The 66,327-nt window shown below is 51.5% G+C and overlaps 2 long non-coding RNA genes and 1 other non-coding gene across 3 annotated transcripts; all 3 read left to right on the forward strand.

Moving 5' to 3' along the window:
• Window positions 1–6,755: 6,755 nt before the first annotated feature.
• On the forward strand, window positions 6,756–7,769 carry LOC129503923 (uncharacterized). The gene is made up of 3 exons (XR_008663258.1): window positions 6,756–6,883; window positions 7,008–7,113; window positions 7,575–7,769. It is a non-coding gene; the product is annotated as an uncharacterized LOC129503923 (long non-coding RNA).
• Window positions 7,770–30,816: 23,047 nt separating this feature from the next.
• On the forward strand, window positions 30,817–34,581 carry LOC129508106 (uncharacterized). Its single transcript, XR_008664134.1, has 2 exons — window positions 30,817–30,955; window positions 33,979–34,581. It is a non-coding gene; the product is annotated as an uncharacterized LOC129508106 (long non-coding RNA).
• LOC129518355 (small Cajal body-specific RNA 16) lies at window positions 30,991–31,183 on the forward strand. The gene has a single exon (XR_008666176.1). It is a non-coding gene; the product is annotated as a small Cajal body-specific RNA 16 (non-coding RNA).
• Window positions 34,582–66,327: the final 31,746 nt, after the last annotated feature.

A 66,327-nucleotide genomic window follows, 5' to 3' on the forward strand; every position in this document is an offset into this window, starting at 1 on the left:
CACCCAGGTGCCCCCATTTCAATTTTTAAACCAAAAAACAGAGCCACAGTCATGACTCCTGATTGACTAATGAGTAATGACTTCAAGCTTGGCTTTCACACAAATTACCCCTTTCTGGTCAAATTACTTCTTCCTGTTTCGTCACCTCTTTCCCAGAGCCCCGCAGCAGAGGCTGTGACCTTGCACCAGCCCGGCAACCAGCTCCCTCATCCTATCCCCTCCCTTGCCCCCCCTCCCCCCCCCCCGCTTTGTTCCCTTTGTTCCCAGACCTGCATTTGTCAGAGAAAGGACTTCAGCAAGGATGTGGCATCTGAATGGCCTTTGCAGAGGACTTTGGACCTTGCTTTTTATTTTTAGAGCATGTCCAAAGGAAACAAAAAGCCCAGCAGCCCCGAGGCAGGGTTTGGACAGTGGCCAGGCGCTTTTGAGACTCTACTGTCCTGCTCGCGAGCGCCCAAAGCGAAGTTGGATGGGCCGCGGCCCCAGCGATGCTAATCCAATAACCCAGGGTTTGTTTGTCTCCTTAAGCCAGACCCGGGAGTGCAAATCCTTTTTAATTTTCCTCCAAGACTGTAAAGCAGTCTCCCCACATGAAATTCGTTAGGAGGCAGCCCCACTTCCCCCAACCTACTCCGTGGGAGCTTAGAAGAGCGTGGAGGGCTCCCCACCCCCGCCCTGGGCATCCACCCCTCTCCTCAAATGTCTTGCCAGGCCCGGGGCATCCATTATTGAACAGAATTAAACCTTTGGTTGCTCCGATTGCTGCACACTGCAGGTGCACCCAGCACTCCTAACACGGGCTGTCAAATGGGCCCTTGCCCCTTCTGACCTTGAAACTTGGGCACAAGGAGAAAGATTAGCATTCTTCCCCCGCCCCCCACATGCCAACATCCAATCCCACATCATCTCCAGCTCTGTGCGGGGGGTGGGGGGGTGGGGGGGTGGGGGGGTGGTGACATCCTGACCAAGTGCCCAAGCGAGCTGTGCTAGGCACTGGGTAGGGGGATCGTCCTTCTCCACGCTGGGCAACTGCTCACAGGCGGGTCGGCCTGGGTGCTTTTAGCTGCAGGAACAGAGGCCCTGAATCCGGTTGGCTTTATTAATGAGGGACCTTGCTATCTCCAGAGGAGAGCAGTGGGGGAAGGGCAGGGAGCAGGCTGGTGTCAGCTGATCAACCAGTGTCACAAGGTCTCGGCCTCCTCTCTGGGCTCTGCCCCCCCCCCGCCCCCCAGGGTGCTAGCCCTGGAGCCAGGCTGGCTCCCCCCAGGGCTACTGGGTGGCTGAGGTCGCTCCGGGCATCAAATCCAGACAACAGCATCCAAAGGAAGAAAAGAGTCATGAAAACCCTTCTTAGAAGCGCTTCCGCAGACTTGCTCGGTGCTCACTGGTCAGGGTGGAGTCACATGCTCACATGCTCGTCCCTGAGCCAGTGTGATCCTGCATCAAACTGACCAGCGGTCGGTGGTCCCAGTGTGGTACCCGGACCATCAGCCTCAGTGCTGAGGGAGCACTGGTTAGAAACGCAGATTCTTGGACCCCATCCTGGAACCCCTGAATCAGAAGCTGTGGGGGTGAGCCTCAGCAGCCTGCATGTTTTAAGCTAAATTTTATTAGCTGTAATTAGTATAATTACCGTGGTTTAAACCACTGTTCAACACGAGATGAACTTCTAATTTCCTAGGGAAATAAAAATTCCCTCAACACGAATTCCTAAGATTGTATAAAATGAGGAGCATATGATTCTATATAAAAAAAGACGTTTTAGGGATCCCTGGGTGGCGCAGCGGTTTAGCGCCTGCCTTTGGCCCAGGGCGGGATCCTGGAGACCCGGGATCGAATCCCACGTCGGGCTCCCGGTGCATGGAGCCTGCTTCTCCCTCTGCCTGTGTCTCTGCCTCTCTCTCTCTCTGTGTAACTATCATAAATATATAAAAATGTAAAAAAAAGACATTTTAGAGCGCCTGGGTGGCTCAGTTGGTTAAGCATCTGCCTTCAGCTCAGGCCGTGATCCCAGGGTCCTCGGATCGAGCCCCGCATCCGGCTCCCTGATCCATCAGGAGTCTGTTTCTCCCTCTGCCTCCGCCTCTGCCTGCTGCTCGCCCTTTTGTGCTCGCTCGCTCTCTCCTTGTCAGATAAACAAATAAAATCTTATTATTATTATTTTTTTATCTAGGTGAGACCTGAAATGCTATCAGTTTTTTCAAATGGCATTTTAATAGGCTTCCCAGGAGATTCTAATGTCATGGTAAAGTTTGAGAATCCTTGGTTGAGGCCAACCATTTGGGTTGGTGCATCATTATCTATTTCTGTAGAACAAACCACCCCCAAAAGTTAGCATCCTAAACAATAACCATTTTATTTGCTCGTGACTCCATAGGTTAAGAGTTCAGGCTGGGCTGCACTGGCTGGGTCCTCTACGGTCTCACCTCTGATAGGATGGCCAGATTTAGCAAATAAAAATGCATGATGGCGTGTTAAATTTTAATTGCCAAGAAACAACAGATAATTTTTGTCCGTATAAGTATGTCTTGGGCAATTATTTATGCTCAAAAATTATTCATTGTTAACATAAAATTAAAATTGACCCAGGCATCCTATACTTTCTTTGGCAACCTAGCTTAGGATCACTTTCGTGGCTGCGGTCATCTGGTGGCTCTACAGAGCCCGGGCAGTCTGATGGCCTCGTTCCTCCGGTCTGGCAGCTGGTGCTGGCTGTCAGGTGGCATCTCCCTCCATGTGGCCTCTCCCCCTCAGGGAGCCCAGCCTGGTGGCAGGAACATTCCAAGAGGGCACATGTGGAAATTACAAAGCCTCTTGAGGTCTAGGCTCAGAATAACCTCACCTGGAGGGAGGTCTGGCCTCTGCCCTCGGCTCCTGGGAGGTGATCTCTAGGCCTCTGCAGTATCTTGCCTGATAGGGCTTTGACCCCTGGGAATCCCAACAATGTGATTCATGATGGGCTTTGGGACATGCCGTATCCCTTGCAAGCCCCAGAGGAGCCGGTAACTGTAGGTCAGCATGTGATGGGGTGAGGTCAAGCTCCAGTGGGACTCTGGACACCAAGGCTCAGCAAGCTTCCCTCGTTGGCAATACTCTTGTGTGCTGTAGCCAGGAGGAGCCTACACCATCCAGAACTCCATGGGGAGGTTGACCAGAAGCTGCAGGTTTGGACTCCTACCTGCCATTCACTTTGTCCCTTGGCTGGTTCTACTTTGTAACCTTTTGCTATTATAAAACTATAACCCCAGGCATAACATCTGCTTGAGCTCTGTGAGTCATTCTAAGTGAGGTGTCCAACTGGAGTTTGCTTGTGGGGACCCCCAAAGTCATAGCCACCCCCTGAACTTGTGGCTGGGGTCCGAATTGAGGGCAGTCATGTGGAAGACAGCTCCCGCGAACTATGTGGTTTGCTTAAACTCCATCACATGCTGCTTCTGGAACATTCTGTTGGTCAAAGCAAATCACAAGGCTAGATCGACTGAAGGCGATATACAGTAGACTCATCTCTGGATGAAAGGGTCGGCAAGGTCACATTGCAAAGGGACACTCATGCATGCATGGAAGGAACTTTGTGGCCAATTTTTGCAAATCTACTACAGACACATGAGTGTTGGGGAGCAGACACCAGGACTGTTCTACTCGGTGACCTGTTTTCCCCACAGGACTTTTCCTATGAATTCCTCAGGGCTGGGACGATGGCTTCTTCATCTATTTCCCCAATGGCCTAGGTCATATCGGGGACTTGGCATACAGGAGATCAGCGTTGGATGAATGAACGTTTGAGTGAATTGACTAACGTAAATCACATCTCAAGCTCTGCTGCACATTAGAACCACCCAGTGGGGAAAAAAAAAAGAACCACCCAGTGAGTTTTTAAAAAATCACCCACTGTTGGATGCACCTGAGAGCCAATAATTTTGAATGCAGGAGTGGTGTATAACCCAGGCCTCAGAATTTTTTTTTAAGATTTTATTTATTCATGAGAGACACACAGAGAGAGAGGCAGAGACACAGGCAGAGGGAGAAGCAGGCTCCATGCAGGGAGTCCGATGTGGGACTCAATCCAGGGACCCCAGGATCACGCCCTGAGCCGAAGGCAGGTGTCAAACCGCTGAGCCACCCAGGGATCCCCAGAATTTTTTTAGAAGCCCCCCAGGTGATCTCAATGTCCAGCTGAGGCCGAGACTCGCTATCCGGACATCCCAGGAGCTTAAAACCTCCAGCTAACGTTTGGACGCTGAGACCCACCTAGAGGGCGTGGAGCTGAACTGAAACTCTAAGTCAGGGCACAAAGACATGAGGTGTTAAATCATCCACAAAGAATGAGTGGCAGGGGGATCCCTGGGTGGCACAGCGGTTTGGCACCTGCCTTTGGCCCAGGGCGTGATCCTGGAGACCCGGGATCGAATCCCATGTGGGGTCCCGGTGCATGGAGCCTGCTTCTCCCTCTGCCTGTGTCTCTGCCTCTCTCTCTCTCTCTCTGTGTGACTATCATAAATAAATAAAAAAATTAAAAAAAAAAAAAAAGAATGAGTGGCAGGGCACCATGGGGGGTGGGGGTGGGGGTAAGTGCCCCTTTCCTGGACCGATGCCTGCTCAGGGCCTATCCCATTCCTGCCACTCCCAGGGCCTGTGTGATCTCAGCAGAGAGCGTTGCTACAAAAAAAAAAACAAAAAAACAAAGAACAAAAAAACCCGTTTTTCAGATCAAACTTCTCAATGGCTTGGCTACTGCCCAGGCTCCCAGCTTGGAGCTGCTCTGGCTTTTTTCTCGGATTTGGTCTAACGGTGCGGTTCCAGAGCCAACTCATACTTGCTCACGAGCTTGTGAAATTTTCAGGACTTTGGCAAAGCAATTGTTGAACACAACCATTATTTTTAAAATAAATAAATTGTGCAAACTTACAGTGACGTGGATTCTATAAAAAGGTCAGGAAAACTCAAGCTCATCACCTTAATTACTACATTTTAGGGCTCTCTGCGCTCCTGAGGATACTATTGTATCCGTAGGGTGGTAACTCTGATTATTCATGCTGATAGGCTGAAATCCATCGCAGTGGAGGTAGTTACAGCACAGAAATTGGTAAATACTATAAATCATGGCTTTTTTCTTTTTTTTTTTACTTTAGTCCAGAGAGTCAGTAATTAAAACTTACCAATGCACCCCTCGATCTCGAGGTTAAAAAAGGAAAGCGGAATGCCAGCCCTGGGTTTCCTCGAGTCTATGGTGAAACCAGTTGCTCTCAGTGGGAGATGCATTTGGAAAGCTTCAAGCCCCCTTCCCAGGCCCCACGCACCTGCAGTTGCTGCTGGCCCCTCTGAAAGGCTCTGTGGCCTCAGGTCCAGACTCCGCCTCCCCACCTCCTTCTGGCCTGTTTTCCGCACCCCTCCACTTTGCATCCCCATCCTGTGTTACATCCTTCCATCCCCACCTTAGGACTGATGACAGGAATGGTCCTGTTTGCCCAGGTCTGCCCTGGGAGCTGGGCTTCCCTTAGGCACACACCCCGCTGCCTGCCTTGACCCAGATCATCCTGGCATCCACACACCAACCCTGTCAAGACCCTCCCAGGGCCTGGCAAGGAGGTCGGGTATACCCCTTCCCCTTCATGCAGTTAGAACTGGTGCTCCAAGGAGCTGCAGGCAGGGCCACCTGAGCTCTCAACCCCCACCCGCCCCTCCCAAGGACACTACTCCTACCCCCCTGCAGGTAAGCAGGCACAGCCAGCTCAAACCCAACCTTAAAGGTCAGCAGGGATCACCTACCACTATAAAAACCCCAGTGCTGGAGGAAGTGCTTCCTTAACACCAGCAGACTCCTCTGAACACCAAACACCCTCCCAGTCTCTCCTGCACACCAATGGCAGCTGGGATGGGGTGGGGGTGGCTCCCCAACCGCCCCCCCACAGGCACTTCAGAACCTCCTGTGCTCCAGCCCCTGCTTTGGGCAGCCCTAAACCACACAGCAGAATTTCCCATCCTCTCTCTGCCCATGACACATTGATGAACTTCCCATCCAGTCAGGACCCACCGGGACGGAGCCGCAGGAACAGACCATCTGTCAATCGCCCTTGGACCCCAGAGCCAGTCCTGCCGGTTGAAGTGTGTTATTTGGATGCTGCAGAGAGATGTGTTTCCTTTATCTGTGAGGCCGTCAACACCTCTCCTCTAAATGACGTAAGCTCGTTCACAAGACTCAATTTTTTTCTTAAGCGATCCTTTTAATTTTTTTTTCCTAATTTCTAATCCAAGGAGAATTTACATACATTGAGATGTATGTATCTTAAGTATACAACTGGATCACTTTTAACAAATACATATCCCACAGTCTTACCAAAATACCGAACATCTCTCTCTTCCAGAAAGTTCCCTCGTGCCCTGTGCCAATCAATCCCCACCCCTCCTCCAACCACCGCCACCCCCAAGGCCACCACTGTTCTGATTTCTACCACCAAAGATCAGTTGTGCCTCTTCTAGAACCTCACAGAAATGAAATCACACAGAATGAACTCTTTTGTGTCAGGCTTCTTTAACTCAGCATAAAGCCAGATAATTATATTTAAGCAATTTTAATTTTCCATGCAGTCTGTGTGCTGGAGAAGGTTTCTAGATTTGGAATCTTTGTGTTGGAATCTAAAATAGCTTTTGTTGGGCCAAGCACATCTTCCCTGCCTCCCTCCCTCTCCCTCCAGGCTTCAAAGACCCTATTTTATCCAGACAACTTCAAAAGGACCTCTGAGCTTTGGCTCCAGGCCTCGCCCTGGTTCCCAGGGCAGAACGAGACAGACCCTGGAGACACTACAGATGGAAGACTACTGCAGGAGGGCCAGAGGTCCTGCAATTTGGTCCAGAAAACAAACGGAACGGGAAGAGTCCATGTTGGGTGAGTGTATTAATTTCCTCTTTCTACTGTAGCAAATTGCCCCAAATTTAGCAGCTTAAAACAACAGAAATTTATCAGGTCACAGGTCAGATGTCCAGGCTCTACCGGTTTCTCTCTGCTCCAGGTCTTACAAGGGCAAAACCAAGGCGTCAGCCAGGGTGGCCTCTGATCAGGGAGTTCTGGGAAGAACCATTTCCAAGGTCATTCGGGTGACGGCCAAGGTCATTCAGGTAATTGCCAAGTTCAATTCTGTGAAGTTGTAGAACTAAGGATCCCCCTTCCAGGCTGGCTGTCAGCTGGGGCCAGTCTTGGCTCCTAGAGGACGCTGACTGACACTCCTTCTCTCATGACCCCCCTGCCCCCCGCGCCCCACCATGGCAGGTTGAGTCCCTGTCATCCATGAAATCTCTCTGCTTCCTCTTCTGATGTCAGCTGGAAAAAAGTTCTCTACTACAAAGGGCTCATGTGATTAGATCCCCAGGCCCCCTACCAATAATCCAACCTAATCTCCCTGCGTTAAGATTTCTAACTTTGATTATTCCTGCAAAGTCCCTTTTGCCATGTGCAAAGTTCAGGAATCCCCAAGACCAACTTCTGGTTGATAATTCACTAGAAAGACTCATAGAACTTAGAAAATAAATCTGTTATACTCATGATTATGTGGGGTGTTTTGTTTTGTTTTGTTTTGCAGTGAGAGGACACAGATTAAAGTCAGCAGCGGTAAGAGGCTGGTGGGGCCGGGCCCAGGAGAGGCCAGGTGTGAGCTTCCAGGTGTCCTTCCAGGAGGGCCATGTGGACAGCCCTTCATTCTCCCAGCAACAATGTGTGACAACACAGGTGGAGTACTGCCAGCCAGGGACACCGACCTGAGCCTTAGGGTCCGGAGTTTTCACTGGGTTTCACCATGTAAATAGAAATGCCTGGCCAAAGGGCTGACCTCTGTCTGCAGCCCCTCCAGAGGTCAAGCTCGGATGTGTGGCCCAAGGCTCCAACCCTAAAACTTATTGTTTTCAAAGACTATCTGGCTGGCCCAAGATCCCCAGGGAAACAAAGGCTCTCTTATCAGACAGGACCTTTCAAGGGCCCCAAGGTAACTTCCCAGAAGCTGAGGGCAAAGGGCAGATCTCTCCTTGGCCAAGGCCAATCTCTTCCTGCACACCACAAAACTAGCATTTCCACAGGTTCCAGGATAGGGAGGACATCTCCGGGGAGCCACTCCTCTGCTAACCCCAGTGAGGGTCACTCTTCCAGAGTCCAAGGGAGTAGCATTTCCCAAAGTGTGTGCTTTGGAACCCAAATCCTACCAGTATTTCCCAGGAAGGTTGTGTGGTCAAACAGCGTCTGAAACTGTTGTCCCTCCATACCCTCCTTTCTCGGTGACCCACTTGGGCTTCAGCGGAAGCCCGGGGAAATCCTGCCACAAAGACCCCCGCTGCACCTCACTTAACCCAGCGTTGCCTTATCCATGGAGCCGTCCTCGTGTGATCTCTAAGGTTCTACCAGAGGTATTTGGGGAAAGTGGAACTGTGCCTTAAATAATCTTTGCAACCTGAAGCCTCACCACCAACCCTCTGGACCTCAGTTTCTCCATCTGCAGGATGAGTTATTGTTTTGCTTCCTCTCTGAGCAGGTCTTTGCAAATTAAATTAGCTAACATACACAAAATGCTTGGTTCATCCTATACATCTGACTGATGGTAGCTATTATTGTTGGATTTATTTTTAGGAACTAAAGTGTCTTCACTAACCTTACCTCTTGCTTCTTCGTCACTGTCAACACCAGGTCCAAAGAGCCCGTGAAATATCTAGTAAGGCGGTCATGATTTCGGCCCAGGAAATCGAAAATGGCCTGGCATGTTGGCAACCGGTAAGTGATTCTCCTCTCGAGGTTCCCAAAGATCTGATGAGCTAACTAACTGGAAGGACCCTGTCTAATGTGTGTGAAGTGACTGAGGGCACCATGTTCAAAGGGACCAGGAGGGTCACGCTTTTACTTGCTGGTCACTTTTCTCTCTTAGACATTTATCGAAAGAGAACACTCTGGGGGTGCCTGGGTGGCTCAGCCGGTGAAGCATCTGCTTTCGGCTCAGGTCATGATCTCAGGGTCCTGGGATGGAGCCCCGTGTCGGGCTCCCTGCCCAGTGGGGAGTCTGCTTCTCCCTCTCCTTCTGCTCTCTCTCTCTCAAGTAAATAAATAAAATAAAAAAGAAAGAGAGAGAACACTCTGTGTTGGAGCTGCTCCTAGAAGGGACACATGGGCCTCTGACCTAACCCCCGAGCCCCCCAACCACATCCCTCTAGAGAACCCAACAATATACCCTCCTTGAGCCTGCATGGCACTGCTTGGCCTCATCAACCAGCCATACAAACCAGCCAAAGGATGACCTAAAAGGCTGCCACTCCCCACGTTTTCAGGGTTTCTCCCCAGCCTGTCGGCCCTCTGATCTCCAAGCCCCGTGGCCTCCCAGACCTCTGCTCGGCCTCATTCTTTTCCCATGTGGCTCCACACATGACTCCCACCCTCAGCCTGGCCCTTAGGTCAATGTCTGGTTTGGATGACTGGTCCTCTTGGCTTTGACCTCGGGGCCCCTTCAGACACAACTCCAATATCACTTTCAGCCATCACAGTTTAAAGCAGGTGGAGGCCCCTTCCTGGTGCCCTAGGATCCTCCTTGACATTCAGGGAGGGAGTGTGAGTACATCTGCAGGCGATGCTGAGCCATCCACGGGAAGGAGCCATCCTGGGAAGAGATCTAGGAAGGGGCCGGGCTGACCACGCTGCAGTTCAAAGCTGGACTTCCTGTGTGCACACCATGCAGCAAATGAGTCAGGTTTGGTTTGCTTTGCTTTTTTTTTTTTTTTACACCTGACTCATCTTCTAAGAGAACCCTAAGCCATTAAGAACAATGAACATGAGGGCGTCTCACTGCTCAGTCCCGACGAGCGTGTGACTCTTGATCTCTGGGGTTGTGAGTAATGCCAGGTGAAGAAAGGGTAAGTTACCTTTATGGATCACTACCGGTGGGGAGTGGTGCCAGGCTTCTTCCCCGGGCCCGTGGGCCCCAGCAGCCTCTGCTCTGCCCTGTTGCGGCGTCACCCCCAATCTCCCTGGGTCTCCTTGGCCTGACACACAGGTGTGCACCATCTAGCAAGCAGTCCCGGCTCCGTACTCTCTGCGAAGGACGCCTGGGGCTCTGGAGAGACACCTGCTTCAAGATGGAAGAACCAGGTGGACTCCTCAAAGGACCTCCTTCCAAATCCCCAGGCTCCCAGCTCATCCCCGCCACGCATTGGTCCTTTGGTTCCCCTTCCTGGCCCTCCATCCCTTCATGAACACCGGTGGCTCAGGTGCCCTCCCTTCTGCTGCAGTGGGTTTTCTGGGTCTCCCCCCAAATCGTCCCTTTCTGGTGAGACTAGTCCAGGCTCGGTCTTTACTGCCATCTAGTGGCCCCCAGGTTCACCGCAGGGAGGAGTGTTCCAGAACAGGGAGCCGAAGTCTAGGCACCTTTAAAATGATGCTGTAGTTTAGCTTGATGGGGCTCAGAGTCTCCACCTGGCAAACCCAGGGCCAGCCTTCTGGAAGGCAACAGTCTTGGCGTGGCCCTGGGGGGGCCCGCGTGAGGAGCAAGCGGCTGCCGAGGCTCGTTCTGCTGAGGCCCCGAACCGTGGGCACCTGGCATCCCAGGGAGGCTCCCCCACCTCGGATGGAGGGCTCCACCCCTCTGCTCACCAGAGAGGCCAGAGGGTGTGGAGGGCAGTGTGGCCAGAGCCCAAGAGGGATGTGGAAGGCAGAGGTGGGCCCCGGGGGCCCAGGGGAGGAAGGTGTCGCGGGTTTGGAGGTGTTGGAGTGACTTGTGTCCTGGCAGAGGAGGCAAGGGGCACAGGGCCATCCTGCCCCGGGCTGGCCCTCTGAGGAGTCGGGTGGCCAGGGTTCCCATCCTGACCCTGCTGCTCACTCGGGGAGTCTTGGAAAAGGAGCCACCACCCACCTCCCTGCTGTTGCTAGAATCTAGAAGCCCTGGCGTATCCACTTCCTGCAGCTGCCCTAACAAACGACCGCACTGGGGTGGCCTAAAGCACCCCGGTTGTCCTCGCCCGGTTCTGGAGGCCCCATGTCCAAACCCAAGGAGTCAGCAGGCTTGGCTTCTTCTGGACGCCCTGAGAGACTGTTCCCTGCCTCGTCTCTCCCGGCTTCTGGAAGACGGCGACAATCCAGGTGGCCTTGCCCCTGTGCACACATGTGCGCGTGTCTCCTCTTCTTACAAGGCCACAAGTCGTGGTGGCTTAGAGCTCTAGTCCACGCCACGCAAGAACATCTTCATCTTGATTTGATCACATTGACCATGACCCTATTTCCAAGTGAGGTCACATTTCCGGGCGGGGAGGACTTGAATGTGTCTTTTGGGGGGACACCATTCAGCCCACAGCAGCCCTCAGATGGATGGTGCATTACTGGGATACCATCTTACCTTGGGGTCAACAACAAGCTCCCCTTGTGACGGACGCCCCGGTCTTGACCCTCCACAATGGGCTTGTCTGTTCCCACCTCAAAATGTCCCTCACAGCTGGCTTGTTCACCTCCCACATTCAGCTCCATCATTCCCCCATCTTTATTTTATTTTTTTTAAGATTTTATTTATTTATTCATGAGAGACACAGAGAGAGAGACAGAGACACAGGCAGAGGGAGAAGCAGGCATGGGACTTGATCCCGGGTTTCCAGGATCAGAACCTGAGCCAAAGGCAGACACTCAACCACGGAGCACCCCCAGGCATCCCCATCTTTAAAAGGCTACAGAGATGCTCCTACCCTGTGACATGTCCCCAGACCAGCCCCCGGCCCGACCCTCTCTCGCCCCGCCCCCCCCCCCCCCAGGCACCTGCAGGTAGGTAGGCCAGCATCAGCTGCCATCACATGGGCGGCAAGTGTGTTTTAGGGTCAACACCACCGAGCTCAAGCCCCTCAGCTGAGCAGAAACTCCTCATGGTCAGCAGGGCTCTGAAGATGTCTGCACTGCCTGATTTGTCCAGGCGGGCCTCTGAGGGACAACTGTGCTGAGTGTAACAAGGAATGTTCTAGAAAGTCAGGCTTTTCTGGGTCAAGTCGTCAGTCACTTTTGATCTTTGAAAATTTTATTTATTTATTTATTTATTTATTTATTTGAGACAGAAGGAGAGAGAGAGAGCGGGCACAAGCGGGAGGGAGGGCAGAGGGAGAGGGAGGGGCCCCCGCTGAGCAGAATGGGGGGGGGGAGGGAGTCTCGATCCCAGGATCCTGGGATCATGAGCTGAGCTGAAGGCAGATGCTTAACCATCTGAGCCACTCAGGCTCCCCTGTCAAGCAATTTTGTATGCTGACGACAGATTTTGCCCAAGAGCCTTGGGGAAGACCGAAGGCCGGCGGTGAGGGCCACGGGAGGACGTTTGAGACCTTGGGGCCCCCCCTAGACCGCCCGGGGGAGCTGGTGCCGGGCCTGCAGAGCCAGACAGCAGACTGCCCTCACCCCCACGCGGTCGCCCGCCCCGTGGGCCGGCTCCACGCGCAATCGCACGAGGCTCTAATGAAATGCTGGTTTAAAATCGCCTGATCTGCGGGAATGTTCCGAGCAAATTAAATATCCAGCATCCGAGAAGCCAAGTGGCTTGGAAAAAAAAAAAACGCATTTATGGCTTAACAAAAGATGGAGCAGTTCGACAAGTAAGACACAGCACTAATTGGCAGCAGCCACATTTTGTTTTGCTCCCCGCAATCGCCTCGTGGAATTGTAAAAAAAAAAAAAAAAAGAAGAAGAAAGAAAAAAAGAAAAAGAAAGAAATAGAAAAAGAACATGTTGAAGCCTTGAAATGAAACACTTAAAAAAAAAATAGGCTAATGTTCTCAGAGACCATGTTTTAAAGACAGCTTTTGTTCCTTCCTCGGTGTTTTCTCAATCAGCAGAAAACACGGACAGGGGCACAAGGAGATAAGCGGGAGGCACGTCTTAGGGCAGGGCAATTTTCACCTCTATCTTATCACCACCTTCAAGATGCATTATTTTCATCTGAAGTGAGGTTCCAATTTTTGGAAGAAAAAAAAAGCCTTTCATCTCTCCCAACCTCATTTTCTTTCTCTCTCATTCTCTCTCTCTCTCTCTCTCTCTCTCTCTTCCCTGAGGGAGGCGCAGGGGAAAAACATTCCTCCACTTGCTACGGTTTGGGAATCCCATAAAACACGCCAGCAGCTGGAGTGTTTTGCGCTGATCACCCCCCCCCCCCCCGCCAGCGGGTGGCTCGTGGACGCGCAGACCCAGGGCCGGGGGTCCACGCAGTGGGCAGGAGGCCGGTGGGAGGCAGAGCCACGGGGCAAGGGGATTGCCACCCTGTGCCCACGCCTCCTGCTCCAGAAGCCGAGGGGCCGAGAGGTGGAGAAGTGGTGGGGAGCCCCAGGTGTGCTTCACCTGCAAGCGCCCCGCTGCGTGTACCCCACTCCCCGCTCACGGGCTGCGGGTGTTCTCAATGCCAAGGGCTGCTTTTGTGTTTTCATTTGCCCGTAACCGATGCGACTGCAAGCCCCCCTTAGCACGCTGCTGGAGAAGCACCATTTCCTCAAACCCGTTAAGCAAATCAGAGGAGGGCCTGGAGGGTAACCTTCCCCTGTCCCTTTGCATCTCTGCCCTGCAAACAGGATAAAGGAGATTTCCAGAAGGACTTGCGGGGTGATGGAGGGGGGAGACAGCCTCAGGGCAGTCTGAGCCCTGGAGACCTCAGAGACCACCCCAGCTGTTGGGGCAGATGAAGGACAGGTGTCCACATGGGCCACAGTCCGTGGAGATGTGATTCTCAAGCTCTGGTGCCTGTGGAGCAAATGTGGTGAGGTCACAGTGCCTTGTGACGCCGTTCAGGGTATTCACTGTCTTCAGGGCTGATGCCTTTCTTCATTCATTCCCCAAATATCTTCAGCACCACTCTGTGCCCTGCTCTCATTCCTGAGGATGTCATAATTTAAAATAAATCTTCCGGGGTGCCCAGATGGCTCAGCAGTTGAGCGTCTGCCTTCGGCTCAGGGCGTGACCCCAGGGTTCTGGGATCGAGTCCTATATCGGGCTCCCCACGGAGAGACTGCTTCTCCCTCTGCCTGTGTCTCTGCCTCTCTCTGTAGGTCTCTTATGAATGAATAAATAAAAATCTTAAAAAATAAAATAAAATAGATCTTCCCCACACTCGTGGAACCCAAGCTCTATGGGTTGAACAGACAATAGACCAAAACATTTTTGCTGGTGACCCTCCAGCAAGGCGTCTCTGGTGGATGAGAAGTGTGTCGCCCTCCGCCCTCCACCACCGCCGAGCCGGGGCAGCACAGATCCCCTCCGAGGCCTCTTCCCTCTGCCTCCAGCAGGTCGAACCTCCTTCCACCTGCACCCACGTCCCACGACCACCTAGCGTCCTCGCTCTAGGAACCCTCGGTTAGGGCGCTTATGCAGAGAGACGGTGTCTGACTTCTAGTCTCCCTGGCCCCACTGGCTTCTGTCTGCTGGGGCATTATCAGCAGGAAGGAGAGAGATCCGCGTCCAGGAGTGCGGGTGTAGACACTCTGTTCCCTCCAACCACGGCTGAAGGATGCTGTCTGGCAGGAACTGGGTCCCGCACTCAGAGGTGACATGTGACCAGTCACACTCAGGCTGGCGTGGGACCCAGGCCCTGCGGGATTGTCGTGTTTGCGCCTGAGTGCAAACAGCCACGGACATCCGTGGCAGCTTGAGAAATGAAAACCCTAGAGTGACAAAAATTGGACCTTATTTTTATTTATCTTGAGAGTCCATCCTTTGGGCATGCACTCTCTCTCTCCCCTCACCCCCCCCATCTGTTTTGTCTCTCTTTACCTCTCTCTCTGTCTCTGTCTCTCTAGCTGGAACCATACAACATGACACAAGAGGCAACTAATGTCCTTGTAGCCCCGAGATGACTTCAAGACCTGGCTCTTAGGCACCTACAGGCTATTCATATCGCTCTTGGTGATGTAGCTTCATATTTTACAGCGAGTGACACTCCCGAGAGCTGAGGAGGTGCCCCAGTAAGCCTGGCTCACTCATAAACCTTTACGAATCCACTTTGTGGGTGCGGCTGTTTTATTTTATGTTATTTTAAAGGTTTACTTATTTATTTGGGTGAGGAGGGGCAGAGGGCAGAGGGAGAGAGAATCTCAAGCAGACACGGAGTGTGGAGCTGGATGCAGGGCTCGATCTCACAACCCCAAGATCGTGACCTGAGCCAAAACCAAGAGTCAGACGGTCAACTGATGGCACCACCCAGGTGTCCCTTATTTTATTTTATTTTATTTTATTTTATTTTATTTTATTATTTTATTTTATTTTTTAATTGTTATTTAGTTTTAGTAATCTCTGTACCCAACATGGGGCTCGAACTCAGGACCCCAAGATCAAGAGGCATGTGCTCCTCGGGCTGAGCCAGTCAGGATGTGTCTATTTTACAATCAGGAGGCGGATGCACATGGAAATTATTTTGCTCCAACCAGCAGGGGTGGCTCCTAAAGTCCCCTCTGGTCCTGGAGGCAGAGCTTCAGACCCCATCGTTCTTTCCTCCAGGCAGACAGACATACGCGGCCTGCAGACACGGCACCCCGGGAAGGGCGGTGCAGGTGCTATTGGTGCTCCGTTCCCCTCCAGGGTGGGCGTGATAGAGAATCCCTGATAACACCCACACCCGACAATCTGGTCACACCATCTCTGACCCCAAAAGCGACCCACCCACAATGCCTTTTAACCTTATTAGCTGAAGAAATAATGTATCCTTGGGTTCCTAGCCCCAGCTTCCCTTTGTGGAATTCAAAGGAAAAGGTAGGGGCACCTGGGTGGCTCAGTGGGTAAAGCATCTGCCTCCAGCTCAGGTCATGATCCTGGGGTTCTGGGATCGGGGAGCCTGCTTCTCCCTCGTCCTCTGCCTGCTGCTCCCCCTCTACTTGGGCCTCTCTTTATCAAATAAATAAATAAAGTCTTAAAACACACACACACAAAGGAAAAGGGAGGCAAGAAAAATGAACTAGCCTATCGGCCTCTCCCTGGCACAGGGTGTCCTCCTGGAGCTCACAGAAATCTCACCTAATCCTTAAAACAACCCCGGGGACAGGAATTGTTTCTAGTTCATAAAAGAGGAAATGAAGGCTTTCACAGGAGGGCAATTAACCATGTCAAGGTCACTCAGCTAGACCCAGACCAAGGCAGGATGTCAGACCTCAAAGCCCACATTCTTGCTTCTGCAACGTGCTGCCCCCAAAATGCTGCTCCTGGCTGCAGCTGCATAAACAGCTCCAACAATCAGGCTGTCCCCAATATGTGGCCACTCTGTCCATGAAACTTGAACCTTCCTTTAGCTCTCCCGCCATCTGTCATCTTGAGGACTCTCCTTCCGGTTTGCATCTCCCCTGGGTTCGGGTCTATACACCTGCTCTTCTCTTTCTGCCATGTGCCTTGGAGAATGTCACCCTTCAGTCACCCTCCTACTTACGCTGTTGTCTCTGTGTCCTGGCCTCTGTCCTGGGTGTCCTGCGTCTGCTTAGACCTGCACAGGCTCCCAGGGGCAGGTCAGCCCTGCAAACAGTACCTGTCAGGTGCGACACGAGAACTGCCACATTAGGTGATTCTGGGGGACACAGATTTGTCTCAAAATCTTACTTCTTGCCTTCATCCTTACACCCAGATTAATTCCACCTGCATCATAGGTGTCAGTGAGGAAAAAAAAAAAAGAAAACTATTGAAGTACTAGAAGAATACCTGCATGGGTGTTTGTAGGTTTTGGAAGTTGCCAAAGCTTTCCAAGCACGTGGGGCATAAATCCAGGTCAACAAATTTAGGAATACAATAACACGCTTTTATGTTTTGTAATTAATTTGCATTTCAGGCAGGTTGGGGAGGCCTCACGTCCATTAGTTAGGGCCTGCACCTCCAATTCCTAAGTCTGAAGCAGTTTCATGGGGAAGTCGTAGTTAAAACTGGGTCTCAGATTGTGCATGGGAATTTTTAAGGGAGAAAGCAGGGACGCGACCCAGAAAGAAAGCTAACATTTGGTTCATTTGGGCTCAGAAGTGTAAACTGTCTTTTTAGCTGTTTTTGGATGTTTTCTTTTTTTTTTTTTTTTTTTAAGATTTTATTTACTCTTGAAAGACACAGAGACAGAAAGAGAGAGGCAGAGAGAGAAGCAGGCTCCATGCCCAGAGCCTGAACACGGGACTCGATCCTGAGACCCCAGGATCATGTCCCAAGCCGAAGGCAGACGCTTGACCACTGAGCCACACAGGTGCCCCAGTGTTTGCATATTTTCATAACCCGCATAGGTCACAATGTGGAGTAAAATCCCACTGGCAGTCAGGGGACCACACTCACCAGCTCAGGGGAGATGGTAGCCTGGAGCTGGGCCCAGGTGTGTCCTTGCAAAAAGCCACCCCTCTGCTTCTCCCTCCCTCCCCTCCTTCTCCTTCCCTCCTCCAGCAAGAGGCTGAAACCAGCTGCAACATTTCTCGCTGGCAGGGAGTGGGGAGACGGGGTGGAGGGACACCCTGAGGATCGTAATCAAATGTGTAAGTGGTTTACCGAGCGGTCTCAGGCTCCAAGGCATAAACATAACCACATAAAATGGTTTTACATGTTCCCTAATCAATGCCATAAGCCATACTCTGTCAAATTGCGCTTTCCATCGCCTGCTGACATCTCAGGCAGGTCCCACTGCCTTCTGGTCTCTCTCAGTTATTAGAAATTCCCTCCTGGCCTCAAACCACGACCTCAGTCTGATTCTGTGCCTTCAGGTCCCATGGCCTGCCCCGGCCCAGCTGTGCCCTGAGGCAGGTGTGCTGGCTGCCTGGCTCTCTCTGCCTTGGTCTGGTTCTGGCCTGACTGCAAGGTGGTTTCCGTGGAGATGTCAGGCCCATTCCCCTCCCACTGCCCTAGGGTGATGTTCAGACTCACGCTGGACGTGTTGGTGGCTGAGAACGCCCTGCTGAAGGACCCCGTGTCCCGCATGATGGGGGAACAGGGCTGGCTGAGGACAAAGCACAAGCCTAGGGCAGCACATCGACAAGTCCGTGAAACAGGCAGAGGGACCTTCCTCTAGGGACTCAACTGCCTCGATGTTCATACTTTGCTGAGGGTGAAAGGCAATCCTAGCCCAACTCCCAGGATCCTGTGAATCTACTTTAACATATAAATTTCCTTCAGAAATTTCCTTTATCTCTAAACCTCCAAGGTACGTGTTGGCGATCACCCCCCAAGCACATGATCCACTGATGTACATCTGAAGGTCTCATGACTCAGGTTTTATTAGACGGTAATGAGTGACCTTTTCCCAACATTAGCCAGCCCCCCCCCCCACACACACACACGGTCCTGGGAACCTTGCTTCCAAGATTCCTTAGAGACTTTCGCTCTCCCTAACCACCTCCTGACTCCCAGGGATATAATCAGCCACCCCTCACAGGCCTGGGGCAGCCTGTCCCCAGGCTTTCATAAAACCACCATTTTGCACCAAAGATGTCTCAAAAATTCTTTGTTGGTTATCCGCTCAGGACCTCACCTATATTACAAAACTTCATCACCCCAGGCCGGCCAATGCTCTGGGCCCCTAGCCCTTTGTGGAGCACACCCAGGCGGTTCACGATCGCTGCCTGTCCTCGGCATCATGGTCATTCACAAGGAGCCACAGGTTGGGGGACCCCCTGTCCTTTCTTTCGGGCTACTGCATCCCAGTCCCTACTTGCCCATGTTCCAGGGTCAGTGCTGCCCTGGGAATGCTCCGGGTTGGAAGTGGATGGGAGTTCCTACATTTGCATGCACACCATACTCTGGAAGACCCGGGCCTGGCTCTCCCGGGGACGCCTTCTCCACACCCCCGTCTGTCCTGAGAGCAGAACAGGGTAGACAGGAGCCCGGCAAGAACCCAGCTAGGAGCCTGCCCCCCATGGCCTCTCCTCACAGACCCTGCCAATGCCAACAGTCATCCCCTGGAGCCCCACTGTGTGCCCCTCCGCACTGGAACATAGAATAAAATCCCAATAGGTTAAACATTTATAATGAAGTAATTCCTATACATTATTCCATCTACTCTGAGAGAAATATTCTACTTTTGCCTCCATCTTATGGTGAAAAATGGACATTTAGGGAGGTGTTTTGTTCAAGATTGCATGATCAGAACGGTGTTATTAATCCGTCTCTGTAGAACAAAGAAATCTTACAAAGCTCAACGATTTGCTGGGGGCCCAGGGGGTGGGTCGGCAAACCATGGCCAGTGAGCCAGATCCAGCCCAACACCTATTCCTCTAAGCCCACAAGCTAAGAATCGTTTTTTACTTTTTTTGAAATGGTCAAAAGAAACTCAAAGAGGATGATTTTGGGACATGAGAGATTCATGTATCCTTCAAATGCTGATGTCTACAAATAAAATTTTATTAGACACAGCCACCCTCATTTGTGTACGAATTGTCTGTGGCTGCTTTGCCCTACACCGTCGGAGTTAGGGAGTTGCAACAGAGACCATCTGGCCTTCACAGCCTAAAATAATTAGTAGCTGATCCTTTAAAGATAAAGTTAGGCAAACCCTGCCAACACTGATTTTTCTCCCTCACAGTTCTCTGGGTCTCCTAGGACTATTTCCGGGCTGCAGGCTGGGTTCGGGGAGGCCTCCATCTGTGCCTGTCTGGGGCCAGCAGGACCCAGGGCACGTCCTTCTTGTGGTGGGTGGAGAAAGAATAGCAGAAATGATGTAGTTTTGGAATATTGGCGAGGTCCAGAGTCAAGGGCCAAGGAAGAATTCTTGAGATGTCTTTGGTGCAAAGGAAAAAAAAAAAGTGATTTTATGAAAGGAGCCAAAGCGGAGCCAGGAGGAGAAGGAGCTGCTGCTGTGTGCTGCCCCCACATTGTCAGGTGCTGCTGATTATATACTGTGGGATTGGGGACCAGTAAGATAAAGTCCAAAGGGACTTTCATATGCTAAAGACTCACAGGATCCTGGAGGCCTGGCTATTGTCAAGCTAAGATTGTTTTCCCCTCCAGCGAGGCATTAATATTAAAACAGTTGGGAGCTTCCTGGAGGAATGTTATGCCCTTCTAGTACTTGTTGATGGGTTGCAGATTATAAAGAGATTTAATTTTTCTCTACATTTCCTTCTACCTTTGTCTCCCATGTCAGAAACAGATGATCGGCTAAAGGCCCTGCCTGGGGCCACACAGTTGTCGTCCCCGTCGCCCCCCTCCCCTCTTTCCCAGCCACCTGCCAGGCCCATTCCAGCAGGAGGGACACCGGGCTCACACACTAAAGGGCCGCAGGGTCTAATTCCATTATGAGGCGTGAGTGGAGAGTCAGAAGCCAAGATCTCATCCATCGACCACAGGCGGGGACCTAGGATTTGAACTCAGGACCGTCTGACTTGAGAGTCTGTGTTTGCTCCTCCTGCCTCACTGACTTCGATCCTGGGCAAAGTGTCACGGGTGCAACAAAGAAGAGAGTGGAAAACCTTTTGGGGGACAAGGCAGGATGGTTTCCTCATCATTCCCTGCCCACAAATGCTGTTCCTGAGCACCCGAGGGGACCATCCAGCTCGCCACCATCTCAAGTAGCCTGGGACCAAACAGAATGGCTTCTGGGGCCTCCGGAAAGCGTCGGGCAGAGCTGGCAGGAGCACTGGACTCTCCAGGAATGCCCTTGTCGGGACTGAAGAGCCGGCTGGCCATTCACTTCAGTTACCCGGCAGGCATCCTCCGGAGCCAGCTCCTTTCCGAGTCAGAGTATAAATAGGTCATGTGTGTCTGGAAGCCCTTACAGATGAGAGGGGGGAAAAGAAGGAAGAAGGAGCGATCGACCCCCCCTTGCTCCCCACCACCAGTGTTTCACTGAAGCAGGAAGGAGCGGACCCACCCTGGAGGCTCTGGTTGTGAAAGGTTTAGCCGGACCTGGAGGAGCCGCAGGGAGGCCAATGAGGGGGCGCCCAGGCCTCCCTGCCGCACCTGCAAGCACCCCCGCGGCCCGCGCGGGATCCCCCGGGCCGTGACCCAGTCGGACGCTCGCCAAGCAATCCACGGAGGGAGGAAGAATTTGTAAAACGTGCACACGCAAAAAAATAAAAAAATAAAAATAAATAAAAAAATAAAACGTGCACACGCTGCTCACTCCTGCAGCTGCTGTGTTTGAAAGAAAGATACGGGGAGAAAAGAAATGTAGCAAATAATAGAGCCGCTGACATGTTGCGGAACACCCGGGAGAAGGAGCCGATTTTCTTGTCAAGCTCCACGGGCATCAGGACGCTGAGCAGCTGTGGACGGAGAGGACCCACGCAGGAGCCCAGGTCAGAAACGCGGTGCTGGATGAGAGGTCTTCCGGGCCCACATCCCTGCCTAGACTGTCCCTCCGAAGCGTGGCCCGGATCAAATCAAACACTCCGGGGCAAGGGGACTTACATAGGTGTGGGGGGGTGGGGACCCGCCACTTCCTGAGAACGTCTCTGTGCCCGCACAGCAGGCTTTACAGACGGGGCAGCCCAGCGTGGGAGCGAGGCGTGACTCTGCCCATACTACACACGAGGGGACAGACTGACACAGAAACGTTCAGCGACTTGCCTGAGGCAGCCCAGCTCATGGGTAACACAGCCCATGTTGAAAATCGGATCCGAGTCCGGACCCGTGTTTTTCATTTATGACACGGCCTCCCAAAACGGTAGGTGAAAACATTTCACCTCCGAGTGGACACGATTTGGACAATGTGGGTTGCTGCAAAATTGTTTTTTGCAAGATTAAAAGCCTGTGCTAAAAAAAAAAAAAAAAAAAAAAAAAAGCCTGTGCTCACCAATTATGAGCTCCCTGCAGCCCTGCCTCCCCTACGGGTCAAACCGTCAAGATCCGAGGCAGCCAAGTCAAGGCCTCAGCTTGTCCTGCTCGTTTTTTGATGACCCGGAGCCTCACTGGGTGAGAGTGAGGCCTTGGGACCCACGCGCAGGGGGCTCTCCCCCCAGCTGTCTCCCACCCCTTGCCCCCGCCTTCTGTTCCCAACCGTTTCAGGTAGACAGCAAAGCGGAGAACGTTGACAGCGAACACGCAGGGCTCTGCCGTCTAGATTCTACCTTTAACGCTCAACTGCTCCTGCTTTGTCCGGGCCTCTCTCCTCCCTATGAGGCCAGATGCTTGGCTCCTGTTTTGAAAACATAAACAGAACAATAGTTGTATTCGTTGCATTGCTACCTTAGCCGCACGTTCTGCGTTGCCCTTTACTCAATTATGTTTTTTGCACCTCTTAACCTCATGCACGATCATGGATTAGCTTTGCTTTTTTATCCCCACTCCCTGTTTACCTACTGATTGTAGAAACCCAATGGGGACCTGAAGGTGACATTGTCTTGGTGTATTTGATCACACCAGGCCCCAGATAGTGCCTCCTTGTCCAGAAGAATGCTTACCTCCACATTGTTTCAGGAGCCCCCTCCCTCAAGGGTTCAAGAACCCCCTTCCCCGCCTCTCAGTATATAAGCTGCCCCTAGACTCAGCAGGGCAACGCAGCTTGGGGAAGGCAGCTCCCCTGCCTTCTCACCGGGCTGCCCCTCCAATAACAAAACTTTCTTTGCTTTAAAACCAGTATCTCAGACATTGGATCACTGCTGGTCAAGTATAAGGACAAGTTTGAATTCTGTAACGCTTCCATCCAACTATCAGTGCATCTTTGCATTTCTTTCCTTTTTTTTTAAGATTTTATTTATTTGACAGACACAGAGAGTGAGCACAAGCACGGGAGCGGCACAGGGAGTAGGAGAGGGAGTGAGAGAAGCGGGCTCCCCGTTGAGCAGAGAGCTTGATGCAGCTCCATCCCAGGACCCTGGGATCATGATTTGAACCTTAAGGTAGATGCTTAACTGACTGAGCCACCCAGGCACCCCCATTTTTGCATTTCAGAGCTGGCTCAGTCTGTGGAGTGTGAGACTCTTGATCTCCTGGTGGTGGGTTTGAGCCCCATGTTGAGTGTAGAGCTTATTTATTTTTTTTAAGATTTTATTTATTTATTCATGAGAGACACACAGAGAGAGAGGGAGAGACACAGGCAGAGGGAGAAGCAGGCTCCATGCAGGGAGCCTGATGTGGGACTCGATCCCAGGTCTCCAGGATCAGGCCCTGGGCTGAAGGCGGTGCTAAACCGCTGAGCCACCTGGGCTGCCCTAGAGATAACTTTTAAAAAAATAAAAATTAAAACAAAAAAGAAGTAAATTGCTGTCACTGGCACATTTCCCCTGAATAATTCGGCATGCCTATCATTCACTTGAGCTGTATATTTTACATTTTTTCTTTTGAGGCAAAATGAACACACAATGCAATGCCCATATCTTAAGTGCATATTCATTGAGTTTTGACAGATTCCGTACACCGTGTGTCCCAAACCTCTATCACGGAACAGAGCACTACCATCAGCCAGCCCAGAAAGTGCCCTCTTGTCCCAATCAGTTTCCACTCCCAACTCCCAGAAGCAGAGGCGATGTGATAACGTGCACATGTCCATGAGAGCCATTGGTCTTACCATGTAAATATTCCACCCAGGTGCCTGGCTGGCTCAGTAGGAGGACCATGTGACTCTTGATCTCGGGGTCATAACTTCAAGCCCCACACTGGGTGTAGAGATCACTAACATATATTAATTAAAAATGTTTTAAAAAATAAATACTCCATCACCTGGAAACGTTTGAGCTGAAAGAATAGTAGTATGGCTCACTAAAGGCTCATCACAACCACCTGATCGGGGTGACATCCTGTGGTGTAGCTGGGCTATACCCTCTAGGCAGCTGTAGATTCTCTAGATTGATGGCCAACGTGCGGTGCTACATCCACAAGAGCTGGAACACACTGGTGCTACACAGGGCTGTGAATACCAGGACCAAGAGTCCTTGGGGCCACCTTGGGGCTGGCCAGCACCCCCACCCACAACTCAGAAGCACCAGCAGGTTCACGACTAAGAAGTCAGCTTGAACCCACAAGGGACAGGAGTGAATGGAAAAACACTTCCTCCTCTGCCCTTCCAGGCAGACAATTCTGAGACGCATTTCACATGGCTCCTGAGAAGGTCCTGGTGAAATCACCCAGCAGCGGCCAATGGCAGTGACAAAATTGATGACGCATTCTCCTCCCCTGTCTCCTCCTCTAGCCCCTCACTCCTGTTCACTAGGGTTACTTCCCAAACAAACGAGCCTTAGTCTGGCTCTGGCTAGTGTGTGTGTGTGTGTGTGTGTGTGTGTGTGCGCCGTGCGTGTGCACATGTGAGCGCACGCACCCATGCCTGTGGCGGGGGAGGGGTCCTAAGGCTGAGCAGGCATGTTGTATTGTTGGTGGTTATTTACTTATTGAGGTACAATTACATACAGTAAAGTGCACAGCTCTTAAGTGTACAGTTTGATGGGGTTTTGTTTTAAGATTTTATTTACTTATTTATTCATGAGAGACAAAGAGAGAGGCAGACACAGGCAGAGGGAGAAGCAGGCTCCATCCAGGGAGCCCAATGCGGTACTCGATCCCAGGACCCCAGGATCATGTCCTGAGCCAAAGGCAGACACTCAACCACTGAGCCACCCAGGCGTCTCAGTTTGATGAGTTTTGACAAATGCATATACATCGATGTAACCAACAGGCTCAAACAGCCCATGGAGTCTCACCAGCAGCCTAGAAGATTCCCTGGTGCTATATTCAGTTTATCCCCATACCCAGATGCAACCACTACCCAGGTATTTATTCTGTAGGTGCCTTGGGTCTGTTTCTGCACCTGATGTAAACAGAATAAATGCGCAGTATTTTCATGGTGGATGAGAGGTGGCTGAGAGCTCTTTGTCCTCCTCCCATAAAAGGCAGACTCTGTTCCCCTTCTTCCTGAGCCTGACGTGTTTCGACACGGAGGGCTGTGGAAGTGATGCTGTGATCTCCAAGGCTGCGGCTGAAGAAGTCTGCAGCCTCTGCATTCTCCAGGTGGATGCTCCCTCTTCTCCCGGGAGTGCTGATGGCCGAGCAGCTGGCTGTGGCAGGAGAAGAACCGGGGTCCAGTGAAGCTCTGTGCAAGCATGGAAGCGGCGTCCAGTATGATCCCCAAACACGTGCCATACAGCTAACCTGGCACTTAGAGTCCCTGAAAACGCCTAACTGCGTGTATTACAAATAAGAAAGGCCGAAAACATGAGTCAATCGTGCAATTCAAGATGCTGGGGGAAGAAAGCAGAGTAAAGCTAAACAACAACAACAAAAAAGCGGAATAAGCTAAATAAAAGTAAAAGAGAAAAGTCATGAAGTGGAAAACAAATAATAGAGAGCCTCAGGGAAACAAGTTTTTATTGGAAAAACTAATTAAAAAGAAAGCCATAGGGATGCCTGTGTGGCTCAGTGGGTTGAGCGGCTGCCTTTGGCCCAGGGCATGATGCCAGGGTCCTAGGATCAAGTCCTGTTCATCGGGGAGTCTGCTTCTCCCTCTCCCTCTGTCCTTCCCCTCTCCCCGCTCGTGTGCTCACTTTCTCTCTCAGACAAATAAATAAAATCTTTAAAAAAACACAAAAAGATGGGGGCAGCTGGGTGGTTCAGCAGTTGAGCATCTGCCTCCCACTCAGGAGGTGATCCTGGGTCCTGGGATCGAGTTCCACATCGGGCTCCCCGCAGGGAACCTGCATCTCCCTTTGCCTATGTCTCTGCCTCTCTTTCTGTGTCTCTCATGAATAAATAAATTAAACAAACAAACAAACACCCCAAAACTATAGCCAACTAAAGCAAGAAAAAGACAAACAGTATCAGGAATAGAAAGGGGGACTTAACTCCAGACATAGCAGAGATTTTTATTTATTTATTTATTTTTATGATAGTCACAGAGAAAGAGAGAGAGAGAGAGGCAGAGACACAGGCAGAGGGAGAAGCAGGCTCCATGCACCAGGAGCCCGACGTGGGATTCGATCCCGGGTCTCCAGGATCGCGCCCTGGGCCAAAGGCAGGCGCCAAACCGCTGCGCCACCCAGGGATCCCATAGTAGAGATTTTTAAAATTATATACTAATGTTAGGGATTTTTTAAATTATATGTGAATGCTATGAACAACTTTATGTCAACACATTTAAAAATTTAGATGAAATGGAGAATTTTCGAAAGAAATGTAAATTGCCAAAATTGACTTAAGGAGGAAAACTTGAATAAAACAATTAACATTAAAGAAATTGAATCAGTATTCATGTTTCTCTGCTCCCCACTCTTCAAACACCAAGGAAAATATTTGTTTCAGGGGCACCTGGCTGGCTCCATCGGTGGAGCATGCGACTCTTGATTTTGAGGGTTCAATACCCTCGTTGGGGATAGAGCTTACTTTAAAAAAAAAAAATGAACAAGTATTTCCTAAATACTTGTTTCAGAAGGAAAAGGGGTTGGGAATGGGATCAGCAGCACCCAATCTAAAGCCAAAACCTGACAAAGGCCTGTGGGAGAAGGAAAAGTAAAGACCCAGCTCACTTCTGAAGATACGTGCAAGATATGGAAATTAAATAACAGCAAGTTTAGCTTTGCCAACATCAAACAAAATTGTGCTTTATTCCAGGCATGTAAAAATAATAAGATCACAAACGTTCTTAATGCCCTCCAGGTTAAAGGAGAACAGCTATGTGACTGTCCCAACGGTTCTAGAAAACATACCCAATACAAATCATAGTCACTCTTGATTTTAAAACACTCTAACAAACTAGAATTAAAAAGTAACTTCCCAGGGCACCTGGGAGGCTCAGTCAGTTGAGGGTCTGACTTGGGATCAGGTCATGATCTCAAGGTCCTAGGATCCAGTTCATGGCTGGCTCCCTGCTCAGTGGGGAGCTTGCTTCTCCCTCCCCCTGCTCATGCTCTCTCTCTCAAATAAATAAAATCTTAAAAAAAAAAAATAACCTTCCTACTGGATTTTTTTTCCCTTCCTACCGGATTAACAGGATTCATCAAAAGCCCACTACTAATAGACTTAATAGTGACGTTTCAGGAAGAGTTGCAATAAAGCCCCAGGTAAGCAGCGCCTGGCTGGCTTGTCAGTAGAGCGTGCACTCTTAATCTTGGGTTTGTGAGTTTGAGGCTCACATTGGGTGCAGAGATCACTTTTTTAAAAAAAGATTTTTAAAAATTTATTTTTTTATGAGAGACACAGAAAGAGGCAGAGACAGAGGCAGAGAGGGAAGCAGGCTCCATGCAGGGAGCCCGATGTGGGACTCGATCCCGGGACTCCAGGATCACTCCTTGGGCTGAGGGCAACGCTAAACCGCTTGAGCCATCCAGGGATCCCAACATCATAGGTTCTAACTAGCAGGTAAAACACAGGCCCTCGTGGTCCTGATGCAGTCGGGGAGACAAGCAGGTGGAGCAGACCACGCAGCAGGATGGAGCCACAGTGGGGTGGCATGTAAGGTGCAGAGGGAGAGGAGGGAGGGGCACCCCACTCTCCCTGGGTGGGGGTAAATTATACTTTCCCCAATTGTTATAAACATGAGTATCACATATAAAACAAGTATGTAGAAGTAATTTTTTCCAACTTGTTAATTAGTGAGGAAACCAGTAAGATATTAAGACCACTAGAAAAGACAATGTGAAAATCAGCCATGTATATAGGCAATCAGGATTGCTAGAATGGGTTTGCTAATCGATGCCCCACTGGTCAGGGTCCGGGGGGGGGGGCAGTCACATAGAATGTTTGAGGTCATCTGAGGACCCAGACCCCAGTTGTATCTCTGCGGGACAAAATCCATCTGTATTGTTATGGACAAAAATTATTTCACTTTTCTACATTCTAACAGCCCCCCCCCCCCCCCCCCCCCCCCCCGCCAATCATCAGAGCTGCAATCATCAGAGCTTGGCTCCTCCAAGCCAGGTCTCCAAGCCAGGTGAGCCCTGGGGAGGGGGCTGCGCTTGCACCCCATTCAAAGTGTGCTCATATCCTTTAGCCCATTTGCAAGCGGACAGCCTCTCTCGGCAGGGGACTATGTAGGTCTGCTCACACCCGCAAGACCATCTTAGAGCACCTCAATCTAGCGCAGTAGAATGACCTGGGAGCTTTTATTTTTTATTTTTATTTTTTAAAAATATTCTATTTATTTGAGAGAGCCAGAGATGGAGAGAGAGCATGAGGGTGAGAGGGAAGAGCAGAGGGAGAGGGAGAAGAGGGAGACCCCTGGCTGGATCCCACAACATCCTGATTCCCAGGCCACACCCCAGACCCATAAAATCAGTATTTGGGAGGCGGGGTAGGGGCGTCCCTAATGTCAGGCTCTAAGCTCTTAGGTGATTCTGATGGGCTGCCAAGTTGAGAACCAGAGCTCTGAGGACATCCAAACAGGAGCTGGAGGCTAGCTCCACTCCCCTCCCCTCCACCTAACCCCTAGGCTCCCTCCCCTCCCCTCCCCTCCCCTCCCCCCCTCCCCTCCCCTCCCCTCCCCTCCCCTCCCCTCCCCTCCCAGGCTCAGCCTGGCTTCCACTGTGCCTCTCTCAGGGCCCTGAAACTTCCCTACTTTTGTGCAGAAAGCATCAAGTGGGGGCAGCCCAGGACAACCCCGTTCCCACTGCACCCTGGGGAACAGTCTCCGAAGATGGCATCTTTTGAAAATGTTTTCCTCCAACACCCAGAAGGACCCCACAGCTTGAGAGCAGCAAATGAGAAGAAATCTATCACCCTCAGGAAATTGGCTCCTGCAGCCCCGCAGAGTGACAGTCATCAGAAGCCCTTTGAGTGCCCGGCTAAATAAATAGTTTAAAACGAATGCAGCAGCTGCTGCAGGAAAGCATGTAACCCCAAGATGGGTGGGCTGTGGGGCTGCCTGGTTGTGCTCAGCAGGCAAGGGCATAAATCTGGGCACATGGGGGGCCCCAGCTCCCACTGGCACAGAAGGCAGAATGGAGCAGATCTGCTCGCAGCCTCCAGAACATGTTTGCAGCCTGGGGAGAGCTCCAAAGCCAGGGCAGGACGGGCACCTCCTCAGAACGGGGTGGGCATGGGGGGTGTGTGTGTGCTGGGGGTGTCAGGTCCAAAGGCGAACAATACCCGGGACTCCCTGGGCCCCAAAAGGAAGTCTCTCAAGGTGGGTACAGAAGATAACTGTCGTCTGCTGAACCCCAGGCTTGCTCCAGTCCCTCGGCCTCTGAGTCAGGACACCATGAGCCACTGAGAGTGGTGACAGGGCTTGGCCAGCTCCTCCGGGCCTCTCTGAGCCACTAGACTGGAAAGGGATAAAGAGTCCTCATTCCGATGAGCCGGAATCACTCGGCTGATCACCAGGCAGCACCCCAAGCCTGGAGACTGTTTCTTCCTCTCCATGGGGACTCTTGCGAGCTGCGCCCCTCCCCCTCCGGGAAGAGGTTGTCACACCAACGCGACTGTTACATCAAATCAGTTCATCACTGCCAACCTGCAGAGCTCCTGCTCCAGGTGGAAATGTGCTCGGCGATCGGAGGGGACGTTTTGAAAAGGAAGACACGGAGAAGCACATCTGCCATTTCAGCAAACATCGCTTCCTGAGCACCAGCTGTCACCTGGCCCTCTCATCCTCGAGCCTCCAAACAGCCTGCACAGCTCCGGAGGCAGAGACCACAGTCACCTCCCCATAACCCCTGTCCCTCCCGCAACAGGAGCAGTCAGTTAAAAGATTTTACTTTGCAAACTCCCTCGTAGTCAAACGTGACAATCCGGGGTGTCTGCAGGGAGGCTCCAGCGGAGAAGACTTGCCTTGCTCTTTCCAGCTTCTAGAGGCCACCGTGTTCCTTGGCTCGTGGGCCCCCCTTCCCCACCTTCAAGTTCAGCAGCTTCCAGTGTCACATCTCCGCTGGGTCTCTCACTGTCCTGCTTCTGTCTCACAAGGCCCCTCGCGATGCCATGGGGCCCACCTGGACAGTCCAGGGCAATCTCCCCACCCCAGGGTCCCTAACTTCATCACATCTGCAAAGTGCCCTCTGCACTGTGAGGTCCAGGGATTAGGGCACGGACAGCCTTGGGAGTCAGACCCACGGTTGCCCTGTCCCTCTGGCCTCACACAGGCAGGTGGCTTCTGCGGGGACCTGTGCACTGCGCACCCCTCCTCACCCCGGCTCTCCCTCCTGGGGCTGGAGAGGGGAGGACGGAGGGGAGCCACCCAGAGAGGCTTGTGGTGTCTGCATCCCGCGACCGGGCCCTTGAGCCCGTGCAGCTGCTCCACCCCTGGACAACATCACCTACACGAACGAGTGAGGCCACTTTTTAGTGTGCATCAGGTTGGGTTTCTGCCACCTGTACCTGCAAGACCCCACGCTCTTTCAGGATGGTACTGAGGGTCCCGAAAGAGGAGGCCAGACGCCAGAGGCTGCAGCTTCACCCTGGCCTGGGATGGTTCCAGGGGAGCCCCCAGCACCTTGGGGGGGGCGGTCAGCAGTAGCTCGGCCTTACAGGGACCCCCCCTGGGCAATGAGGACAGGGGGGCCCGGGAGCTCAGGACACATGCAGTCCCTGCTCTGGCTGCTCGGGCCATCTGTGCTGAAGAGGCAGGCAGTTTCGGTCTTTATGTCAACTGGAGCAAGTCCCCACTGCCCCCAAGTCGGCTGTATGGGATTCCCACAGTCCTCGTGGTTTGCACACGACCTTGAAAGCCCCGTCTGTTAGGGTGGCATGTTAGTCACCAGCAGAAATGGGGCTCTGGCATACGCCACAGCTGGGAGGAGCCCCGCAAACAGGCGTCCCTTCTGCATCCCTGGCGCTAGGACCCTCCCCGCCTGCCAGGGCGCCCATCCTCCCGAACCGGCCCCCGCAGGCCTCGGCCCCTTTAAGAGGGCCTTGGAGGACCGGGTTTCAGAGCCTCCGGCGACTCTCTGGCCGCCGCCTCGGTGGTGCGTCGTCACTTCCGGCCGGAAGTGCGTGTGCGGAGCGGCTTCCGCGCCGTGGGGGGGCGGGGAGCGGGGAGCGGGCGGCGGCGCGGGGCTCCGCGTGTCGGGCGCGGGGTGACTGGCTCCAGCCTGGGCCGCAGGGGCCGCGGCGGGGGAGGCGCCTCTGTCCCCAGGGTTAGCTCCGGTCCCCGGCGATGGGGCGCAGGCGGGCCGCGGCGGCCCTTCCGTCCAGGTAGGTCCGGCGCCGGGACGAAGGGCCTGAGGCCGATGGTCTGCGGAAGGGCTCCTGTGTGGCCGCACCTGCCCGGGTGCGGTGCAGCCTTGTACCAGGCAGCCCGAGCCTGACCTAGAGTAAAATCCCCCGGGGGGGGCCCAGTCCCCCCCGGGGTTTGGATTTGCAGTAACAGGTGTGAGCATTCTAGCAGCAGTTTGATGATCATGTATGATACTGCAAACAGGACCCGCGCGGAGGTCTGGCTCCCGCAGTCTGGGAGCAGAGCTGGCTCCGTAGACGCCCGTCGGTACTTGGCACTTGCACGGGGCACCGTGCTGCGCGGCAGCGGGTCGCGGGGGTGAGCAGAGCAGCGCGGGGCCTGGTGCCCCCGGGAGCTACTTACGGCCCCGGCCCGGAGAGGAGGTGAACGGTTGCCCTAAAGAGGGCGTCGTTCAAGCGGAGGTCAGAGGCGTGGAGGGAGGCACAGCCCTGTTAGCAGTTACATCAGGAGGAGGGTCAGGGTGGGGTCCTCGGGCTGGACCCTGCAAGGATGCGTGTGTGTGTGTGTGTGGGGGGGGGGGGTTCTTTGGGAGGTCTCCCGGCGGCATGTGCAAAGGCCCGGGGGCCCAGCAGGTGCGCTAGCAGCGGAGGAACCTGGAGAAAACCATTGTAACCCGCAAAGCTGGGGGAATGTTGTGGGGCCGAGCCGAAGAGGTGGGAAGGGCCAGACCCCGCGGGGCCTGTGGCTCACCTGAGCATTTTGATCTTTCCTAAGAATGGGGGCGGGGGGGGGGTACTTGGGTGGCTCAGCGGTTTAGCACCTGCCTTTGGCCCCGGGTGTGATCCTGGAGACCTGGGATTGAGTCCTGCATCCGGCTCCCTGCATGGAGCCTGCTTCTCCCTCTGCCTGTGTCTCTCCTGAATAAATAAATAAAATCTTTTTTAAAAAAAATATTTTATTTATTTATTCATTCATGAGCAACAGAGAGAGACAGACACAGGCAGAGGGAGAAGCAGGCTCCATGCAGGAAGCCGGACGTCGGACTCGATCCCAGGTCTCCAGGATCACACCCTGGGCCCAAGGCGGCGCTAAACCGCTGAGCCACCTGGGCTGCCCAATAAATAAAATCTTAAAAAAAAACAAACAAAACGAAACATGAGGCCGATGTGCTAAAATGTGTAATTCCCAGAGAACACCATGTACAGGACGGTGCTGTCCGGTGGAACCTCCTGCAGTGTTGGAAATGGCCTCTATCTATCTGCACTGTCCCGTAGAGTGGCCACAGGCCACGCGGGGCAGTGTGGCCGGTGCTACTGGGGACCTAGATGTTTCATTATAATATAATCGTAAGTGCTCCTCCGAGGCCAGTGGCCACCATGTTAGACAGCACAGGTCTAGCGTGTGCTGCAGGCACAGGGGTGGCTTTATTGGAATCACACCACACAGACACTCTCATCATACGTCTTCTGCACCTCATTCCCCCCGAGGTAGAGGCTGAGACGAGTCTGCCTTTTTTTAAAATTTTTTTAAAGTTATTTATTTATGGGACGGACACTTGGGTGGCTCAGTGGTTGAGTATCTGCCCCAGGATCCTGGGGTCCTGGGATCAAGTCCTGCATCAGGGTCCCTGCAGGGAGCCTGCTTCTCCCTCTGCCTGTGTCTCTGCCTCTCTCTGTGCATCTCACAAGTAAATAAATATTTTTTTAAAGGATGCTATTTATTTATTTGACAGAGAGCACAAGCAGAGGGAGTGGCAGAGGGAGAGGGAGAAGCAGGCTCGCTGAGCAAGGAGCCTGGTGCAGGGCTCTCTCCCAGGACCCTGGGGTCATGACCTGAGCCGAAGGCACAGGCTTAACTGCCTGGGCCACCCAGGTGCTCAGAGATTCTGCTTTGTCTCTTTGTTTTTATTTTTAATTTAATTTAATTTTTTAAAGATTTTATTTATTTGTTCATGAGAGAGAGAGAGGCAGAGACACAGGCGGAGGGAGAAGCAGGCTCCGTGCAGGGAGCCCAACGTGGGACTGGATGCCGGGTCTCCAGGATCACGCCCTAGGCTGAAGGGGGCGCTAAACCACTGAGCCACCTGGGCTGCCCTGTTTGGCTTTTTTTTTTTTTTTTAAGATTTTATTTATTTATTCATGAGAGACATAGAGGCAGAGACATAGGCAGAGAGAAGCAGGCTCCCTGTGGCGAGCCTCATGCAGGATCCGATCCCAGGACCCTCGGATCACGCCCTGAGCTGAAGGCAGACCTCAACCACTGAGCCACCCAGGAATCCCAAGATTCTACTTTTGGAGAACCCCCCAATCTTTGAGGAGCTCACACGTAGCAGCACCTTTATGCTGTTGGCTGGAGGTCAGCCTGCCCCTTGTGAAGTAGCTCCATCCCCTTGCCTGGTTGGTAGTCAGAACACAGATGGAGAAGTGCCTGCAGCGGTCAGAGCATTACTGTTAACATCTGTGCTGGGGCCAGGCGGGGAGGAAAAGCAGTCGCCAGGAAGGGGCTTAGAATCTAGAGACGTGGGCATCGTGAGTGCTGCGCAGCCACGGGGGGCGGGAGGGGACATCATCCCCATCTGTAGGACCTAAAGGAATGTGGTCCCGTAAGGACATAAAGGCTGTTCCCAGCAGGTGGAATACAGCAAAGGGCAGTAGGGGGTGGAAATGCCTTAGGATGTGGGCAGCTCGTCAGTTGGGGCCAAACTGGGGAACTGTACGGCTGGAAGCAGGGGAGGAAATACGGGAATGCACAGGCTGGTGCGGGGTTTAGGGACTTTGTCAGGGTCTGGGTTCATTGTGGCTTTCCAAGCTGGCAGGTATCTGAGGCTCCAGGCTGCGTGTAGATTAGAGGTGGCTGGGTGGCCAAGGCCTCACTGGAGTCCGCAGACCTGGAAGGCGGGGGAGCTGGTGGGGGCCGGGCCCCTGCAGGGCACCTTCCAGGTGCGCTCCTGGGTGGAGTTACTGGATCTGGGAGGGCAGTTTGTGGCGCTAACTGATTTGCTGAGGTGCGATGAGAACTGACCAGTGTACTTTCTTTGCAGGTGAGTTCGCTGGGAGATCTGTGTGCAGGCTGAACGCGTGCTGGTGTCTTTGCTGCCTGGTCCCGGGAACCTGGAGTGTCGTTGTTGGGGGTTTAGAACTTCCTAGGTTTCTTTGCTTTCATTTACTCAACCTGTAACTTCTGAAGCCTGATCTGCTCAAGACCCTGTTTTGTGTGGATGTAAATAAAAGGGTTCAGTCCCCAAGGAGACTTTCCCTGCACTTTATGGTTTTCATGACTGTGTGTGACATGTCGCTTCTGCCTCTGAGCTACGTAGTTGGCAGCACCGGTCCCACTGAGTGACGTAGAGAGCCGCTCCCGGTTCTCTTTATGATGCAGAAGCACCCAGGGCCCTGCTCATCCTAGAGCATGAGCCGTCTCAAAATGGGGGCCCGTGGAGGGAGGTGACCGTTGTCTCCCGGTGACCCAGGGGGCTGCTCGCAAGAGCACATAACTCTCGGAGTGGGCACCTGCCCTGCTTTCCGTGCTTGTCTTTAGAGAAAGGGTAGTAATTGCCCATATTAACATCTTGTGTTAGGATACGTATACTGGGGGAGACTGGACGTGTTGGTGTTTCTGAAATAAACCATTACTCCCCGCTTTGTTCTTTGTGGTGCTTTCCTTGAGTGTAAATGTGCACTTGCACACGGTGGCGGTGGCCAGGCCTTGTCTGGCCTCGGTGTGTGTCTGCTGGAGCAGCTCTGCGGCTCAGTGAGTTTGCTTCAGCCTTTGGTTTGGTGGATGCATCACAAGCATTAGATCCTGGGCCCCTCTGAGCAGGAACACCGTGTTTCTAGCATGGAAAATGACAAAACGAATGTGCTTCATGTTGACAGTCATTTGTGATGTGCTGGTGCCTCTTTCTCGTTTGGTGTTGGTGTCGACAGAGGAGGGTGCTTAGCTGTCCCCCGTGGGTCCACATGGCTTGGCCTGAGCCTGCCGAGAACGGGGGACAAACGGATGAGAAGAGAGATGCTCTGATGCAGAGTGGTGTGGGCTGAGACCCCACCGTCTTCCCTGGCAGCCCTGCACCTCTCCAGATGCCTGCTGTCCTTTCAGTCCGCTGAAGTGCTACCACAATGTGGGTGCCCCTTTTCTCTGTGGCTGCACCCCAAGACAACAGCCTCCATCCATCCTGCACGCTGATGCAGTGCCCTGGGCTCTGTCGGTGATAGAAGGGAAGCCTGGAACCCACGAGGAGACTCGGGAGGATGTTTCGTTTGGCTTGAGAATATTCCCCAGCTGTCATTCAGTCCCATTTCCTTCGTGGTGTCATTCCAGCTGGCCGAGGCGTGGCAGTGGTGTACTTGTTTTCCCCAAAGAACACATATTTATGAGAGGCTGCAGCGTGACATGGATGGGCTTCAGCATTTCTGGATTGGATTATGTAAGAGAGGGTTGAGGTAGGCAGGAGTCCAGTCTTTTCAAAGAGCTGGGCCTGTTAATAATAGCAGTGGATAATGGAATGCACAGTCTGTAAGAAGTAATTTTTTTAATGTTAAAAATTGCTGTGGAACAAAAGGCCTGTAGCAGAAAACGGAATGAAAATTGAACTACAAGGAACAGCACGTCACGGTTTTGAACTTCTCTCTTTGTCCACTAGAGGACGCAGTCCTGAGCCACCCCGTTCTCTTTTATAACTCAGTACGGTTTTGTTTTGTTTTGAAGATTTTATTTATTTACTTATTAGAGAGCACGAGCGAGGAGAGAGGCAGAGGGAGAAGCAGACTCCCTGCTGAGCAGGGAGCCCGATGTGGGGCTCCATCCCTAGACCCCAGGATCATGACCTGAGCTGAGAGCAACCACTTAACCGACTGAGCCACCCAGGCCCAGTTTTAGTTTTTTTTAAAATTTAGCCTAGCCTTTATTCCACCAGAAAGTTATGCAGAAGGCTAATCTGCAGGGTTGGGCTCTTCATTAGGACTCAGGCAGGAGGTCCCTGTTGCCTGCGGTTCCTGGGAAGGGTTCATGATGGATGAGCTGAACCAGACCCAGGCGTAGGACATGGCACTTGGGGAGAAGTGCATGTTTCTCTTTCTTTCTTTCTTTCTTTCTTTCTTTCTTTCTTTCTTTCTTTCTTTCTTTCTTTCTTTCTTTCTTTTTTTAAATATTTTATTTATTTACTCATGAGACAGAGAGAGAGAGAGGCAGAGACACAGGCAGAGGGAGAAGCAGGCTCCATGCAGGGAGCCCGATGTGGGACTCCATCCTGGGTCTCCAGGATCAGGCCCTGGGCTGAAGGCGGTGCTAAACTGGTGAGCCACTGGGGCTGCCCAGAAGTGCATGTTCTAATGGAACTTCCCATCCAGGATGATTCCCAGGGGTGACAGGTTGTTCTGGTCAGCATGAAAGATTTTCTTTGGTAAGGACTCCTGTGCAACACACGGCAGTACTTGAGGTCCCAGATGGTGTGTTAAGGGTTTAGAAGCGTCTCTCCAGAGTATGTTGCTCATACTTGCAGTTGAGAGGTACACTCCCAACACTGAACAAGATCTGTTCAGAGCCCGTGTGGTTTAGATTGCTGATCCATCGTAGTCCATTCGAAAAGCACTATTGAATTGAAAAAAAAAAAAGAGTTACAATCTTGAAGTATCCCTTTAACACTAAATGTTCTCTGGTTTGTGAACCTGGTTGGCTGCTCTCTGGTGGATTAAACATGCTGAATTGAGCGCTTACTGCGGGCAGCCTGTGTTAGGCCAGGATGAGGAGCCAGTCACCGCCCTCGGAGAGCTTCCCTTCTGGTGTACCAGGGACCAGAAGTTGGGAGAAAAGTGAAGTGTGGTGTGTGCTCTGGAGCAAAGGACCAGGATGGAGTGGGGGGTGGAGTTGCAGTTTGAGATAGGGTAGTCAGGGAGAGGATCCTCATCCTAGGTAAGAGGAAGTCACGCAACAGTCTGGAAGCCCATCCAAGGCAGAGGGAGCACCTGTGGTGAGTGGACAAGGCGGCTTTCCAAAGACGGTTGGAGGGGTCTGGGCCTTGGGTCTTGCAGGGCCTTGTAGGAAAGTCTGACTTTTCCTACCAAGTAGGGTTAAGTAGCTCACATTTTTCTCTCTTAGGGAACACCCCCCCCCCCAAAAAAAAGAGTAGTTGGCATTAGAAATATTTCCTATTCTTGTGCTAACGAATTTGCCGGTTGAGAGGATCCCTGATGTGTGCAGAGGAGGGAATGTAGTTCCTTCCTTGGCCGCTGCAGACCCTCTCGGGGCTCTGTTGAACCGTAACCGTGGTGTTCCCTGGGGGACCGACTTGGGAAGAGAGATTTGGATATAAGTTCCTGGGATACCCTCATGCCGTTCACCTTGTAGATGAAGCCAGAGACGCCCCGAACGTCCTGTCTCAGCGTGGCAAGGCCCTGGGCACGCGTACAGGGCTCCATCGTGGAATTCACCCATCGTTTCCTAGACTGTCGCCACCTCGTAGGAACCGTGTACTTGTCTTTTTCAACAAAGGGTCGATCTGTGTCATTTAAATTACCGCCAAGAAAACTGCAAAAAGTACATTCTCCTATAACCTTTAGGGGGTAAAGGCCTGTTTTGATGTTCCGTGGTTACACATAATGTGTTTAAAATGATTATTCGTTGCGATATTTTTTCCAGATCAATTATGCAGCTACAGCAGAAAACTAGTTCTTTTCTTGCAAACGTAATTAAACATGGAGCTGAGTGAGTCACAGGAAAGTCACGTGGCTTGGGCCTGGCAGCTGTGCAGTTGTGTCATGGTTACGCAACCCTGCCTTAGACCCGTGGCCACCATCAGCAAAACCTTCAGATTATTGCATGGGATTAAAATAAGACTTAGACTCTCTTTGAACAGCAAGTTCTTTGTTAAAACCAGACTTGGGTTGTTAATCCTGACTTCCACTAGAGGCTCCATAAGCCATATCCCTCCCGTCTCTGCGGCTGTCCCCGTGGAACACAGTTCTTTTTTTTTTTTTTTTTTAATAAATTAATTTTTATTGGTGTTCAATTTACCAACATACAGAATAACACCCAGTGCTCATCCCGTCAAGTGTCCCCCTCTGTGCCCGTCACCCATTCACCCCCACCCCCGGAACACAGTTCTTAAAGTCAAACTCCCAACTTTTGTGCCCGTTTGAAACTTTTTTTATTTTTTATTTTATTTTTATTTTTTTTATTTCTAAATATTTTATTTATTTATTCATGAGAGACACACACACAGAGAGAGAGAGAGGCAGAGAGAGAGAGAGAGAGGCAGAGACACAGGCAGAGGGAGAAGCAGGCTCCATGCAGGGAGCCCGATGTGGGACTCGATCCCGGGTCTCCAGGATCACATCCCGGGCTGAAGGCGGCGCTAAACCGCTGAGCCACCAGGGCTGCCCCCGTTTGAAACTTTTAGCTGGTTGTCATCCATCACTGTGAGTTCTGGGCACAGCTCCCGTAAATCCCCTTCACCCCTGTGCCGTCTTTGTTCCAAATTGCTGCACCCCTTTGAAAGTTAATGGAGGAGATAGGAAATCTTGAGAAGTCTAAGTGAAATAAAAGTGTTACTTCATCTGGTCATTGCAGATGTGTTGTAAGCACTGCTTGGGGTTTGTTTTCATTTTTAGTTTTTTCCTGAATGACAGTGCACAAGTTTTTTTGTTTTTCGAGAGGTGGGGGCGGGGCAGAAGGAGAAGGAAAGAGAGAGAATCCTAAGCAGATAAGCAGACTCCATGCCCAGTGCAGAGCCCAACATGGGGCTCGACCTCACGACCCTGAGATCGTGACCTGACCTGAGCTGAAATCAAGGGCCAGGTGCTTAACCAACTGCACCACCCAGGCGCCCCAGCCATGCACAAGTTCTAAAGCTCAGAAGATTAAAAGGCTGGCAGTGAACCCCACCTGCCAGGGGCCTGCCCTCAGCAAGCATTTCACGTCGCGTCTCCCCATTTGCGAGTAACATATATGTGCTACTCCTTCTGACTCCTCATCTTAGGCCTTGCCTGTCAACTTCTTTCTGGTGGATTCGAGCTGAGCACCCACGGACCCCATCCGCTTCCCCTTCCCATCATCCAGTACAATCATCCTGTGTGAGTTCTGTTCAGATCAGCATTTGGTGTCGTCCTGCAGATAACAGCTTCCCCGCCTCCTGACCTAGTCTTGCAAGACCCTCTTTGTTTCCTTCTTGTTCTCTCCTAGTTGTCTTACTGTTTTTTTTTTTTTTTAAAGATTGTATTTATTTATTTTATTTATTTGTGAGAGACACAGAGAAGCAAAGACTTAGAGGGAGAAGCAGGCTCCTCGCAGGGAGCCTGATGTGGAACTTGATCCGGAGACCCGGGATCATGACCTGAACCACCCAGGCGTTCCTGTCTTGTTTCTTTGGCTGAACTTTCTACGGTCTCTAACTTGTTCCCACCTGCCGCACAGCTTCCTGGCCTAACTTTACACAAGGTCAACCACATGACATATCCATTCCGTTTGTTTCTTAGGTGTGTGTGAGAAGACTTTTCAGACAATTCAGGAGAATGTGATAGTTTTGTTACAATCACATGTGCAAGGGGAGAGGCCCCAGAAGGCTGATTCAGAAGTTCATTTCTAGTTAGGAATTTTATATTTTACAGGAAAATATGAAGGTTGGACTATTGTCAGGGCAAATGCTAAAAGAATGCTGGCTAACGGTCTGACAGCTGGGTGGGTAGGTAACTGGTTTCCTAGGAAATTCTTTTGAAATTATGTCAGGGATGCCAATCTTCCCAGAAGGAGGCTATGAATTTAAATTAGGCAAAACAAGGCTCTTTCCCAAGACGGGTTTAGACTGATTTTTCTTTTTAGATTTTATTTTAGGTCATCTCTACAGCCAGCATAGGGCTCACACACCCCAAGATCAAGAGTCACACACTCTACCAACTGAGCCAGCCAGGCACCCTTAGACCAGTATTTTATTTTTTATTTTATTTTTTTTAATTTTTATTTATTTATGATAGTTACACACAGAGAGAGAGAGAGGCAGAGACATAGGCAGAGGGAGAAGCAGGCTCCATGCACCGGGAGCCCAATGTGGGACTCGATCCCGGGTCTCCAGGATCGCGCCCTGGGCCAAAGGCAGGCGCCAAACCGCTGCGCCACCCAGGGATCCCCTAGACCAGTATTTTAAACCCTATCTTTGGCCTAGACATCATATGTGACTTGCTCAAAAAATGCATCTTGTTGCATTTTGGTTCTAAGAACATAAACGGAAGTGTTGCCTGGTTCAACCTTTCCCAAACAACCTGTGCCCAAATCCCTGGTTGGGGGGGGGCATCAAATGCAGATTCCGGTGCAGCAGGGCCTGCGACTCTGCATTTCTCACCAGTTCCCTCGTGCTGCTGGTCCAGGGACAACACTTTGAGGAGTGAAGGAGGGCAGTTTGGGTTGCTTGGCACGTCTCCCGTTGATGGTAGATCTGGGTGTAGGTTTAATTTATCTGACACATGCCCAATTATGATTACTCGCAGTGTCCATACATGTTCATGAGCCAGTTTCCCCTCTTTCAGAAGAATTTCCCAGCACAGCACGTAGTGGTGAGGATTTCTTACAGTCTTTGCACTGAGGCCGCTCTAGTATATAAAGTGGATTCAGTCAGGCCTATTCCCTAGATAGGTACAGCAAGAGGCCATGATAACCATCTCCTTACAGTTTGCCTAATGAAACTAAAGTCACACGAAAGATCATTTAAAAACCTCCCAGCTGTCAAAAACCAGAGGCGGATTACAGTGGTAAAAACAGATTGTAGCGGCGCCCGGGTGGCTCAGTTAAGCATCTGCCCTCAGCTCGTGTCATGATCTCAGGGTTCTGGGCTTGAGCCCCACATCGGGCTCACTGCTCACTGGGAGTGGAGAGTCTGCTTCTCCCTCTCCCTCTGCCCTCTCCCCGCTCATGCTGTCTCAAATAAATACATCTTAAAAAAAAAGATTTTATTCAGAACAATTGTAATAAAGGAAAAGAGACCTCGGTATAGAATGGGGTTTAGTTCTAAATGGAGCAGGAACAGGGAAGAGGAGCAGGGCAGCAGATGGAAAGTCAGTAAGAGGAAATGTCAGGGTAGGGGGGTTTCTGGCTAAACTGACCTAGCAGGATCCTGGCTGAAGGCAGGCCAGGGTGTCAGGCATCACCCTGGGGCAGGGGGAGGATGAGGAACCGGATCAGACATCAGAGTGGGGAGGGTGGCGGGGGAGAGAAGTTCTGATGAAACTGACTTAGCAGGGTTCTTGCTAAAACTGGGTTTTACAAGGAAGTGCACAGACGGGCCTAGGAGATGGGCCAGGAGTCCGACAAAGAATCTTTGTCCTAACCTTACCTTCGTTGGTCCTTTGGAAGTTAACTTGAACATTCGCTAAAATGTGAGAGAAAAGGAAATATATAATTGAGAGAATAGTAAGCAAAATTTATGACCCATCCAGTAGGTGCCAAGTAATTTGCAAATGTTACCTCCTTGAACCTCTCATTTTATGTGGGGGGCATGGGTTCATGGTTCATTGAGGGCCGGTGACTGCCCGGGGTCACAGGCTAGTGTCCACTTTCTCGTTCAAAAGTGTGGGTCACACACTTGGGCACCGTGTGAGGCACTGGGGTACAGGAGAAACCAGACCACCACCACAGCCCTGGAGCGGGCTTTCTAGTTGAGGAAAGACCCGTCCCACAAAAACCGAAATGAACCATCACATAGAACACACACAGAAGAGGCCTTGGGGTGAGGTTCCTGCTCGGAGTGCTGTCGGGGCCCCTACTGTGGCTTGGAGGAGAGGGAAGGCTCACTGGTGGTGTCTGCACTGAAAGCCGAATCACAAGAAGCAGCAGGCCAGGAATGAAGAGGGAAGGGCATTCCAGGTGGCAGGAGCAGCAGGTGCAAAGGCCACACGGCAGGACGCCAACTAGCAGTGGGCCAGGGACCTGAACCTGGTGCTGCCTGACTCCGAAGTCAGTGGTCTCCCCACTGAGGCCTCTGCCATTTTGCTGCCCGGTGTCAAATAAAAAATAAATCTAGAGATTTAGGAAACAGACCGTCTTGTGAAGGATGATTGTAGGGATGGGAGCACCCCACCAGGGAGGATACTCTGACGAGGGATCTGCCCCAGAAGAGTTTGGCAAAAAGGAAAACTCCTTCATGGGAGGTGTGGCGTGGGGGTGAAGGCGGAGGGGTGGCTCCATGAGCGAGTAGGCCAGAGAAGGTGTTAGCTGAGGTCACCCTGTGAGGCTGCAGTGGTGGAAGAGGTTTCCTTCTGCCCTTTGAGCTACTTTAGCTGGGCTGATAATTAAATTGACACAAGACAGATTAATGGGAGAAAAACAGAAGCTTAATAACGTGCATACCTCCTCTATACGGGGCCAGAAAAACAGAGTTTCTCCCCTCAAATGGCCAAAGCCATCACCTTTTAATTTTTTTTTAATTTTTTTATTTATTTATGATAGTCACAGAGAGAGAAAGAGAGAGAGGTAGAGACACAGGCAGAGGGAGAAGCAGGCTCCATGCACCGTGAGCCCGACGTGGGATTCGATCCCGGGTCTCCAGGATCGCGCCCTGGGCCAAAGGCAGGCGCCAAACCGCTGCACCACCCAGGGATCCCCCAGCCATCACCTTTTAAATACCACCTCCAGTTAAAGACATAGGAGATGTTGGGGTGAGATGTGATCAAGAGAAGCATCACGAACGAGGTGAGGGTGTCCTGAGGGTTAAGTCCACACCTTCTCCCCTGATGAGTTTCTAGAGCTCTCTGGAGACGCCTGCACACATGGAGATTTCCTCAGAACGAAATGTCTACTAAAGGGTAAGACCGCCTCCTATGACGGCAGTTTCTTAAAAATAACCTGTTTAAAATAATATGCCACAGAGTCATATTTGGGGGTCCATTTTGCTCCCCTTCATAGCTGTTTGACTCGTGTCAATACATCCTCTGAGCAGAGGCTGGACCCACAGGACACAGAAAGCAGACAGAGGCCTGTGGGTTGACGTTTCCTCCCAGTGGAAGCGCTTCAAGTTGCCGCTCAGGGAGTGAACACAGCCAAGTGCTTTCACGAGCACCCCACGCCTTTTGGTGAGCATCACTTAGCTCTTGGTATCGGCAGGAGGCAGACGCAAAGGCCCTCGGATGCTCAGATTCAGCCACTTGTTCAAGGTCTTCCACCTGGTTCTGGAGCAAATACCAAGATTTGACCTTTGTAAGTTTGCAGAGTTTGAGCACCTGGGTGACTCAGTCGGTTAAGCGTTTGCCTTTGGCTCGGGTCATGATCTCAGGGCCCTGGGATCGAGCCCTCATGTCGAGCTCTCTGCTCAGTGGGGAGTCTGCTTATCCTCTGCCCCTCACCCTGCACATGTGTGTGTGCCCGCGCTCTCTCTCTCTCTGAAATAAATATTAAAATCTTAAAAAAAAAAAAAAAAGCTGGCAGAGCCTATCACAATTTGCAAAAACTTTGACATGTAGGGATCCCTGAGTGGCGCAGCGGTTTGGCACCTGCCTTTGGCCCAGGGCGCGATCCTGGAGACCCGGGATCGAATCCCATATCGGGCTCCCGGTGCATGGAGCCTGCTTTTCCCTCTGCCTGTGTCTCTGCCTCTCTCTCTCTCTCTGTGACTATCATAAATAAATAAATTTAAAAAATTAAAAAAAAAATTTGACATATAGATGGGCCTTGTCCACAACCTCCCCCCGGCAGTGATCAAACAGGCCGTGATGCCTCAAAGGCCCCCTACTCTTCCAGGCTAAGGAACTAGGTGCATCGTCAGTGAGTCATCCTCCTTCCTGCCGGGATATGATTAGGTATGTCTAACCCAGAGCCGACGCCAGAAGTGTCCCATTTGGGAACTCTCCTTTCCACGGGAGGTAGAAAGACTCTCCTTCCCTGGTCGCTCTGTCACCTCCAGCAGGCCGGGCACGCCAGCGAGGTCTGGGAATCTCAGGCCAACAGGGGCGGCCGCACACCCAGTGAGTGTCGGTGGTCCTTGTTCCCTGGTCTCAGAGAACACGGGTGATTAAAAGCAGCTGGAAAAAAAGAATTCCAGGACATTCCTGGTGTTCCGGAGTCCAGCTTCAGGAATCCTGTACTGCGTGAAAGGGCAAAACACAAATGAAAAGTTGGAGGTTTTTTCCTCCCTGTTGAAAACCAGGGAGGAGTGACGGGTGTGGTGATCATTTTGTAATATATACAAATACTGAATCATGGACACCTGACATTCATATAATGTTATATGCCAATGATATCTCAATGGGGGAAAAAAAGGATCTGAAACCTTGTGAAAATAAGCCATTGTTTAAAAGTACAGAAACAAGGGAAGAGCCTCCCCCGCCCTCTCTCCCTTTGCTCTCAGCCTTTCTAGACCCTTCTCTGCTTCGAGGCTAAATTAGGCTCTGGAGCATCTCACAACTCCGGGAATGTCTTCCCTAGGACCAGAGAGCCTCCCTCTTTGAAATATGAGGAGGACGATGCTCTCGGTGTCCTGGGAGGGGACAGCCCAGCTCCTCCGCTGTCACCTGACCAGTTGCAAACCTAGCCGAGGACCCATTGCCTTGCTGCGGCCGCCTGGCGCTGTCACAGATGGCGGTTTTCTAGTGGGTTGCCTGGGGTGCTCCTCACCTTGTGGTTGAATGCTTATTCAATAACATTGTGTCCTCCCTTCGTGGAGAGCTTTGTTGTCCAGGACGGTTGAGCAAACGTCAGGCTCCTGGACCGTCTCCTAGGCCCATCTGTGCACTTCCTTGTAAAATCCAGTTTTAACAAGAACCCTGCTAAGTCAGCTTCATCAGAACACACCCTCCCCGCTTCTGATATCTGATCAGGTTCCTCATCCTCCCCCTGCCCCAGGGTGATGCCTGACACCCTGGCCTGCCTTCAGCCAGGGTCCTGCTAGGTCAATTTAGCCAGAAGCCCCCCTACCCCTGACATTTCCTCTTAGTGATTTTCCATCTCCTCCCCCCACCCCCCACCCCGGGGCTACAAATCCCCACCTGTCCCCGCTGCCCTCAGAGTCCAGCTCAGTCTCTCTGCCTGACCCTGTAAATCCCATCGCATGGTCCCTATGCCTCTCAGCCTCTCAGCCCATCGTGATGGTCCTGGATGGAGCCTGCCTTGCCATCCTTGCCAGTGTCCCTGCACGCTTTTTCTTTTCTTTTTTTTTTTAAAGATTTTATTCATGAGAGACAGAGAGAGAGAGGTGGAGACACAGGCAGAGGGAGAAGCAGGCTCCCTGCGGGGAGCTGGACGTGGGACCCCATCCCAGGACCCCGGGATCATGGCCCGAGCCAAAGGCAGATGCTCAACCACTGAGCCACCCAGGAGTCCCACGTGTTTTTCTTTACCAGTAGAAAGAGATGTGAACTCCTCTACCCTCTTAGGTGCTTTGAGGGAGGCCTGCAAATTAAACCGACAAACTAGTACGAGAAAGGCAGATGTGTATTCCTGCGGTGGTGCGTAGTTCACAGAAACCGGTGCCTCGAGGAAGCTTACAATTGAGGGCTCATCTACTATGTCAAGGAGGGGAGGGGAGGGGAGGGGCGGGGAGGACACTTGCAGGAAGGCAAGACTTAGAAAAGGTGAGTGAGCCTTTAGAATAGGTGGCAGGTGTGATAGTTCTGTGACAAGGCTGACTTCTCGCCTGGGTCTGGACTGTTCTCTGCGGGCAGGAGTCGGGCTTCTCAGGCATTTATGACACTTGAATTCTCTCGGGAGGCTCTGCGTTTAGGCAGATAAAGGAAGTTCAGACAAACACCCCCCCCCCTTCTTATTCTGGACCCAGTCCCTGGCTTTCTTATCTAAGTTTGCGAGGAGTCAAGGATATCCTCCACTTCCTCCTCCCAAGTCAGGGGAAGTTGAAATTAGTTCTGTCCGCTCCAGAGTCAGGCAAGAAGCCGTCCGGCCCCCAATCACCAGCTTCCCCCTGTCGTGCCCTCGCCTCACCCCGCAGCTAGCTTCCTGTGAGTGCCGGCTCGCGTCTACGCGGTCCACGGCGCTGCAGGAGCTGGGGCATCACCCACAAGCGCTCACCTATGCCCCGTGGGCTGTGATTTCCCAGGAGTCCCTGCTGTATAGGGGAAAACCAGCGCTCCCGGTGGGGCTCTCGCACCTTCAGGTTCTGGGGCGGTGAGGATGAGTCGTATTTGCGCAGCCAACCCCGCCGTAGACTCTGGGGGACAGGTCGGGCCCAAAGTAGCCTCCACCCCAGGACCACTTACCACCCGGGTCCCGGGCCTGGTGCTTCACCTTCATCTCATTCACTACACCTCCCAACAGGTTCCTGAGGCCGAGTGATTCTTGTTTCCACCTTAGAGATGGGGCGACGGGGGCAGAGGGGCCGTCCCTGCCGGAGCCCCACAGCTGGCGCGGGCCGGGGTGTGGACACGGGCCCAGCCTGGCCCCCATGGCGACGTGCGGTCAAGAGGCTCATTCATCCACTCCTACGCTAACAAGATAGAAGTCGTTACGAGTATTATAAATACAACATACCTGTTACGTGTCCTGTTCTCTGTTAACGAAGACGTGGGAGGAGAGAGAGGGTGACACCGGCAGTCGGAGCACAGAAACGGGGCGAGAACCTGGGGACCCTGTGGAGCAGACCAGGAGCTCTCCACAGTGGGCTCCACGGCTCGGGGGCCCCGCAACACCAAGGGCCCTGAGAGGGGCTCTAATTCACCTTCTGGCAACACCACCACACGGACTTATTTTACTGAGGTTCTAGAAGTTTTTTTTTTCTTTTCTTTTTTTTTTTTTTAAGATTCGTTTATTTCAGAGAGAGTGAGAAAGTGGGGAGGGGCAGAGGGAGAGAGAGAGAATCCCAAGCAGGCTCCCCACTGAGTGCAGAGCCCAACACAGGGCTCTGGCCCATGACCCTGAGATCATGACCTGAGGGACAGCCAAGCATCAGAAGCTGAACCAAGTGAGCCCTCCAGGCGCCCCGAGGTTCTAGAAGTTCTAAGGGTTCTACAGGATCGAATGGTCCGGTGGTTTTGGAGCTTTGCCCTATCGGAGTGCGGGAGCTCTGCCAGCAACCCGGATCGCCCTGTGGCAGAGGGCCTATGCTGATGGCTTCCATCCCGCAGCCTCTGACGGGGACAATTTGGGGTTGGGACTTATGTCATTGTTTTCAGCCCCCCCCCACGCCCTTCCACATGTGCTCCTACTTCTGCAGTCCTCCAGGCTGGCGGGGAAGCGGGTGGAGGGACCTGGTGGTGATGCAGCCCTGCACAGCCCAGCTGCTCAGCACCCTCGGCCTGAGTCCCCAGCTGCCCAGCTGAGGTGTCAGCACGACCCTGAGGCCCGCAGCTGGGTCCCCTGTGTGTCTCAGGGACAGACGCGGGGAAGGTGGCCCGGTAGCCAGGTGGCCCTCGCTCTTCCCCTCGGGACGTGAAGCGGGGCCCCCAGTGTTGGAGATTTTCGTGTGCGTGCGTGGCATCTCCTATCCCAAATGAATTTTCATCTCAGTTCCGTTAGAATTGTGGTCATCCCAAGAAAAAAATTGTGTGACACGGTAGCAAAGGCTGTTTGACCAATTTTTGACGGCTTCCTCAAAGTGAGGACAGTGAGCCGAGACTGGTTGTTCTGTACTTTCTCTCCATTTCCTCTCTGCGGCGCTCAGAGTCTGGTGCTGGAAGCGTCTACTGCTGCACCTGTTCTACGGGGAATAAAACCCGCACGTGCTCAGCATCTACTCGCTTCCAGCCCTCGGTTTCACTACGGTGTCGCGGACGATCGTCTGCTACAGTCACTGAAGGCATAACATGCTCATCTCCTAAGAGGCACATTTGTTGAAAGTGGCGTCATACTTCAGCACGATGTGCCGGCGTGCAAACATTTTCCTTGGACGCTGCCGGGCTCCCCTGCGCTTCCCGATTCCATACTTTCCGTGCAAACACAATAGTTGGAACCCACCGCAGGCGAACTGCTTAGGTTCTCACCGTTGTCCCAGGGCCCAGAATAGAGGTGCAGTCTTGTTTACTTGGTTTGCATTCAGGAACAGTCTTTGTCTTCCAAGGGACACATGAGAAAAGTTCCTGTCTTAGAACACGAAGCCCTGGACAGTGACTTCCCCCTCGAGTCATGGGACTGGCTGCCTGAGCTCAGAGGGGAAATGCCTCCTCGGTTGCCGGGCTGCAGGGAGAGGCAGTGGCCTGTGTTGTGGGACTAAGAAAACAATTGCTTCAGCTGAGGGGACAGTCTCCTTTCCAACAGTTCTGGAAGTGGCTGCAACAGCGGCTTGCCTGGGCGGGGCGTGGGGGTGGGTGGGTGTGTGTGATAACCAAGTGTGAGGACCTGGCCTTGTGCATGGCTAGATTTTGACCCCTGGCAGGCCGAGTCACAGAAGCCTGATGCGTCGCAGATACTTCATTCTTCAAATTAACCAGATATTGGAAGCAACCAGAGACAGAAAGGGGCAGTCGAGAACACCAATTGTGGCAGGGCTGTACCGTGGAAAGGGGCTCCTGGTATTTTTTTTTAAAGGTTTTTAAATTTTTTTTTAAGATTTTATTTATTTATTCATGAGAGATACAGAGAGAGAGACAGAGACAGAGAGAGGCAGACACAGGCAGAGGGAGAGGCAGGCTCCATGCAGGGAGCTCGACGCAGGACTCGATCCCAGGACTCCAGGATCATGCCCTGGGCTGAAGGCGGCGCTAAACTGCTGGGCCACCCGGGCTGCCCGGGCTCCTGGTGTTTTGATGAGTGAGGAAAAAGGTTTCAGTGTACAGTGTGATTCCGCCTACAAAGAGTCCCAAATCCAGCAAAAGTCATTCTGCGCTGCCCGAGGTCAGAAAACCGGTTATTCTGGGGAGGGAGGGAGTTTGAGGGACCTGGTCCTTATCCTTCCCTTCTCAGGGCAGTTAATCAGTGTGTGCAAATGTGAAAACACGCCTAGAATTTGTGTTCTTTGCTAGGTGTGAATTATAGCTCCATAAAAGAAGAAAGCATACTGTGTACCGGTGGTGTGATTTCATCTGTGAAGGTCACAGACAGGAACACGAGGCGGTGGTGTAGAAGAGGTTCCCACGGGGACCCGGGTGACCGGGAAGAGGGTGAGGGGCTTCCAGGGGGCGGTCATGGAGGAGCTTTCCCCTGGGGCTGTGGCCATGTGGGTGCATCTCTTCGTGATACGCACCTGTTGGCTGAGGATCTGTGACTTTGTTTGAACGGTATGCTTCAATAAAAGTTTATTTAAAAATATTATGTACGGGACGCCTGGGTGGCTCAGTGGTTGAGCATCTGCCTTTGGCACAAGGCATGTTCCTGGGGGTCCTGGGATTGAGTCCCACATCGGGCTCCCTGCATGGAGCCTGCTTCTCCCTCTACCTGTGTCTCTGCCTCTCTCTCTCTCTGTGTCTCTCATGAATAAATAGATAAAATCTTAAAAAATATTTTATGTATAGTATGGTCCTGTTTTCTCAGTTGAAAATATATGTGCAGGGGCCCCTGGGTGGGGCCGATTAAGTATCTCACTCTTGGTTTCAACTCAGGTCATGATCTCAGGATTATGAGATTGATCCCCACGTTGGGCCCTGCGCTGAGCATGGAGCCTGCTTGAGATTCTCTCTCTCCCTCTCCTTCTGCCCCTCCCTGGCTCACACACTCTCTCTCTCTGTCTTTAAAAAAATAAAAATTTAGACGCCTGGGTGACTCAGCAGTTGAGTATCTGCCTTCGGCCCAGGGCATGATCCTAAAGTCCTGGGATCAAGTCCCACATCGGGCTCCCTGCATGGAGCCTGCTTTTCCCTCTGCCTGTGTCTCTGCCTTTCTCTCTGTGTGTCTCATGAATAAACAAATAAAATCTTAAAAAAATAAAAATAAATATGTGCAAAGAAGACCTGGAAGGGCCTTGTATTCATTTCCTGTGGCTGCTGTCACAACTTATCACAAGCTCCGTGGCCTGAAACAACACAAATGTATTTTCTCACAGCTCCTAAAGTCAGAAGTGTGACTTGGGTCTCACTGAGCTGAAGTCAAGGACCTTGTAGACAGTACCCTCATGAATACCTTGATTCACCTGGATAGTCCAGGCTGATGTCCATTTTTTAAAAAAGATTTTGTTTATTTGAGAGAGAGAGAGAGAGTGCCCAAGCAGGGTTTAGGGCAGAGGGAGAGGGAGAAGCAGGCTCCCCGCTAAGCAGGGAGCTGACTCGGGGTTCGATCCCAGGACCCCAAGATCATGACCTGAACTGAAGTCAGATGCCTCACCGACGAAGCCCTCAGGCACCCCAATTGGGACTTTTTTTTTTTCTTTAAGATTTTGTTTATTTATTCATGAGAGACACACACAGAGAGGGAGAGAGAGGCAGAGACACAGGCAGAGGAAGAAGCAGGCCCCATGCAGGGAACCCGACGTGGGACTCGATCCCAGGACTCTAGGATCACTCCCTGGGCTGAAGGCGCAGCTAAACCACTGAGCCACCCGGGCTGCCCCCCCCAACCCTTTAAAAGATTTTTATTTATTTAGGACAATTTTTTTACAATACTGTGTGACCCACCTGGATATCTGTGAGAAGACCTTATCGTAGAGGTCCCGGGAGCCACTGCGTCCCCTCCAGCCACCCCTCCTATCTCGGGAGTCAGGCACAAGCTTCAACCACTAAGTCCCAGGGGGCTCCCACTTTCTGGAGGCCCACAGCCACAAACCGCGGGATCAAAGCTCTTCTCAGTTACTGACTTCAGAGCTGTCCTGTTTTGTCTTGAATCATCCTCTCCAGAAAACTGTCCCCTTCCACCTCCTTCCTGGGCCTGAGGTCCACCAGTGACCAATAAACTGCTAAACGCAAGTGTGGGTTTTTCGCCTGGGGAACGTCAGGCAGAGCGTTTCGGTGGTTGTAGCATCTGCCTAAAGCCCCGAGTCCTCTGGGTCTGCCTGGCAGGTGAGTTTGGGCTAGGGGGTTTTCACCAAGGATCCCGCCTGCTGCAGACCCTTCTGGGAACCAGGCCCTTGTCCCTGGCTCTGTGCACGGTGTATGGGTGGGAATGGCCCCCGGGACTTCACGCGGTGGCCCCAGCCCCTCGGTGATGCTGCCCACCTCCCCGGGAAGGAGCTGTGAGCTCTGACCACGCTGCAAATTGTTGCAACCAAAGCAACGTGTTCTCCTAGCTTTTCAGAACCCAGAAAACAAGTCACTGTTTCCTAAATGAAAAGGAACAAAATTAGCACTGGGAGAGGTCGTGGGAGATGCTTTCCAAGTATCTGAGAGTCCTTGGCAGAGTAGAGCAGGAACGCTTCTATGTAAAACTCCTCTCCACCAAGGCCTGCTTTGAAGTCAGTTTGTGCAGCAGGGAAAACTAAAAGAAAGAAAGCAAAGAGTTTGACTCTTAGGTCTTTATAAATCGTACAGAAATGCACGTTGGCTGTAAAGATGCCAAAGAGCCCGTTTGGGGCTGCGAGCTTGACTAACAGTAGGAGCGAAACCCCAACCCAGAATCCAGAGGAAGGAGGAATTGATTCTGACCTTTGCATCTGGGTGTTTTGTGGGGGAACCGAAGCGTGAGGGATGGGGTGGGATTTCGCAGAGCAGATGCCCGGACCACAGCCCTTCCAGGCCGGAAAGGCTCAAAGTTCCAGAGCGGGTGACAGGGAGAAAGGTGTGCGTGTGCCCCAGCAGCGGCATGATGGACACGGCTCGTGGGGCACAGTGACACCGAAATCAGGCATTTCTATAGCTGTTTTTTTTTTTTTAAGATTTTACTTATTTATTCATGAGAGACACACACACACACACACACACACAGAGGCAGAGACACAGGCAGAGGGAGAAGCAGGCTCCATGCAGGGAGCCCGATGCGGGACTCGATCCCAGGGCCCCAGGATCACAACCTGAGCCGAAGAGAGATGCTCAGCCACTGAGCCACCCTGATGCCCTCTGTCGCTGTTTTTTGTGTTGTGCTTTACAAGTCTGAGAACTGACACAAGCATCAATTTGCTATGTTAAAGGGTTTTGTTTGAAATTCAAGGAGACATTTTCTATTTTTTTTTAATTTTAATTTTTTTTTTTTTCTCAAGGAGACATTTTCATCAGTGCCAGCATGTTCAAATGACCGTGGAACTCCATGGACTTTTCCACAAGCTCCTCCCAGTCCTCCAAGGGACTACCGGGCAGGATACCTGGTCCTCGGCTGTAGAATTCACCCTTCTTCATGGCCGGTGTGGGTGTGGGTTGGGGCCAGGCGGCGGGAAGGGGGAGTTTTGGGACTGTGATTTCGGGCCAACACCCCATCTTTACGAAATTAAACGGTAAGCATCCTCTTCATGCCATAACTGGCGATCTCTGGGTCTGTTGAGCGCCACCTCCCCCACTGTTCCCAGCCTCCCTCTCTCTTCTTTGCAGTAAATGCTAGTGAACTAATCTGTACACCAAGACTCTTTTTGGGTGCATGCAGAAACCCAACCATCTTTGCAAAAGATTGGTATTTTTAAAAGTGCTAATAAGCTATTCTCATCGGCTGAATGAATGTTTTGACAGCCTAATGGTGATGGATGTGTTCTACAGCTTTTAGACGGAGCTGCTGAATTACAGAGTAACTTCACAGATCAAGCCCTGGATGAGAATTTTCTCCACAGAGTTGGCCTGTCCCCAGTGACTGTTCAGGAAAACCCATCCCCCTGTCGGCCCTGGCCATCTCCTGCTGGAAGAAACATCCTAGGGCTGAGGGGTCAGACAGGCCTTCATTATCATGGAGCTGGAGGCAAAAGCTTAAGGTTGGAGGTGTGAGATCTTTGAGACTCCTGGAAGACCCCTGCCCGGGCCCTCCCTCTTATTCCCATCTCTCTAGGTGACAGTCTGCATAGAATGGTGGAATGGGCCTCGGCAGGACCAGCATGGTCAGAGGAGCAGCTGCTGCCTCAGCTTGGCACTGATGTCCTCTAGAATCTACGATCAGAAGGCCCGAGGCTTGGAGGCCAGGGAGCAAGACCAGCATTTCGTCTTGGTCAGACACAAGGTCAACTGGATGGCGGGAATAATGTGATTTTTTTTTTCCAATCTGGGCATACTGAGAAGGCCAACGGGTCCACCTGGCTTGGGTAGGTCTCCCCAAGATCTCAGGAGCTGGGGGTATTTGGCTGCTCAGAGCCATGAAAGGTTTGGAAAAGCTGCTTCTTTCTTCAACCTAACACCTCTTACCCAGGCAGGCTCTCAAGGGCGTCCATCCCTACCAGGAGGCCTTGTCTCCCTCTTTTTCCTCAACAATTACAAATCGATGATCTTAAAATTTGCTGTCCAACCAGGTCACTTCTCAGTAATGGGGGGTGTTGTGAATAATCACCTTGAGTCAACAGGCACACACTGAGACCGTCTCACGCCAACTGGGACGTCCGTCACCCTAATTAGAAGGGATAAAGAAGGGAAGGACTGTGAATGAGGCTCATTCATCTCCACCCATGTCAGGCTGTCCTTTAAGCCCTGCACATTCCAAGTGACAATGGTCATTTTTCTGTTATGTAAGACAGTCCCAGGCGCCACTAAGTCCAAAGGTAACAGAGGACAGGGCATTTCCAGCTGCTATTCCAGGAATGGCATTTAACCTTAGGAGAAACCTGGCCCCAGCCAGAGAAGGTCATCTATCCCGAGTCAAGGTTATAATTAATTGCGCAGCGCCGGAAGCCCTTTCACCCGATTGTTCTGATGTGTGTGCAGGCATGCGTGCAGGCAGTGGGCCTAGAAGCCGCGGTCCCCGCTTCCTGCCATCAGCATTGCCTCTGTCACAGCACACAGGGAGCACAGGCTTTGACTGGCAAGGTAATCCCAGGGGGTTGAGGACAGGAAAGAAATAACTAGTACCTTCCAGTAACCATCCCACCCCCTTCAACGAGAGCTGAAGGCAGCGCTGGCTGTGCTGTCTTCCTAAACAGAGTCCCACCAGCTGGATTAACACCCAGGAAAATGAGCCTCTGCCTGCAGCCATAGGGGAAGGAGAGTAGAGTCTAGAAGATCACTTGGTCACTTCTCCTTAGGGGTCACGGGTGAATTGCAGGCTTCTGTTCTACCCTGGAACAAACAGCTTCTTCCTTTTTTTTTTTTTTTAGATTATTTATTTATTTATTTTGAGAGAGAGAGAGAGAGAGAGACAGTGTGTGTGTGTGTGTGTGTGTGTGTGTGTGTGTGTAAGACTGGGGGAAGGGCAGAGGGAGAAGTAGACTCCCTGCCGGGTAGGGAGCCTGATGCGGGGCTTGATCCCAGAACCCCGGGATCATGACTTGAGCCAAAATCAAGAGTCGGATGCTCAACCGACTGAGCCACACAGGTGCCCCGAACAGCTGCTTCTTTCAAGGGTCGAAACGATGAGGCTCACATCATTGCATCAGCTGGAGGAAAAGCTCACGGCACAGCCTGTACACCCTGTGGGAGGGCGGACTGGGTTGTTACCAGGGATGCCAGCCCTCTGGCAGGACGAGAAGCAACCTTTCTTTTATCCACCTGGAGAATGAAGGAGTATTTGATGAAATCATTCATCCTGAGTGAGTGCAAAATACCATCTACGAGTGTAGGTGATTAATAACATCTTCATCCATAAGAAGAAGAGGGCCAGTGTGGCTTGTCCTGAAGGGTCCTTCCGCAGTAACAGTTCATACTGCTGTTGTGTGTGACCCCTGGGTGACATAAGCCAGCCTAAGGTCACACCTGCGGGGCCACCTCGCTCCCATGCGAGGGCTGGGTTATCAGACACATTCGAGCCTGTACAGACGCGTTCTGATCCAGTGCCGGAGAAGAGACAACAGCTTAGGAAAACCGGAACAGTTTTAGGAATGTGACTGTGGGGACCTGTCCCAGGCCTCGGTAACCCTCAGGCTACGTTTGCCCCTTACTGACAGCATTTCCTTTTATCTCACTGCAAGCAATTTTGGCCCATTTGTTACACTGCCCGGGAGTTCATCGACTGGAGATTAGGGTGGACAAGCCGAGGGAGGAGGAAGTTTTCCCAGCCTCCCTTAGGGTTCCTGGCGAGGTCTGAAAATTAAACTGCAAAGACATGAAAGGAGAAAAACATACATGATGATTTAATGGAAGTCTCTTATTTTTTTTAAAAAAAGATTTTATTTATTTATTCATGAGAGACAGAGAGAGAGGGGGGCAGAGACACAGGCAGAGGGAGAAGCAGGCTCCCTGCAGGGAGTTTGATGCAGGACTCGATCCCAGGACCCCGGGATCATGCCCTGAGCCAAAGGCAGACAGATGCTCAACTACTGAGCCACCCAGGTGTCCCTATTTAATAGAAGTCTTCTGTTTCGTGAGAGCTGTCATAAGGAAACGAAGACTTGAAGAAACAGATCTGCCATTTCTTAAGATTTTATTTTTAAGTAATCTCTAGCCCCCAAACCCCACCACCCCAAGATTGAGAGTCACAGGCTCCACTGACCCAACCAGCCGGGGGCCCCCAGACCTGAGCATTTTTGTGCAGAGTTTGATGCTGAATGGACAGTCATGGTCGAATGCAATAGGTCAAGGAATCTGAGGTAAGCGGTGGTAAACTGGGGTAAGCTCAGCGAGGCCTGTTGGTTGGGATTCTTCTCAGCATCCCCCCTGTCATCGGAGATAAGGATGCTCCTTTGCTCCGGGTGGAGGGCACCTCTCATGGCAGGATTTTATGACCTGTGTCAGGGGGAACGTCGGAGTGGACTTCCTGCTCCCGCTATTTTCTCAAATTCCTCCAGTCTGCAACATTTAATGTGCCAAGGTGCCATATTTGGGGGTAGTAGGTCCTGAACCCCGTCCCAAACATGTTCTTAAAAGCATGAAGTGTGAAGGACCCATCAAACACGTGCCTGATGGATCTCCTTGCCTTGCCTCTCGCATCTGAGCCCAGCTAGGGCCTAACTGGAGCGTGGCATAGTGCCGTCTCCGATGGACGGGGACACAGGTGCATGACTTCCAAGCGTGTACCCTTGATCTACTCCCCACCGTAATCTGAGGCTGCCCCAAAGGTTTTGAACCTTCTCTCCACACTCTGATTGTACTCGGATTTCCAGATTGTAGGTATCCCCTTTCCAACGGAGAAAGGTAACACCGCCGGGGCTGAGCTGGGTGATTTAGATTCACCTAATTGCGTGCTCCTGCGGGAGACTGATCCAGACTGACTGACGTGGAGGCGGGGGACAGAGCATCGCCTTGCTGGCGCGGATTGTTGGCAGGGCGAGCCCGGTTCTGGAGACGGAGGCCGAGGCAGCAACATCCTGACTTGGCAGCTTCCTCCTCCTGGGGAGGTGCCGCCGGGTGAGCTGGTCCTTTGGTTCTTCTCAGGGGAGTCGGTTATTTCTGGAAGTCTGCCCAGTGCCTGCATCCCCCACCGTCTCAACAGTTCTGTGAGCTCCCTGCCCCTTGGGGAACCCCTTCGGCTTGAACCAGCTGCAGCGGATTCTGCTGTCTGCACCCAAGAAGCCCCAGCTGCCACAGACGGGGCAAGGACAGCAGAGGGCAGGGAAGAGGATGTTCAGCATATGATAGAAGAGTCGAGAAAGAGATATAGGAAATTGACAAATATTTTGAATAATGGCCATACCATGCGCATTATCTCCAACCCTTGCAACAGATCTGTTGGCATTATTATTCCTGTTCGACAGAGGAGCACATAGTCTCAGGATGGTTAAGGGGCCTGCCCAAAGGGGATCCCTGGGTGGCACAGCGGTTTAGTGCCTGCCTTGGGCCCAGGGCGCGATCCTGGAGACCCGGGATCGAATCCCACGTCAGGCTCCGGGTGCATGGAGCCTGCTTCTCCCTCTGCCTGTGTCTCTGCCTCTCTCTCTCTCTGTGTGTGTGACTATCATAAATAAATAAATAAATAAATAAATAAATAAATATTCATTATACAAAAAAAGGGGGGGGGGCCTGCCCAAGGCCACACCACCTTTGACTGCGACTTGGGAACTTGAACCCAGATCCTTTTGCTCAAAGCCCAGGATCTCTTCCCTCTGCTACTGTGCCCAGGCCAGGCCTGCTTGCAGAAGGGAGTGGAAGCTCCCGTCCCATTCTGTTTCCTCCTCTTGGCTTCCCCTTCTCCGTCGGAGGCTCACTACAGTTTACGTGTGCATGGGCTTCACGGGCTGGGCCAGTGTTGATCAGTTGGGAGCAGAGCATGCGTCAGAAAACACTGCCGAGGGCTGACCACTGGGGCCAGTGGGGAGGGAAGGGCTTCTAGCAGCTTTTTCCTTTCCCCATAAGGCAATTACACTGTTTGAATTTTCTACAGGAAGCAAGTGAATTGCTTATGTAATTATACAGAAAAATGAGCACCGCCAAAGAGTGGTGGGAAGGCACCAAGACATGGATTGTGCTTATTATTGGCATGGTGGGATGATAGGTGATTTTTATTTTCTTCATTATGTGTTTCTGCATTTAAACCTGTTTCTAAAATGAGCATGTGCTCAGGTTGCTTTTAGCCACAGGGAACAGAAAACCTTTCATCAAACTGGATTGCCCCATGAGGAGGCGGATGGATTCTCAGGACTGGGTGTCCAGCAGGAGGGCCCTGCACACGGCAAGGGCAAGTCACGAAAGCCTCCCTCTGCTTCCTCCTCCTCTCCTCTCTGGGGCCTCAGCATCTTCCCCAGCAAACGCTTGCTCCCTTCGTGGACCCAGCAACAGCTGCAGCCGTCCCAGGAATGAGACCAGGCACGACAGTGTCCACACACAGAAATAGGGGACTTCTGTTTAGGTGTCTCCTTTTTCAGAGTGCAGGGACCTCTCCAGGACCCCCTGGCTGACTCCCCTGCAGGTCTCATTGGTCAGAACTGGGTGACACGCTCACTTCTAAATCAGTCCCTGAGGGGAGGGATGCCTTAGCCTCACCTGATCTACCTGCTGGGCCTGGGGCAGCACTCAGCTTTCCCTGGGACCCCGTAATGTGGACAAGGACAAATGCCTGAAAAAGGCTTTAGGAGTGAAGACATGGGAACATGGATGCCATGTAGACAGTCTACTATGGCAGATTTTATTTTATAATTTAAAAAATTACAGGGAAGCCTGGGTGGCTCAGCGGTTTAGTGCCTGCCTTTGGCCCAGGACATGATCCTGGAGTCCTGGGATCAAGTCCCACATCGGGTTCCCTGTGTAGAGCCTGCTTCTCCCTCTGCCTCTCTCTCTCTGTCTCTCATGAATAAATACAGTCTTTAAAAAAATAAAAAATAAAAATAAAAAATTACAGCGTCCCTGGGTGGCTCAATTGCTTAAGTGTCTGCTTTTAGCATGATCCCAGGGTCCTGGGTTAAAGCCCCGCATTCGGCTCCCTGCTCAGCAGAGAACCTGCTTCTCCCTCTCCTGCTGCCTGCTGCTCCCTCTGCTTGTGTGCTCTCTCTCTTTCTCTCTCTCTCTCAAATAAATAAATATTTTTAAAAATTACATAACTTTTTATTTTTTTATCTTTGTTTATTTTATTTATTCATGAGAGACACACAGAGAGAGGCAGAGACACAGGCAGAGGGAGCAGCAGGCTCCCTGCGGGGAGCCTGATGTGGGACTCAATCCCAGGAATCCGGGATCATGCCCTGAGCCGAAGGCAGATGCTCAACCCCTGAGCCACCCAGGCCCCCCTACATACATGTTTAAAAATTTAAAACTACCCTCATGTGGCTGGCCCCACTGCTGAGGGCTTTGGTGGGAACCGTGTTGCTGTGTCTACTCTGTGCATGAAACCTTGCTGCTCCTAATGGATGATAATCATGGCCTAAGCAGGAACAAAAACCCTGTGCTGTTTCTGCTGCACGATATTGTTTCATCTCTGGGGACATCAGGAACTGAGCAGGACCCACCTGGACGTCATGAGGCCCAAAGTTCTGTTGGTGTGTCCATCACTTGGGTCACGTGACCCAGACCACTGACCAGGGATCCCATCTCGGCTAGGAAGGTCCCTTACTCAGGCTGTCAAGGCTCAAAATCAAGTTTTGTCGTTAGCCGTGAAGTGTGCTAAGCTTTCTGCAGACATTATTTGACGCGGCCTTCTTAAATGTTATATGCTGGGCCAAGATGAATGAAGTGGTCTTGAAAGTTCCCTGGATCCCAGTGCTGCAGATCTGAGGGCGGGGGTAGGAGAAACCACTTGGAGGCCCTTTGGGTTTTCTGGAGTCCACAGACTTCCTCAGGGCCTCTTTTTTTTTTTTTTTTTACCAACTGAGTCTGAAACAGCTGCAGGAGAATCATTGTTTCCTTTCAACTTGCATAGTTGCCCAATGTTTAAAGCCAGAGATGCAGAAGTTAAGAGAATAAGTTCAAAGTCTTCCAACAGAGAATAAGCATTACTTTGTATTCAGATTCAAATTGCTGCCAGGACATAAGAATAAGTGGATTTATTTTAAAAATTTTTCTATTTAAGTTAAAAAAAAGTTTTTTTTTTTAAAAGTAATCTCTACACCCAATATGGGGCTTAAACTCACAACCCCGAGATCAAGAATCGCATGCTCTTCTGACTAAGCCAGCCAGGCACCCCACTTTTCCTTTTCTTTAAATCTACTTATTCCTGGGGTAGAGATCACTAAAAAGAAAAAAGGAAAGAAAGAAACTTATTATTTTTACCAAGTCAAGGGTACCTTTAACTTCACAGAGCCTTCTAGGCGTGAACATAATCCCTTGTGTGCAAAGCAGTGAAGTTTTCTTTCCTCCGTGTCGTGGGCTAGGCACTCAGGAGCTCCCTGATTGTAAATCTCAGAACAACAGATGGAAGGATAAATGGAACATTAAAAAGTCATACGGGATCTCGCCACTTGTTATTTAAAGAATTTCTAGGTCAAGACAATTCGAAGTGCTACCTGCAGCCCGAATGGAAATACTTGAAGGCCAGAGATGTTCTTTGGTTAAGCTTGCTCAGCAGGATGTCTGAGGATGTACAGGCCCCTACATCTATCAGGGGCTCACGCACCTCCAGGTGGACCCCACGCCTCTGTGCTTACGGCTGATCCGCTTTTCATCATGACACCTGGGCTTACCAATCTCGAAACTGGTAGACCAGAAGAAGGAAGAAGATGCAGGGGGCACCTGGCTGGCTCGGTGGCTGAGCGTCTGCCTTCGGCTCAGGGTGTGATACCGGGGTCCTGGGATCAAGTTCCGAATCGGGCTCCCCGCATGGAGCCTGCTTCTCCCTCTGCCTGTGTCTCTGCCTCTCTCTCTCTCTCTGGGTTTCATGAATAAATAAATAAAATCTTTGAAAAAAAAAAAAAAAGATGTCATATGGGGGGAGAGGCACGGTCAGCTGGCTCCCGAATTCTCTGTAGGGATCAAACAACCTGGCCTCCTTGTGCCTTGGCTTCCCTGAGTGTGGAATAAACTCAGGTTGCTGGCATCACAGCGACTCCTGGAAGACTCTCCCGAGCTGCCAAGAGGCTGGTCCCCAGAGGATCCTTTGTGTGCCTGCCTGTGATCAAGGTGCACATGCCTAACCTTCGGAAGATGCCAGCCGAGACCCAGAGGCCAGCCTCGGTCACCAAGGACACTGATGTCTTTGTCCTCAGGCTGCAGGGGCTTCCTGAGCCTGGTGGTAAGTCCCCTGTCCCTGCTGTGTAAAGGTCAAAGGTCTACCCTGCGTCTCTCGGGCTCTGGAGGAAGGTACAGGGGCTTTTGGACTTGTGTCACCTGCATGGTTTCTGGGGAGTGCTAGACACCCCCCAGTGTCCTGGAGGCAGCGACAGGCCTGCCTCTGCAAGAGCACAGTAGCTGACAGAGGCCATCATGCAAGGCAGGGCTGGGAGGCAGGGTCCCTTAGAGGGATGATTGTGAGTTCACACAGTAGCGGTTTATTTTATTTTATTTTATTATTATTATTATTATTTAAGATTTTGGTTTCTTGGTTTACCAAGAAAAGAGATAAGGTCTGTGCTAGCAGCTGTTCACGCGAGGACTGGTCTTTTGGGGACGCCTGGGAGGCTCAGCAGGGGAAATTCCAGACGGGGAAGTTCATCCATCCTCTAAATAAACAGGATGATCCTAGTAACAACCAAAGGAGTGAGCAGGGTAATAATAATCTATGGTTCCAGAACATTCCGGAGGCAGAGCTGTGAGATGCCTGGCTAGGGAAGCATCTACATAGAGCCTAACCATTTACAAAGTTTTTACAAACATTTTCTTATCTAAGCTTTTACAACCCTAGGAGATACGTTTTCGGACAGCAAATCCCATCAACATCCAATTAAAAAAAATTTTTTTTTATCCTTTGAAAGAGAAAGATCTTAAAAGCTGCTCTGGGCTATGGAGATGGTTCAATCAGGCACTGCCAAGGTGGGAAGGGCTGAGAGATGGGATTTTCAGCGAGGTGTGAAATGAGCAGATGTGTGGGTCTCAGCGGGAGGTAACAGAACATTCTGGAGGCACAGCAGCAAGATGCCTGGCTGTGGAATTGAGCAGAAACACCCTCCCCAACTGCCGTGGTCAAAAGCCTTTGGGGGGACAGGAGATTTCGGGGTCTGAGGTGGCCCTGTCTTTTATCTATGTCAGAGAGAGGGGGAGGTCTGGGCCCTCTCTGTCTCTCCCCCTCTCTGCCCACAGGACTGAAAGTGGAGCAGGCCTTTCTCTTCCTTCCTTAGGTTTGGGGAAAATGCTTCATTGATCCTATTTAGGATGCTCTGCTTCTTATCCCTCACTCGGTGTCCCCCTGTTGTGTGACCTTTGGTCTGTGCCTTCTTGGCACCTCATTGCTCCTGCCAGGCCAACCCCACCTCCGGCTGGTGTGACCCACAGAGGAGCAGCCTGGGAGCAATTGCTGACTTGCGAAGTCCCGATGTAGCCTCGGAGAGAAGTGCCACACAGCTGCATCAGGGTCGGAGAAGCGAGGACTATATTTTGTGAAACAAACAAACCAAAAAGAAGTATGATTGGGTTGGCTATTTTTATTCCTCTGAGCCGGAAGCTGAAAGGCCTCAGGTCATCCTTTGTTGTCCTAAATCTCATCAGATGAGGGCTGTGTTTCCCAGGGCACAGGGAAGCAATTCTCTTATGCCAGGCCTGCTGTCCTACTCGGTGACACAGAGGACAGGACAGGGTGGGAGAGCACCACCCCCAAGGATGCTCCCACTTGGTCCATGGGATGGAGAGATGTGTTCAATGCACTCAGAATAAAGGCCTAGGGTAAGGGTCACGACTTCAACCCATCCATTATTTAATAGGGTTCTGGAAAATGGCAGGTGCCACGACAGGTAGAAGACAATGAGTGGATACAGTCCTAAGACCCAAGCAACTTGCAATTTGATGAGATACAGACCCAATTCTTTTTTTTTTTTCCTAGACCTGATTCTTTTACAATCCCATTGAAGGCGGCATGCCTTACGTGGAAGTGCCCCGTTCATAGGCATCTCAAGAAAGAACAGGAGACAGGGAAGGCTTTCGGGGGGGCTGCAGAACTTAGAAGCTACATCTTCACTGTTTGCATGTCAGCCCTATGCGGTAGGCTGAGCACCTGGGAGGAAAATCTGCTTTTATATCATGTATCTTCCCACACTGCTGTGCTTAATATGGTGTCTGAATAAATTAAGGAGCTGAATAAATGTTTGCCGAGTTAACAAAGGGATGAATAAATGAACAGACAGAGTGGAGGTGGAAAGAGAATCATTCTGGACAAAGGAAAGCTGGGGACAAGATTTATAGAAGATCTCAGATGGCAGGCCTTGATGCTTACATTTATTTCTGTCGTCGATGTAGACTCAGAGCCAAGGTGTGAGTTTGCGTTTGTGTTTTTGCAAGCGAGTTCTGCCAACAGCATTAAGAAGAGGGCCCTGGAAGAGGGCAGACTTTTTGGCAGCGGAACCAATTAGGGAAAGGGGAGCTTTGCCTCTCCAGATGGAAATGAGGTATTTTAGAAATGTGTAAGGTCAGATGATAACTTTTGCAGATCTGGCTTCTTGGCCTCGAGTTTTCCCAGGTTGGAAATGATGCAATGGTATTAGCTCAAGGCCACTGGACAGCCGCCAGAGCTCAATTAGGAAATTGTGCCTGTGGGGTAAGCTACATTTTCCATACTTTTCTAGGCTGGAAACTTTGCCAGATGGCCCAAGTCAGGAGAATCTGCCATGTTTTGCGAGGCTGTCTTTTACCATCAAATGAGAAAGTAATCTCTTCCAGACGTGGAAGAGAGTGGACATGTCCCTGTGACCAAATGTGTAAGGGGCAGATGCCAGGGTGGGTTGGGCCACCGGAGACTACGAATAAATGCCACTGGGCTTCCCACACAGCCTAAACACTTACTTGACTCCCTTAGTTACATTCAAAGGGATCATTCAGACCTTACTTCCTGTTTCTTTGGCTGTTGTGGGGAAGACGTTGGGCACTGCAGGCTGAAATTTGAGCTAAGGCTGTCACTTGCCTCCCAGTGTCTCTCCAGCCACGGCCCTCCCTTTAATCCATACCCCCAATCCTCGTGGTGTCACCAACTTCCCGATGCTTTCTTGGGGATGAGTCCTGATAGTGTACTAAGAACAATGGAGAAGATGTGGCTATAGGGACCAGGGACAGTGTCCCCAGCTCAGGTTAATCCTGTTGGGGAAGATGGAACAGCCACAGCATCCGGGCCCAGGCAGGTGTGAGCAGGCCACTGATCCCATATCCTGACCAAGTCAGCCAGAGGTGGCCACATGGAAACAGCAGCTTCAGATTCCGGCTCCTAGTGGTAACTCAGCTGAGCAATCCAAAGGAGCCAGAGGATCTCTCTATGGATGCCAGAACTTGGGAATCTTCATCACCATCCTAGGGCACCCATCAAGCCTTCCATCCACCAAATGAGAGGTGACCACAGACAAGTGAGGAGCTTACTAATAAAAATGTTCATCGAAAAAAAAACGTTCATCGAGCTGGGACCTCGCTCAGGATGTCTTGGAGTACTCTCAAGAGTCTGAGGAAGAGAGCAGGGATGCTGTTGCAGACGAGGGAGGCCACTCCATGTCATCTCCACTAGTGCTCAGCTGTCTCACCAGCCCTGCCCTTTGCTCTGCCTGTTATGCACACACTACTGTGTGCACATACACGTTGCATCCCCGACGTGTCATTCAAGGAAGAGTGTTTGATCCTCTTTGCTCTCTCCTCTCATTGCTGGTTAGGGGTCGAGGTGACATTGAGATAAGGGCAAGGCAGCAAGACAGAACGAACCCATGGCCCCGATGAAAAACAAGACCACCCGTATCCAAATCATTTAACTGTCAGGACTCCTGTGTCAATATGGCTTACTGTTTATCTAGAGAATTCTTCCCCCCGGAAGATAAGACTGTAAACCAATAAATAGCTTTACTGTTTGCTTCAGGAAACTCATGAAAAATAATGTCTTCTCACAAAAGCTGGCTCATCTTGGCAAACAACCCCCTCTCAGGAGGACAGATTGCTCACCTGGGCAAACAGCTTATTTATCAGACAACTGTTTACTCATCAAGACTAGAATCTTCAAGGGGCACCTGGGTGGCTCAGTGGTTGAGTGTCTGCCTTTGGCTCAGATCGTGATCCTGGGGTTCTAGGGTCGAGTCCCACATTGGGCTCCTCGGAGGAGCCTGCTTCTGCCTATGTCTCTGTGTGTCTCTCATGAATAAATAAATAAAATCTTTTAAAAACCCAATCAATGGATCCCTGGGTGGTGCAGCGGTTTGGCGCCTGCCTTTGGCCCAGGGCGCGATCCTGGAGACCCAGGATCGAATCCCACATCGGGCTCCCGGTGCATGGAGCCTGCTTCTCCCTCTGCCTATGTCTCTGCGCCTCTCTCTCTCTCTCTCTCTCTGTGACTATCATAACTAAATAAAAAAATTAAAAAAAATTCAAACTTTAAAAAAAAAACCAATCAAACATACCATAATTTATACATTTAAACAAGTGTTGTTTCCTCCAAATTAGATTCCTTGTGAGTCTCTTCTTGTATTTCAATGATACTACTATTGCTTGAGACATTTTCAAATACCCCCCCCTTTTTTTTTGAAGATTTTATTTATTTATTCATGAGAGACACACACACAGAGAGAGAGGCAGAGACATAGGCAGAGGGAGAAGCAGCCTCCATGCATGGAGCCTGATGTGGGACTTGATCCCGGGTCTTGCCAGGATCACACCCTGGGCTGAAGGCAGGCACTAAACCGCTGAGCCACCCAGGGATCCCTCAAATACCTCTTTTGTAATTATGTCTTGATTTGCCAGCCTCAGTGGTCATAGACCATCTTTTTTTTTTTTTTTAATGAAAAACATTTTATTATTGGCAATTTCAAACCTATACAAAAGTGGACACAATCGTACAATGAACAATTATCAACTTAGGACCAATCTTATTTCATCTAAGCCCTTAATGAAGTTTGAGCTAAAGCTGTCACTTGCCTCCCAGTGTCTCTCCTGCAATGACCTTCCCCTTAATCCAAAAGACAGGGCTTCTTTGAAAAATGTTAGCTGTGATGCTATTATCCTGCCTAAAAAATCAGTCATTTTTTTAGTATCATTGCATGTTCGAAGAGTTTAAGCTCCCTGGTTTCATAACAATTTGTGAAAATGAAGATGGAAATCAAGTACATATGCTGCAATTGGTCGATGTCTCAGGTCTTCTTCTCTTGAAAAGTTTTAATTGAAGTGCCTGAATCTTACCTGTTACGACTCAGTGATCACCCAATCTCTTTTAGCCCCTTCCCCCTTTTTCCCTTTGGAATTTATCTGATAAAAACTGTCATGCAGGGTTTCCCATAGTTGATGCTTGGGCAATTGTTTCCCCATGGTATCATTTGGCATGTTCCTCTGTTCTCCGTTTCCTGTAAATTGGTGGTTACACCTACAGGCTTATCAGATCAGGTCAGCTTTTGCCAAGACCATTTCATAGGTGTTGCTTGTTTACTCCTAGTGGGAGGCTCATCATTCCTGGGATGTCTCTTCTTGAAAGCATCTTTTGGAGGTCGAGGTGCTTTTTTACAAACAGGCCAAAGCCTGTCGGAGCCGAGCCTAGTGAGCAACGTGGGTGCTCAAGTGCGAAAATGATGGTTTGAGAAAAACAAAGTGTGATCAAGCTATAAATGATGCTGTCGTGTGGCTGCTAAACTGGTCCTCAAGGAAATTCCACAGCAGCTCCGGAAATGCGCTGTGCGGTGGCAGCATCCAGAGTGCAGCCACCCGGGGTGACTAATGCACAGGGCACGGCTGGGACACCGCCAGAGAAATCGCGCGCGTGGGTCGTGACGCCGTGTGGGTGGCCCCCTCCGGGCCTTGAAGGCCCCACGTCTCAGCGCGCATCACACTCGTGCTTCAGGGCTGGCGCTGGAGCTGCGCGGTCCCGCTGCAACGCGGCGCTCCCGGCCCCCGGGGGCTGGCCCGGCCCCGCGTCAGCTCCATCGCGGGGCCCGGACGTGTCGACAGGACGACGCTCGATGCTCGATGCTCGGTTCCACCCAGTCCCTCGCGGGCCCTGGCGCTCGCCTCGGCTGCACTACTCGGCGAGGGTGTGGTCAGGGCGCTGCAGGGGAGGCCTGCTGCTCCGGCTGCTCCGGCTGCTGCTC

This window comes from Nyctereutes procyonoides, unplaced genomic scaffold (genome assembly GCF_905146905.1).
Source record: "Nyctereutes procyonoides isolate TBG_1078 unplaced genomic scaffold, NYPRO_anot_genome, whole genome shotgun sequence".
In the NCBI taxonomy this organism is placed as follows: Eukaryota; Metazoa; Chordata; class Mammalia; order Carnivora; family Canidae; genus Nyctereutes; species Nyctereutes procyonoides.